This window comes from Asterias rubens, chromosome 6, assembly GCF_902459465.1.
Source record: "Asterias rubens chromosome 6, eAstRub1.3, whole genome shotgun sequence".
NCBI lineage: Eukaryota > Metazoa > Echinodermata > Asteroidea > Forcipulatida > Asteriidae > Asterias > Asterias rubens.
This window is the reverse complement of record NC_047067.1, coordinates 13,308,118-13,380,206: the sequence shown is the minus strand read 5'-3', so window position 1 is coordinate 13,380,206 and position 72,089 is coordinate 13,308,118. Positions and strand designations below refer to the sequence as shown.

General features: G+C 39.1%; 4 protein-coding genes and 1 long non-coding RNA gene across 5 annotated transcripts; 2 read left to right on the top strand and 3 right to left on the bottom strand.

The window, feature by feature from the left end:
* Positions 1-4,645: 4,645 nt before the first annotated feature.
* LOC117291876 lies at positions 4,646-5,647 on the bottom strand. Its single transcript, XR_004519215.1, has 3 exons — positions 5,473-5,647; positions 4,897-4,979; positions 4,646-4,716 (listed from the first exon to the last, which is right to left on the bottom strand). It is a non-coding gene; the product is annotated as an uncharacterized LOC117291876 (long non-coding RNA).
* A 220-nt stretch (positions 5,648-5,867) lies between these two features.
* Positions 5,868-8,491, bottom strand: LOC117291364. Its single transcript, XM_033773013.1, has 3 exons — positions 8,331-8,491; positions 7,755-7,837; positions 5,868-7,574 (listed from the first exon to the last, which is right to left on the bottom strand). The coding sequence occupies exon 3, from the start codon at positions 7,464-7,466 to the stop codon at positions 5,868-5,870; it is 1,599 nt and encodes a 532-aa protein (XP_033628904.1). The 5' UTR covers positions 7,467-7,574; positions 7,755-7,837; positions 8,331-8,491.
* Positions 8,492-37,931: 29,440 nt separating this feature from the next.
* LOC117291552 (proteasome subunit alpha type-1-like) lies at positions 37,932-52,632 on the top strand. Its single transcript, XM_033773351.1, has 9 exons — positions 37,932-38,080; positions 41,919-42,065; positions 42,837-42,940; positions 43,681-43,769; positions 45,216-45,286; positions 47,159-47,288; positions 48,185-48,264; positions 49,570-49,641; positions 51,481-52,632. Exons 1-9 carry the CDS (start codon positions 38,078-38,080, stop codon positions 51,658-51,660), a joined length of 876 nt encoding a protein of 291 aa, XP_033629242.1. The 5' UTR covers positions 37,932-38,077; the 3' UTR covers positions 51,661-52,632.
* On the bottom strand, positions 38,599-41,044 carry LOC117291551. The gene is made up of 3 exons (XM_033773350.1): positions 40,600-41,044; positions 40,317-40,430; positions 38,599-39,785 (listed from the first exon to the last, which is right to left on the bottom strand). Exons 1-3 carry the CDS (start codon positions 40,631-40,633, stop codon positions 39,460-39,462), a joined length of 474 nt encoding a protein of 157 aa, XP_033629241.1. The 5' UTR covers positions 40,634-41,044; the 3' UTR covers positions 38,599-39,459.
* A 1,512-nt stretch (positions 52,633-54,144) lies between the features above and the next one.
* On the top strand, positions 54,145-55,081 carry LOC117291362 (cGMP-inhibited 3',5'-cyclic phosphodiesterase A-like). Its single transcript, XM_033773011.1, has one exon. It carries the CDS (start codon positions 54,230-54,232, stop codon positions 55,079-55,081), a length of 852 nt encoding a protein of 283 aa, XP_033628902.1. The 5' UTR covers positions 54,145-54,229.
* Positions 55,082-72,089: the final 17,008 nt, after the last annotated feature.

The window sequence follows — 72,089 nt, the reverse complement described above, 5'->3', positions numbered from 1 at the left end:
TCAAGTTTGCCCAACTTCGAACTTCAAATTTGCCCAACTTCGAATGGGCCCAACTTCGAATAGGCCCAACTTCGAATAAACCCAACTTCGAATGGGCCAAACTTCGAACATCTTTTAAGGCACCTGGACCCATCTTTACTACGTGTAAGGTCTTATATTGACCCATAAAGCCTAGTGCCCCATCTTTACTATGTTTTAAGACCTATGGATCCATCTTTTGGCCTATATGGACCCATCTTTACTATGTATTAAGACCTATGGATCCATCTTTTGGCTGGCCTATATGAACCCATCTTTACTATGTATTAAGACCTATGGGTCCATCTTTTAAGGTCTATATGGACCCATCTTTACTATTAAGACCTATGGATCCATCTTTTAAGGTATATAAGGACCCATCTTTACTATGTATTAAGACCTATAGTATGGACCCATCTTTACTATTAAGACACATGAACCCATATTTTACGGCCTAGACCTATTTATGGACCAATCTAAACTTGTGTAGGCTAAGGCCTTGTATGGACCCATCTTTTAAGGCCTAGTCACCTATCTTTACTATGTGATGAGACCTATGGATCCATCTTGTAAGGCCTATGGACCCATCTTTACTATTAAGACCTATGGACCCATCTTATGGACCCATCTTCAACATTAAGGCCCATATGGACCCAGATCCTTTAAGGCCCATGGACCCATCTTTGATTAAGGCCTATGCCACCTTGAATATCTTAAATTTGAGGCCATGTTTGTTCATCATACGTTTTGGTGGCATTGTTATTCTGTCTTTGTTTTTCTGTGACTCCCTGAGGATTTCTTATTATATCCTCACTGTTGGTAGATTTAGAAGTTGATCATCGGATGCGGTAATTTTCAAGCCACATACAGGTACCCAGATTATTTCTCTAGCCTACCAAGTTCAGGAATAATGGTCAAGTTCACAGACTCTGAGCGAACTTGTATGCCAACCATTTTCGGCACCCCGTGTCCTGGCGTTTTCAAACTTGCCCAAAATTGCCGAAAATGGCTCCGTCCTTTGTCGGCTTGCATCGCTTAGATCCAAGCAACAGACACAAAACAAAAACATCAAACTGTAGCCCATGATTAGGGCTTTCCGTTAGTGTATAGTATGTGCGAATCCAATAATATATTGGATATGATATGGGCCTCCGTGTAGTGTCATTATTTGAAGAAAAACTTACTTTTTTAGCCTTTTTCTCCCTTAGGGTGAGGGGTAGCTTTTTCGCCGCCCTTGTTGCGCATATTTATGCCACAGACACGAAACAATTATAAACGTGTTGCCCTTGAATAGGGCTTTCCCCTGGTGTATAGTATGTGTGGATCAAAAACATTCTTGGGGTTCAAAATAACCTTTGTACTTTGAATTTCTCTTCAGAATGGCTAATATTGACGTCCGGAAAACACTCTTCGTGCCAACCAATTGGAGTAGGCTTGCTTAAACGTTTTTTTGAGGACAACGGAGTTAATGCAGGGTCTCCGCAAGTTGATTATCGGATGCGGCAATTTTCAAGCCACATACAGGTACCCAGATTATTTCTCTAGCCTACCAAGTTCAGGATTAATGGTCAAGTTCACAGACTCTGAGCGAACTTGTATGCCAACCATTTTCGGCACCCTGTCTCCTGGCGTTTTCAAACTTGCAAAAAAATTACCGAAAATGGTTCCCTCCTTTGTCGGCTTGCATCGCTTAGATCCAAGCCACAGACACAAAACAAAAACATGAAACTGTAGCGCATGATTAGGGCTTTCCGTTAGGTATAGTATGTGCGCATCCAATAATATCTTGGATATGATATGGGCCTCCGTGTAGTGTCATTATTTGAAGAAAAACTTACTTTTTTGCCTTTTTCTCCCTTAGGGTGAGGGGTAGCTTTTTCGCCGCCCTTGTTACGCAAATTTATGCCACAGACACGAAACAATTATAAAAGTGTAGGCCTTGAATAGGGCTTTCCTCTGGTGTATAGTATGTGTGGATCAAAACATTTCTTGGGGTTCAAAATAACCTTTGTACTTTGAATTTCTCTTCAGAATGGCTAATATTGACGTCCGGAAAACACTCTTCGTGCCAACCATTCGGAGTAGGCTTTCTTAAACGTTTTTTTTAGGACAACGGAGTTAATGCAGGGTCTCCGCAAGTTGATCATCGGATGCGGTAATTTTCAAGCCACATACAGGTACCCAGATTATTTCTCTAGCCTACCAAGTTCAGGATTAATGGTCAAGTTCACAGACTCTGAGCGAACTTGTATGCCAACCATTTTCGGCACCCCGTGTCCTGGCGTTTTCAAACTTGCCAAAAATTACCGAAAATGGTTCCCTCCTTTGTCGGCTTGCATCGCTTAGATCCAAGCCACAGACACAAAACAAAAACATGAAACTGTAGCCCATGATTAGTGCTTTCTGTTAGGTATAGTATGTGCGCATCCAATAATATATTGGATATGATATGGGCCTCCGTGTAGTGTCATTATTTGAAGAGAAACTTCCTTTTTTGCCTTTTTCTCCCTTAGGGTGAGGGGTAGCTTTTTCGCCGCCCTTGTTACGCAAATTTATGCCACAGACACGAAACAATTATAAAAGTGTAGGCCTTGAATAGGGCTTTCCTCTGGTGTATAGTATGTGTGGATCAAAACATTTCTTGGGGTTCAAAATAACCTTTGTACTTTGAATTTCTCTCCAGAATGGCTAATATTGACGTCCGGAACTGGACCATCTTCTTCAGATGAAGAAGATGGTCCATCTTCTGTGAATTTTGTTCATTCTTCTACCCAAACAAGAGTAAGACAAGGGAATTATTAGTTTTGCCTAGTGATGCACTTGAACTTACATTGATATGTGGTACTAAGAAAGAGTTGGACATTTGAGTACTAGTAGAAATGTTTGAATCTACATGTATTAAAATCTAGTGAAATTTGATGTTGAATTTCCTGTCCCATGTTTTCCGATTCAAATTGGGTACACTTTGAACAGCAAAAACGTCAAACATCAATTGGACTTTGGAGTAATATTTCAAAACTTAGCGTTTTGATAATGTGAACTCAAAAATGGTGACTCTTAGGTATGTAATATACATGTAGGAATGTGCGAACTAAATATAGTGCATCATTGGTTACATGTTCAATTGATGTGTAAGAAAATAGAGGGGTCTGTAGGACTTGTATACATGAAGAAAACAAATTCAGTAGTGTCAATGGTCAAGGGTTGGGGTTTTGAAAAGAAAATCAAATTGCACTTTGTTGTAACTTTCTGTATCAGTTGGAAAAGGTGTAGGATAAAGTGTATGTTCTTGATAATAATGCGATCGAGTTCTGAAAATCTGAATCTTTCAGACATGATGTGAATGTGTGAATGATAAACATTGCATTTATTTTAGTGTCCACAATGTAATGTTACAAAATGCCACTTTCATATGTGACTGTCTGATTCTGTTCATTTTAATATGATGTTTTGAGCTGTTTGTTTGATCAATCAATGCACATGTAGTTTGTATCTGCAAAATAGTTCATTCTTTAGTTGTAAGTCAGGACCATCAATTTAAGGCAACGTTTCTTTTCAGAACCACATGGAAAAAAAATGTTGTGTGCAATATTATGATCAAAAAACAGTGTTATTGCATAATTATTAAAATGAGATTTGAAGTTTTGTTTGTGTGAAGGTAGTTGTTTGTGTGAAGGTGATTAAAGCCCAGCTTGTAACAAAACATTGTACTATAGTTTGTTGTGCACTTTGGTGTTCTGAAAATGCTACCCCTTGCTTTGATTTGTTACTACTGGATCGTTTATTGCCTAGAAATAGTGTAGTTCAACAATTTAACAATGGGCAATCCCCAACACAAATAAACACCAAGTAGGCCTACAGTTGCAAAATTCTATTCCAATAGCCATATGCCTCTACAGACTTTTAGAAATCTTGTGCCATACATATCCTTGACAATTATAATGGTTTTAACATCAAAATGTGATTTTTTTGGGGGGTAAGCTGTATATAATTATATAAATGTTATATACATTGTATTGTATATTTTTCTTTATGTTTGAAAATGTGACATTTTATCCGTAAATTACATATATAGTGCCACTTGTGAGCAAAAGAACAATGTGACTCTTGATTAAGGACATATTATCTATAACTCAGACTATAGTTCATGTAGCACCACTCCGGTAGTGCACAAGAATCATTTTATAGAAGGATTTCAGAGCCACGGCCCATGGCCTAAAACGCTTTTTGCCGAAAGCCTTTCTCAGATTCAGTTTTTGGGGCAGGAAATTACCCTTTTTTTTTAAATGTTTTATAATTTTAACAACTCTTCAGTGCTATTTACCAAGTAAGTTTGTTTACTGTTATGATTTCTTTTTTGTATTTGGCAGTGGACACTATTGGTAATTTTTCACAAAAAAATTCATCATTAAACCTCATTTGGTAGCGAGTAATTGGGAAAGGTAAAACATTGTGAGAAACGGCTCCCTCTGAAACGGCTCCCTCTGAAGTGACGTAGTTTTCGAGAAAGAAGTAATTTTCCACTAATTTGATTTCGAGACCTCAAGTTAAAATTTGAGGTCTCGAAAGCATCTGAAAGCACAAAACTTCGTGTGACAAGGATGTTCTTTTCTTCCATAGTGTGAAGGACTTGGGGAGCCGGGGCGCCCTCTACTCCAAACAGATAACCAATGTGTAGTGTACCACAAAACGGTAAAACTGAAAGTTTAATGCAGAAAGTACAACAACTATAAGTACAGAGCAATATATTTAAGTATAAACTGAATAAAGATTAATAGCACAATAACAACATCCGGAATAACAAATAACTAAAAAAGATCACCAAAAAACCACTTAATTAAAGAAATAACAATTTCCCAAGCATGAAATTACTCTTACAGAATTGTTCTCTCTTCGGGCTCAAGATGTCCTCAACAATATAAACCTCTGCTCAAAACACTACTCTTCTCGTCATCTTCAACCTAAAAATAAACAACAATGCATAAATTATTTAATGCACTCAATACACACAGCGAGTGAAAGCCCTCCAGTCATAAGCAGGCAAGGCCCAAATAAGGAAACAAGCTCATGAATATTCATAGCGTCCAAAATAAAAATGGCGAGTGGAAGTGTTTAGGCAAGCCCTGCTATAAACAAAAACTAAGTCTTAAACTCACACAACTAGCGTAGTTATACAACCATAAAAAGGCCCTAGAACTTCCTGAAGAGTAAACATCCCTAAGCAAGGGAGCCTGGACAAGCAAGTTCACTAAACTACCCAACAGCTTAACAATGGCCTTGACACAAAAATGATAAATCAAGGGAACAAAAGGAACGAAAACTACGTAAATGAGAGAAAAACTAGAAGGCGGAAAATGATACGGCGGGAAAACATGACTGAAAAATACATGCTAATTAGACAACATTTTACTGAAAATTAATCTACAATACCATTACAATAAAATCCAAGCTTACCACTAGATAGACTTCAAGGTAACTACAGGTCATAAACGGCCTTCAAGGTGAAAAAGAGGCACTTTCTACTGAGTGGTTTGACGAAAACCGAATTCTACAGAAAACTTATTGGCGAAGAGCACTAGCGCAACACGAGAGGGCGCTATACCAAAAGACGTAACTTTGGGGGCAGAGATGAACATAACACTCCCCCCGTGATGATGCCAACATCACACTGAATCAAGGTTACAACAACAGTCAATAACATTCAAAGGTAACCAGAAAACGGGTTAGTCACTATAAAGTGTCTACACCTTCCACACAGGGTACTTAAAGTTAAGTCCAGAACCTCATGGGATTCTTCTGAACAATTAACGATCCTTCTCGGCGACAGGTTCAAGGGCAACTCTGGGACGTTACTGTCTGGCAGCAAGGGTCTGGGGTTGCTCGTCACTCTCCCCAGTAGCGGATGCAGTCTGGCTTATTAAGAAAGATGTTAGTTCACGGCTCAGTACTGGTCTGTGCATAACATTAAGATGACCTTTTCCGCAGATATTGCAGTTCACTTTAGATTTGCAGTCCTTGATCTGGTGGTTGGGTTGAAGACATCGAAAGCACATATAGTTCTCCCTCAGAACGGTGATCTTCTCTTCTGGAGATATGTCCTTAAAGACACGACAATCTTTCAAGGCGTGTGGGGTGTTATGGATGGGGCAACAAGGTGTCTCGTCCACTGAAGGTGTGTCCATCACTCCAGTTTTTCTCACTGTGAAAGCCGATTTCTGTGGTGTGCGGTCGCCACTGCTTTTGACAACATCGGTGAACTGGAAGCTTGGATCCTTCTGTACTCGGGCGTGGCCCTGTACAAAAGCGACGAAAACCTCAAATGGCGGAAACATCACAGCGTGCCTTTCTTTGTACTGGGAGCCCTTTTGACGCCACTTCATTTGGAGCCATTCTGGGAGCTTCTGAACCAAAGGCTGTAACCCCCGTGAAGAATCCAAAACTAGTAAACCTGGGTACTGCTTGGATTCCTTGACGTATTGGACTTCTAGAAGGAGATACCCAAATTCCTCAAGTTTTGTGCTGGCCCTTGGTAAGATCTTTTGGAACAGCTCCACTCTCATCATCAAGTCATGTTCGATTGCTTCCGGTGAGCCATGCTTCTCATCTAGGTATGACCATACCCTTTGAAGTCCCAAATCAGGCTTGTTGACATGGATAGCATAAATCTTCTGGACAAGGGACTTGGTTTCCCCCTCGATAGAATCTAGGATGAGGTTCATCTCTTGGAAGGGTTTGAGATCAAGGTCCTTGGTAGCCTGCTTGAAGCTGCCTTTCCAAGCTCGGTATTCTCCTGCGTTGCAGCGAAACTTTCTCAAACTACTTTTCACTAACTCTTTTTGGACCAACATGTTGCTTATGGAATTCAGCTGCTCCTTCATAGCTTGATTGGGGAATTCCGTTGTCTGGTCAACTTTACCGGGTACTTGGGTCACCTTTGTATCTTCTTTGTTTGACTTTAACTCAACATCAGTTACTGCTTCTGCTGCAATTTGTGGTCTCTGTACATTTGACATGTCACACTTTGTTTCAGTTTTTTCCAATTCGTTTCCTCTTAGGAAATGTTTGGAGACATAATCATGGGTGCGAACGGCGGAGTCGGCTGTAGGCAGCTGCAAATTTTCTTGGGTGTAGAGGGAGTGTTCTTTCAAAGCAGCCGATTCCAGGAATTCTGCTTCCACTTCAGCCATAGCATATTCCTTCTCTGCACCCAGAATAAGTAAACTGCGTGCGACCTCTTCCTCTTGGCGCCTCAACTCAGCTTCTTGACGACGAAGATCCGCTTCTTTATGAGTAAAATCCATCTTGGTTTTCAAGGACAGAGCCTTTGCACGAGCCAGTATAGCTGCTGAGCTTGTGGTTGACTTGAAACTTCCAGCGGTTCTCGGTGATGAATCAGCGCGCTGGGACGTGGCACAAGTTACATCGTCGGAGTTGATTTCTTCAATCATCTTGAGCCAGTCTTGGAGAATTCTTTTTACTGTGAAGGACTTGGGGAGCCGGGGCGCCCTCTACTCCAAACAGATAACCAATGTGTAGTGTACCACAAAACGGTAAAACTGAAAGTTTAATGCAGAAAGTACAACAACTATAAGTACAGAGCAATATATTTAAGTATAAACTTAATAAAGATTAATAGCACAATAACAACATCCGGAATAACAAATAACTAAAAAAGATCACCAAAAAACCACTTAATTAAAGAAATAACAATTTCCCAAGCATGAAATTACTCTTACAGAATTGTTCTCTCTTCGGGCTCAAGATGTCCTCAACAATATAAACCTCTGCTCAAAACACTACTCTTCTCGTCATCTTCAACCTAAAAATAAACAACAATGCATAAATTATTTAATGCACTCAATACACACAGCGAGTGAAAGCCCTCCAGTCATAAGCAGGCAAGGCCCAAATAAGGAAACAAGCTCATGAATATTCATAGCGTCCAAAATAAAAATGGCGAGTGGAAGTGTTTAGGCAAGCCCTGCTATAAACAAAAACTAAGTCTTAAACTCACACAACTAGCGTAGTTATACAACCATAAAAAGGCCCTAGAACTTCCTGAAGAGTAAACATCCCTAAGCAAGGGAGCCTGGACAAGCAAGTTCACTAAACTACCCAACAGCTTAACAATGGCCTTGACACAAAAATGATAAATCAAGGGAACAAAAGGAACGAAAACTACGTAAATGAGAGAAAAACTAGAAGGCGGAAAATGATACGGCGGGAAAACATGACTGAAAAATACATGCTAATTAGACAACATTTTACTGAAAATTAATCTACAATACCATTACAATAAAATCCAAGCTTACCACTAGATAGACTTCAAGGTAACTACAGGTCATAAACGGCCTTCAAGGTGAAAAAGAGGCACTTTCTACTGAGTGGTTTGACGAAAACCGAATTCTACAGAAAACTTATTGGCGAAGAGCACTAGCGCAACACGAGAGGGCGCTATACCAAAAGACGTAACTTTGGGGGCAGAGATGAACATAACACATAGTTATCTCGCAACTCCGACGACCAATCAAGCTCAAGGTTTCACAAGTTTGTTATTTTATACATATGTTGAGATACACCAAGTGAGAAAACTGGTCTTTGACAATTACCAATAGTGCTACAGTAAAAAGTGAGAAGACTGGTCTTTGACAATTACCAATGGTGTACATTGTCTTTAAAGGCATGGGATATCTTTAGTAATTGTCAAAGCTTCTCACTTCTCTAAATATGCTTAAAATAACAAACCTGTGAAAACTTGAGCTCAATTAGTCGTTGAAGTTGCGAAAATGGACAGAAACCAACTGGTTTATAATTTAAACCTAGTTGAACACAGTTAAACCTAGTCCAAACCAGTTGGTTAATATTGAAAAAGGACGAGTTTGGTCACTATCCTGTTAATCCAGTTAAACCCAAGAATTTTGACCTGGGATAGGTGTACACACACACAAATTTGCGCGATGATGACACCCCCATTGCATCGTCGAAATTTCCAAGAATTTGGAGACCGCTAACTATGCATAGCGCCCTCTGTTGATTGATTGTTACAACCAGACTGCAGAGCGAGTGTCATCAGCAGGGTTTAAAAAAAAAAACATATAAAATAATCAAATTTTATTTCTGGGGCCAGCCGAAATTACTCGAGCTGATGAATAATATTCGGTACCGGTATGCAAATAGTTTATTTTTTACTGTAGCACTATTGGTAATTGTCAAAGACCAGTTTTCTCACTTGGTGTATCTCAATTAACAGAGGCTATGCACACGTTGCGAGATAATAATGGGGAAAAAATATCCTTGTGATCACACCATGGTCACACAAAGTTGTTTGCTTTCAATTCGAGACCTCAAAATCTAATCCTGAGGTCTCGAAATCAAATTCGTGGAAAATTACTTCTGTCTCGAAAACTATATTATATGTTATGTTAGAGGGAGTCTAACAATGTTTAATACATCAACAACTAGCTATCCATTACTCGTTACCAAGTGATGTCCACCATTTAATATATCAAATCCCTATTCAACATCACGGACGACTTTTGCACACCTGCACATTCCTGCACATTTCTTTACATTTTGTTTTTCTGGTATGCAAATTAGGAAAACTTGACCCCAAGCCAAAGTTTTGCTGTGTGAATGAGATATATACGTGACAGCAATAGTGAGAAGCTGGGCGGGGCTTATTTTCCACTTGAGATCGAAATTTGACATGCAGCCATAGAGCTATATCTCTATGCATAGCGTATCGGAAGAGATTCCCCGTTGTTATGCAATTATGCGGTTTGTCGAATTGCTCACTTTTTGGAGGCTTCCATTTTTCAGAAAAGTCCTCTACACAAGAGGATGCGCTACAGCTGTGCTCTAAACGCACGTGTTATACCATGGTTGTACCACCCTTCCAGGAGACATGTTCATACTTTTTGGAATTATTTATGCTGTTGCTCATAATTATTTGGGCGAAATTCTGTGTTAATTGGCAAACCGGCTTTGAGAGTGTTACACGAGGCCAGAGAGGGACAAAACTGACCAACTTCAATGTGAAACCGTACTCACGGCTGTGCGAATTCCACGGAGTTTGTATGAACTTTTAGCTAACAGCTGGACTAATTTGATGGACCTATGTTTTATGTAACCGCATGAGGTATTCGAGCCATCTGTTATTCTACTTATTGGAAGGAATTTATTGTTCTAAGTTGGGCGACAGCTGTGTTAAGCTTCGTCGTTGTGGAACTCTTGTCTGTGCGAATTCCACCGACTACCTGTCATGGCCTGATGAAAAGTGTAGCTAATGGAGCCATTCGAATACATGGCCAGGTACGGTAGGTGAGCACAGGGACGGACGACATGACCGGGGAGGCCGACACGTTCGAGCATGACGGGGTGTTTCAGCAACGACGAATAGTGTTTCTTCAAATCAAGCCGATTTTCTTCTTGGATCATGGCCCATGAAAGCTAGAAATGAACATGAACTTCAAATACTTAAGACATGATCTTTTGAAAAAATATGTGTGATATTTTGTCTCATGATGATCAGCAATGTCTGTCAAGAAAGAAGTTTTAAACTTCAATCGAGAAATCTTCAAGTTCATTATTTGTCTAATGAGCGATATGTCAATTGACAAGTGTTCAAGAAAGCAATGTTCAAGCAAGAAATCTTCAAATACACAGGTATTTTGTTTAGTAAGCGATTGTCAAGATACTCTATTGTTCAAGCTAGAAATCTTCATTGTGCTATTTTTGTTTCATTTTTTTTTTTTAGTCTTGCCCAATAGCTTTGCCCAAAAGTCTTGCCTGACCAGCTGAACTCTTAAAACCTTAGCATTAGAACCAAGGAAATGTAAATTTATAAATATATGAACCAAGGATATATATGTGAACTGAACTGAACTTCATTTTACTTGCTTATTTTTGTTTATTTATTTTTTGTTTCATTTTTTTAAGTGAGTGTTTAAAACATGTAGGAACTTTTGTCCCTGACCAGGATATGTGAACTGAACTTTTGTTTAAATGAATCTTAAAACCTCCTATGAACTTTAGTACCTTGTCAAGGAAAATGTACAACTTCTTTTTATATTTGTGTGAACTGAACTTCAAAAGTTGCAGGCCTAGTGAACTGGACTTCACTTTAAACCCTACCATTACCAAGAGTAGAACTAGATTTAATGTGTATCTAACTCTAGCTGTGGCTAAATACTTCAGAAGACCTCCCAGATGTAGCAAGTTCCAGGGGCCTTATGTGGGTTGTGGCTTGTCTCAATGGGACTGATATCCACAGTGCACAGTATCAATGTTAGTGTACATTGTACAATAGGGTTGTGAATTTAGAAGTCATTCACTCACTTGATGATGGTATCAGAAAACAAACATGGCTGACCAAATACTATCTGCATCTCCTCAGGATACAGCACTCATAGAAATTCAGAAAAAGCTCAAAGAAAGTCCCACACTCTGAACTCAATTATGATAATTATATGTAAGAACATAATGGGAGCTGCAGTGACCAAGCAGCCATCAATGTAGTGGGCACTTCCAAGGTTAAACATTGGTCGAGAATGCATAAAAAGGGAATGTGAACTGAACTTCTTTTTGTTTTAAATTTGGGGGGGGGGTAGATTTTATAAGCCTGTTATATTGTAGTGCCTGACCAGCTGAACTCTTAAAACCTTAGCATTAGAACTCTAGTGCCTAACCACGGAAATGTAAATTTAAATTATTTTTAAATTTTTATAACTTAACTTTTCAAATCTTGATATATGAACCAAGGATATGTGAACTGAACTGAACTTCATTTCATTTATTTATTTTTTACTTTTTTTTTTATTTCCTTTTTTTTTTTTTAATTCGTGCTTAAATTTGGCAATGATTTATGAACTTTTTTGCCTGACTAGGCCATGTGAACTGAACTTTTTCGTTTTTTTAACTGAACTTTTCAAGCCTGGTTAAAGGATTCGGGTACTTTTTCAAAATGTCCACGGATTTACATTAAACTTTCAGGGTTTGAAGATATATGATAGTGGAAAGCTTCCCTTCAAATATTACTAACTAAGGTTGTGTAGTTTTTGAGAAATGAGTAAAACAAGTCACACAACAGTTTTGGTCTCATGAGACCAAAACTATTTTAGCATGTAAAATCCCCTTAACCAGTTATAAATGATATAATACCAAAACCATAGACGAAAATTATTACTTTTTCTCATTTCTCAAAAAATACAGCACCTCAGTAAGTAAAATTTCAAGGGAAGCTTTCTACTATCATTATCTTCAAACTGTGTAAATTTAGTGTAAATCTGTTGACATTGTGTTTTTTGTTAGGAAAAAGTGCATAATATCCCTTTAAACTGAACATAACTTTAATTTATTTATTTTGTACTATTTTGGTTAATTTCCTTTTTTAAATGAGTCCTTAAATTGAGCCCTGAGTACCTGAGATATTGATAATAATTTTTGTTTTACTGACCTCTTCAAAGCTTGCTTTTTGGCATAGTTTGAACAAACATTGTCTGACCACTCGTCTGGTAGTCTTGTGCTTCACTCTGTTTTTTCTGCAGTAGCGTGCATGTCTTCCTAGCATCTTGTCCCAGAAGTGGCCCCTTATGTTGTGTGCCTGGGCCGGTTGTGCGCTTGACACTTGTCTTGCACCGACGCCTTTAGCGTGTCCGTTAACGAGACTGGTATAGCCAGGTTGAACTTCGAGTGGGTGATCTTGTTCTCCACCTCCTCCCTGATGTTGTCACTATTACTAATATCGCTGCAATCACTGTTGCCTCTAGCTGGATGGGGCCCCATCCAGTGGCTGTTGTAAAATGATATTTCCTGTGGTACCTTGATTTACCACACAAAATACCACAGGAATATTAAATACCACAGGAACTTATGTGGTAATGTCTATACAGGCTTGCAAGCAAGGTGTGGGTACAAGTCCTGGTCATGGCATTTCGTTGACCCAGAATCCAGGTGGGTACAAGCTGGGTCCTTTTCAATGATCAAATGTTTTGACCCGGATTCTGGGTCAAAATGACTTGACCTGGATTCCGGGTCAATGAAATGTAATGACCAGATTCTGGGTCAAAGTGTTTTGACCATGAATCCGGGTCAAGTAAAATGACCCGGATTCCGGGTCATTTCAAATGACCTGGAATCCGGGTCATTTGAATTGACCCGGAATCCGGGTCATTTGAATTGACCCGGAATCTGGGTCATTTTACTTGACCCGGGATCCGGGTCATTTCAAATGACCCGGGATCCGGGTCATTTCAAATGACCCGGATTCCGGGTCATTTTACTTGACCCGGATTCCGGGTCATTTTACTTGACCCGGAATCCGGGTCATTTCAAATGACCCGGAGTCCGGGTCATTTGAATTGACCTGGAATCCGGGTCAAAACATTTTGACCCGGAATCCGGGTCAAAAATTTGAACATACAAAAGGACCTGCCATGTACCCACCTGGACTCCGGGTCAACGAAATGTCATGACCAGGACTTGTACCCACACATATTATTATTACATGGAACCTTTTGAGCATCAGGTGCAAATCTGTCAAAGAGTGATGAGCAGGCGAGTGTGAAGCCTTTACGGCATTCTAGATGCTCTGTGGTACAATCTTAGGCCATTTGGAGACCCAATGCCAAAGAATCAGAACAATAAGCCTTCAAAACTTGAGCAGTAGAATTTAGGCCCAGTTTTGGATTTTAGAAATACTTGAACTTTCATTATTAACAAAATAAAAAAGATGGGTATAAAAATGTGTAGTGGATTGTTGCAATGTTTGTACGCAAGGTTTGCGGAAAAGAAAACAATGAACTTAGAAATGTTTCAATTGAATGTGGTGTCAAATGGAACCGAGTTAAAACAGCCTTGCGTGCGGAGTTACCTGGGTAAAACTATACCAATATCACTCGAACTAGCCACAGAGGCCACAGAACGGCAATGACAGACAGAGACAGCGTGTTACCGTAAAGTAAACATACAGTAACTACAAGAAAACTAAAAAGTATGGAGATAACGCGAACTTACATGCTCTTATACGACACACGGGTTAACAAAACTGGGGAACATTGTGGTCCCCCCTCCCCCATGATTGATGGCAATTTAACGGGACACAGCGTTTTGGGCACAGGGTTTGGCCTTTTTACATATAGTGCAAAACCTGACTTTCATGATAAAGGGGGTCAAAAGACAGGGGGAACATTTGGTATTGTATCCCCCACCCTTCGAAAATGGGGTGGGGGTACACGTCCCTTCTACTCTTTCAAGGGGGAGGTGCAAATCTGTCAACGATGGAGTATGCGTGTGAGAAGCATTTACGGCGCTGGGTGCAGGCCAGATTAAGGGCCCAGGAAATTTTGCATTTTAGCTGCTCTGTGATGCAATCTAGGGCCAATTTTGAGGGGGGACATTTGATTATAGTGTCCCCTACCCTTTAAAAAGTTGTGTCATCCTTTGTCCCTAGGATTAATGCACATGGTGGGCACACAGGGTTTGGTCTTACATTAGTAAAAACTTGGGCTTCATGATGAAGGTGGTCAAAAAGATGGGGGGTGGGGACATTTGATATTGTGTCCCCCACCCTCCAAAAGATGACAGGGACAATGTCCCCCTGTGTCCCACGGGAATCCGGGTTATTTCAATTGACCCGGAATCCGGGTCAGAACATTTGAACATTCAAAAGGACCCGCCATGTACCCACCTGGATTCCGGGTCAACGAAATGTCATGACCAGGACTTGTACCCACACCTTGCTAACCAGGAACACCAGAGCTTGAGTTCAGTGCACTTGACCACTCGGCCACGATCGCCTCAAAAGTGACACCTGCGTCCATTAGTTGTCTTATTAATTGTGTAATTAATGATTTGATTGGAGCTGTGGTAGCAAAATAATTTTTTAGGAAAGAAAAGAGTGGGGATGAGGTCTTAAACTTCATTTTGAATCATGCAGGGTCGTACTGGCTGTGTGATAAACTCGACACGTTCTTTTATAGCAAGGCACCGACCGTTTAAAAAGACACCATTTTGATGTCTCTGATCGGCAGAGAGTCGGTTTAAGTCCTATAGTGTTATCGATCTTGAGAGTTTGAATTTTTTTACTTTTTTGTATCACAGTCAACATTTACATAATGCCCAGGTTAAATATTGACCTTCAAATACATGTATGTTCGTTTTTCTTAGCATAAATATTTACAAACAAAGTTTGTTCAAGAGTTCCTTGACTACTTGACTTTTGTTTCCTTTCTTTCTGCAGACTTCGGCCAACAATCAAAAAAACTATCAGAGTATTCATCAGAACCTGTTCAAGCTGGTTTGGAAAGATCTGGCTGTATGAGGTAAGTATTAAGTAGGATTTGAAACTTTGCACAGTAGAAGTTTATCTACTATATATAGCAAGAGGAGAGAATGCTCCTGCCTTCTGTAAAGTGTCATAGTTGTGAGTTGTACAAAATGTGAGTTATAATTTAATAGATTTCGTTCTTTTTTTTCGGGGCTGTGTGTGTGCGTGTGTGTGTGTTGGGTACACGTGAAATCAACTTGATGGAACTGTCTACTGTACATGTATGTGCGTGCGTAAGCAAGCGTGTCATCCATGACATGCAGTTAGCTTGTTAAAAGAAATGGCGAACTTTTTTTGGTGGCCAGGAGATCAATTTGTCTTTAAAGATGGGGGGACATAACATTTACGGCTAGGGGTCCAGGGCCCGCATTATGCCCTAGGAAACTTTTTAGGCCGTAGATGCTCTGGTGTAATCTAGGGGGTCTGAGGGGTGGTGTGCCCCCCTCTCAGATGTTTGAATTTAATGCCTATTTCGAGCTTTGATGCACCTATTTTTGCTCTCATGGTTAAGGTACCTAAATTAATTGTGTAGTTTACTATTTGATTGGAGGTGTGTTAGTATTCTGATTTTTGTAGGAAAGTAAACAAGGAAAATCAAAAAATAACTTACACAATTAATAAGACAACCAATGGACGTAAATGTCAGTTTTGATGTGATCGTGGCTGAGTGGTCAAGTGCACCAAGCTCTGGTGTTTCTGGTTAGCAAGGTGTGGGTTCAAGTCCTGGTCATGACATTTCGTTGACCCAGAATCTAGGTGGGTACACGCTGGGCCCTTTTGACTGTTCAAATGTTTTGACCCGGATTCCAGGTCATTTTACTTGACCCGGATTCCGGGTCAAAAATGTTTTGACTGAACATAGCGGAAGACTGAAACCGCCACACCGGGTCAATTGCAATGACCCGGATTCCGGGTAATTTGAATTGACCCGGAATCCAGGTCATTTGCATTGACCCGGAATCCGGGTCATTTCAATTGACCCGGTGTGGCGGTTTCAGTCTTCCGCCGTGTTCAGTTTTCCGGGTAACATAGTTGGACATATCAGCACGTTGTTCGAACGGTTTTAGCTTTTCGGCGTGTTCAGTTTTCCAGGTGACCTGTCAGATACCGCCGCAAGTACCCTGGCGAGTACTGTAGTTCTTTCAGTGACCCCAAATTGTTTATATTACGATTCTTTTATGTGCAGTCACATAATCTCTTGCCCCATCTTTACATGTATTCATGGGTACAACTTTAGGCAGGTCACACTCTGCTTGCATAAAAACAACTCATACGATCCACGCGTTTGCCGCTAGTTTTACTTGACTCGTAGACGCCGCCATGACAGCTACCGGCGGCACTAAAAATTGACTACTTTCGCTTGCTGTGCGCAGGCATCGCATGACATAATGCTACCGTATTTGGTCATTTGGAAAACTGAACACAGGGAAAAGTTGAAACCGCCACACCGGAATCCGGGTCATTTAAAATGACCAGGAATCCGGGTCATTTGAATTGACCCGGAATCCGGGTCATTTGAATTGACCCGGAATCCGGGTCATTTGCATTGACCCGGAATCCGGGTCATTTGAATTGACCCGGAATCCGGGTCATTTCAATTGACCCGGAATCCGGGTCATATGCATTGACCCGGAATCCGGGTCATTTGCATTGACCCGGAATCCGGGTCATTTGAATTGACCCGGAATCCGGGTCATTTGAATTGACCCGGAATCCGAGTCATTTGAATTGACCCGGAATCCGGGTCATATGCATTGACCCGGAATCCGGGTCATTTGCATTGACCCGGAATCCGGGTCATTTGAATTGACCCGGAATCCGGGTCATTTGAATTGACCCGGAATCCGGGTCATTTGCATTGACCCGGAATCCGGGTCATTTGAATTGACCCGGAATCCGGGTCATTTGAATTGACCCGGAATCCGGGTCATTTGAATTGACCCGGAATCCGGGTCATATGCATTGACCCGGAATCCGGGTCATTTGAATTGACCCGGAATCCGGGTCATTTGCATTGACCCGGAATCCGGGTCATTTGAATTGACCCGGATACCGGGTCATTTGAAATGACCCGGAATCCGGGTCATTTGAATTGACCCGGAATCCGGGTCATATGCATTGACCCGGAATCCGGGTCATTTGCATTGACCCGGAATCCGGGTCATTTAAATTGACCCGGAATCCGGGTCATTTGAATTGACCCAGAATCCGGGTCATTTGAATTGACCCGGAATCCGGGTCATTTGAATTGACCCGGAATCCGGGTCATATGCATTGACCCGGAATCCGGGTCATTTCAATTGACCCGCCATGTACCCACCTGGATTCCGGGTCAACGAAATGTCATGACCAGGACTTGTACCCACACCTTGCTAACCAGGAACACCAGAGCTTGAGTCCAGTGCACTTGACCACTCGGCCACGATCGCCTCAAAAGTGACACCTAGCTGCGTCCATTAGTTGTCTTATTAATTGTGTAATTAATGATTTGATTGGAGCTGTGGTAGCAAAATAATTTTTTAGGAAAAAAAAGAGTGGGGAAGAGGTCTTAAACTTCATTTTGAATCATGCAGGGTCGTACTGGCTGTGTGATAAACTCGACACGTTCTTTTATAGCAAGGCACCGACCGTTTAAAAAGACACGATATTGATGTCTCTGATCGGCAGAGAGTCGGTTTGAGTCCTAGTGTTATCGATCTTGAGAGTTTGATATTTTTACTTTTTTGTATCACAGTCAACATTTACTAATGCCCAGGTTAAATATTGACCTTCAAATACATGTATGTTCATTTTTCTTAGCATAAATATTTACAAACAAAGTTTGTTCAAGAGTTCCTTGACTACTTGACTTTTGTTTCCTTTCTTTCTGCAGACTTCGGCCAACAATCAAAAAAACTATCAGAGTATTTATCAGAACCTGTTCAAGCTGGTATGGAAAGATCTGGCTGTATGAGGTAGGTATTAAGTAGGATTTGAAACTTTGCACAGTAGAAGTTTATCCACTATATTGAATTGACCCGGAATCCGGGTCATTGGAATTGACCCGGAATCCGGGTCATATGCATTGACCCGGAATCCGGGTCTTTTGAATTGACCCGGAATCCGGGTCATTTCAATTGACCCGGAATCCGGGTCTTATGCATTGACCCGGAATCCGGGTCATTTCAATTGACCCGGAATCCGGGTCATTCCAATTGACCCGGAATCCGGGTCATATGCATTGACCCGGAATCCGGGTCATTTGAATTGACCCGGAATCCGGGTCATTTGAATTGACCCGGAATCCGGCTCATATGCATTGACCCGGAATCCGGGTCATTTCAATTGACCCGCCATGTACCCACATGGATTCCGGGTCAACGAAATGTCATGACCAGGACTTGTACCCACAGGAACACCAGAGCTTGAGTCCAGTGCACTTGACCACTCGGCCACGATCGCCTCAAAAGTGACACCTGCGTCCATTAGTTGTCTTATTAATTGTGTAATTAATGATTTGATTGGAGCTGTGGTAGCAAATTTATTTTTTAGGAAAATAAAAGAGTGGGGAAGAGGTCTTAAACTTCATTTTGAAACATGCAGGGTCGTACTGGCTGTGTGATAAACTCGACACTTTCTTTTATAGCAAGGCACCGACTGTGTAAAAAGACACCATGTTAATGTCTCTGATCGGCAGAGAGTCGGTTTGAGTCCTAGTGTTATCGATCTTGAGAGTTTGATGTTTTTACTTTTTTGGTATCACAGTCAACATTTACTAATGCCCAGGTTAAATATTGACCTTCAATTACATGTATGTTCGTTTTTCTTAGCAAAAATATTTACAAACAAAGTTTGTTCAAGAGTTCCTTGACCCACCTGGATTCCGGGTCAACGAAATGTCATGACCAGGACTTGTACCCACACCTTGCTAACCAGGAACACCAGAGCTTGAGTCCAGTGCACTTTACCACTCGGCCACGATCGCCTCAAAAGTGACACCTAGCTGCGTCCATTAGTTGTCTTATTAATTGGTAGCAAAATAATTTTTTAGGAAAGAAAAGAGTGGGGAAGAGGTCTTAAATTTCATTTTGAATCATGCAGGGTCGTACTGGCTGTGTGATAAACCCGACACGTTCTTTTATAGCAAGGCACCGACCGTTTAAAAAGACACGATTTTGATGTCTCTGATCGGCAGAGAGTCGGTTTGAGTCCTAGTGTTATCGATCTTGAGAGTTTGATATTTTTACTTTTTTGTATCACAGTCAACATTTACTAATGCCCAGGTTAAATATTGACCTTCAAATACATGTATGTTCGTTTTTCTTAGCATAAATATTTACAAACAAAGTTTGTTCAAGAGTTCCTTGACTACTTGACTTTTGTTTCCTTTCTTTCTGCAGACTTCGGCCAACAATCAAAAAAACTATCAGAGTATTCATCAGAACCTGTTCAAGCTGGTATGGAAAGATCTGGCTGTATGAGGTAGGTATTAAGTAGGATTTGAAACTTTGCACAGTAGAAGTTTATCCACTATATTGAATTGACCCGGAATCCGGGTCATATGCATTGACCCAGAATCCGGGTCATTCGAATTGACCCGGAATCCGGGTCATTTCAAATGACCCGGAATCCGGGTCATATGCATTGACCCGGAATCCGGGTCATTTCAATTGACCCGGAATCCGGGTCATTTGAATTGACCCGGAATCCGGGTCATATGCATTGACCCGGAATCCGGGTCATTTCAATTGACCCGCCATGTACCCACGTGGATTCCGGGTCAACGAAATGTCATGACCAGGACTTGTACCCACAGGAACACCAGAGCTTGAGTCCAGTGCACTTGACCACTCGGCCACGATCGCCTCAAAAGTGACACCTGCGTCCATTAGTTGTCTTATTAATTGTGTAATTAATGATTTGATTGGAGCTGTGGTAGCAAATTTATTTTTTAGGAAAATAAAAGAGTGGGGAAGAGGTCTTAAACTTCATTTTGAAACATGCAGGGTCGTACTGGCTGTGTGATAAACTCGACACAGTCTTTAATAGCAAGGCACCGACCGTGTAAAAAGACACCATGTTGATGTCTCTGATCGGCAGAGAGTCGGTTTGAGTCCTAGTGTTATCGATCTTGAGAGTTTGATGTTTTTACTTTTTTGGTATCACAGTCAACATTTACTAATGCCCAGGTTAAATATTGACCTTCAATTACATGTATGTTCGTTTTTCTTAGCAAAGATATTTACAAACAAAGTTTGTTCAAGAGTTCCTTGACTACTTTTGTTTCCTTTCTTTCTGCAGACTTCGGCCAACAATTAAAAAAACTATCAGAGTATTCATCACAACCTGTTCAAGCTGGTATGGAAAGATCTGGCTGTATGAGGTAGGTGTAGAACTGTTATCCGAGACCTTTAAGTTGTCCAACTTATTTATAGTGATACATACATCACACCAAGCAAAACACTGTCGCACACCAGAGTAGTATACTGTACTTCTATTCTGTTTTATTCTGTTCTCTCGTGGGGTATGGTTGCCTGGTTTATGACAACAAGTCAGGCTGTATGTATTGCAAGCTGTATCAAATATTAATAGCAGTCCCTCCCTTTGAGCAACCCTCCCTGGCTGCAGTTGGACTTTAGGCTGCATAGGAACAATATAAAAAGGGAACATGAACATTAACAAGTAGTGAAACAATCAACTTTAACGAACGGGCTATCGATATTAACCAAGGGTCGATGAGTTTACCTGATGAACACAATATCCCCAGAAAATAACCCTCAAACTCCCAATTTTATGCCACATAAAATACACTTTGCATGCACAACATGAGAGAAGTATGTTTGCTTTACTCACCCAATAATGATTGATTTTGAACCCTAAAAACATGCAGTTCTGTGCAGCCTTTAGATTATCGTCTACATCAAAACGTTTGTCATGTGCTTGTAAACAAGGGCTCCGAAAGCGCAGTATTGGGCTTTTATCGCGCATGCGAAGCACGCCCTCTGCCGCCTGAGACACAAAGTCGCAACAGTAGGTAGTAAGTAGAAGTATATCTACTATATATAGCAAGAGGAGAGAATGCTCCTGCCTTCTGTAAAGTGTCATAGTTGTGAGTTGTACAAAATGTAAGTTATGATTTAATAGATTTCGTTCTTTTTTTTCGGGGCTGTGTGTGTGTGTTGGTCAACGTGAAATCAACTTGATGGAACTGCCTACTGTACATGTATATGCGTGCGTAAGCAAGCGTGCATATACTGAACCTACGTATAAGCAGCATGAATATTCACGTATTTTATGATTGCAGTGAATATACAGAACGGCCGAACATTTCCCATGTCATTCATGTTAAAAAAGCTTGTTAAAAAAAATGGCGAACGTGTTCTGTTGACCAAGGGCGTTTTTTTTAGTGCAAGGACGGTTTTGCAAGGGGGCGGACACAACTGCATAATATGCAAATGTTTCCAGGCAAAGACAATTGCAGATGCAGCAGCGTCCAGGCGGACAAGATTGCATATGTAAAACCGTCGAGTGGACATTATTACATGCAATATTGTCCTCTGGATAGTATTGCATAGAGGACATAATTGCATGCGACACCGGCATCCTAGATTTTTGGGATTTTTTTACCAAAATTACAAACTCTTAAAAACCCTCAATAAATCTCCAACTTTTGCTTATATTTATTTTGGTCATTTCAACTTGGTTTCTGCAGTGTGTGGGGGGAAGAGGGGTTGTCTGGTGGGCTTTTTGCAGCAAAACTTTTTCTGGTGGCCAGGAGATCAATTCGTCTGGAAAGAAGGGGGGGACATAATATTTACGGCTAGGGATCCAGGGCCCACATTATGTCCCAGGAAAATGTGTATGCCGTAGATGCTCTGGTGTTATCTAGGGAGTCTGAGTGGTGGTGTTTCCCCCTCTCAGATGTTTGAATTTAATGCCTATTTCGAGCCTTGATGCACCTATTTTTGCTCTTATGGTTAATGTACCTTAAAAAAAACTAAACTGTAGCTTCGTAATATCCATATTGTTTCTGCATTATAAGGCCGTGACCGAATTGGCGACTTCGGCTACAGCTACGGCTAGGGCGCGCGCGTCTGCTATTCTTCAACACTGACAGACGCGCTGATCTAGCCGTAGCTGTAGCCGAAGTCGCCAATTCGGACACGGCCTTATGCTCAGACGGCATTTTATCTCCATCATCACCACAGCTTCATCAAGGGTGGATCAAGACAATAAGTTTTAGGGGAGGGTGGGGGGATGGTTGGTGGGTGTGGCACATCTACTAAAGATGAAGCCTGCTCTTCAGGGGGATGCGAAGCCTTTAATGGCATGTGGTCTGGGCCCGCCCTAGGCCTAAGGGTCCGGGCCCAAAGTGATTTGTGATTTTATGAGGCTGATTTGTGTAGCTCCTTTAAACTTCATTTTGAAACAAGCAACATTTAATATGTTCATTTTTCTTAGCATAAATATTTACAAACAAAGTTTGTTCAAGACGTTCCTTGATTTTTTTACTGGAGTTTTGTTTCCTTTTTTTCTGCAGACTTCGGCTAACAATAAAAAAAAATATCAGGGTATTCATCAGATATGCTAACAATTATTTTGAGTAATTACCAATAGTGTCCAGTGCCTTTAGTAGGAGTTTACAAGTTGCTGCGGCAAACTTGGCACCATTGCCAATAACCTTCTCTTAACGATATGTGTACTGGGTTCTTTTACATGCATTACTACACAACACACAGGACCAACGACTTGAAGTCCAATCCGAAGGAAGAATCAATACTGGTTAAGTGTCTTACTTAAAGATACAAATGTCATGATAAGGACATGACCCCACACCCGGCTGACCAGAAACACCAGAGCTTGAGTCCGTCGCACTTGAACGCTCGACCACGATCACTGCAATAGTGACACCTGTGCCCATTAGTTGTCTTATTAATTGTGTAGTTTACTATTTGATTGGAGGTGTGTTAGCATTCTGATTTTTGTAGGAAAGTAAAAGAGGAAAATCAAAAAATAACTTACACAATTAATAAGACAACTGATGTGACCATGGTGTCACTTTTGAGGTGATCGTGGCCGAGTGGTCAAGTGCACTGGACTCAAGCTCTGGTGTTTCTGGTTAGCAAGGTGTGGGTTCAAGTCCTGGTCATAACATTTCGTTGACCCAGAATCTAGGTGGGTACATGCTGGGCCCTTTCGACTGTTCAAATGTTTTGACCCGGATTCCAGGTCATTTTACTTGACCCGGATTCCGGGTCACAATGTTTTGACTGAACATAGCGGAAGACTGAAACCGCCACACCGGGTCAATTGAAATGACCCGGATTCCGGGTAATTTGAATTGACCCGAAATCCAGGTCATTTGCATTGACCCGGAATCCGGGTCATTTCAATTGACCCGGTGTGGCGGTTTCAGTCTTCCGCCGTGTTCAGTTTTCCGGGTAACATAGTCGGACATATCAGCATGTTGTTCGATCGGTTTTAGCTTTCCAGCGTGTTCAGTTTTCTGGGTGACCTGTCAGATACCGCCGCAAGTACCCTGGCGAGTACTGTAGTTCTTTCAGTGACCCCAAATTGTTTATATTACGATTCTTTTATGTGCAGTCACATAATCTCTTGCCCCATCTTTACATGTATTCATGGGTACAACTTTAGGCAGGTCACACTCTGCTTGCATAAAAACCACTCATACGATCCACGCGTTTGCCGCTAGTTTTACTTGACTCGTAGACGCCGCCATGACAGCTACCGGCGGCACTAAAAATTGACTACTTTCGCTTGCTGTGCGCAGGCATCGCATGACATAATGCTACCGTATTTGGTCATTTGGAAAACTGAACACAGGGAAAAGTTGACACCGCCACACCGGAATCCGGGTCATTTAAAATGACCCGGAATCCGGGTCATTTGAATTGACCCGGAATCCGGGTCATTTGAATTGACCCGGAATCCGGGTCATTTGAATTGACCCGGAATCCGGGTCATTTGATTTGACCCGGAATCCGGGTCATTTGATTTGACCCGGAATCCGGGTCATTTGAATTGACCCGGAATCCGGGTCATTTGAAATGACCTGGAATCCGGGTCATTTGAATTGACCCGGAATCCGGGTCATTTGCATTGACCCGGAATCCGGGTCATTTGAATTGACCCGGAATCCGGGTCATTTGAATTGACCCGGAATCCGGGTCATATGCATTGACCCGGAATCCGGGTCATTTCAATTGACCCGCCATGTACCCACCTGGATTCCGGGACAACGAAATGTCATGACCAGGACTTGTACCCACACCTCGCTAACCAGGAACACCAGAGCTTGAGTCCAGTGCACTTGACCACTCGGCCACGATCGCCTCAAAAGTGACACCTAGCTGCGTCCATTAGTTGTCTTATTAATTGTGTAATTAATGATTTGATTGGAGCTGTGGTAGCAAATTTATTTTTTAGGAAAATAAAAGAGTGGGGAAGAGGTCTTCAACTTCATTTTGAATCATGCAGGGTCGTACTGGCTGTGTGATAAACTCGACACGTTCTTTTATAGCAAGGCACCGACCGTTTAAAAAGACACGATTTTGATGTCTCTGATCGGCAGAGAGTCGGTTTGAGTCCTAGTGTTATCGATCTTGAGAGTTTGATATTTTTACTTTTTTGTATCACAGTCAACATTTACTAATGCCCAGGTTAAATATTGACCTTCAAATACATGTATGTTCGTTTTTCTTAGCATAAATATTTACAAACAAAGTTTGTTCAAGAGTTCCTTGACTACTTGACTTTTGTTTCCTTTCTTTCTGCAGACTTCGGCCAACAATAAAAAAAACTATCAGAGTATTCATCAGAACCTGTTCAAGCTTGTATGGAAAGATCTGGCTGTATGAGGTAGGTATTAAGTAGGATTTGAAACTTTGCACAGTAGAAGTTTATCCACTATATTGAATTGACCCGGAATCCGGGTCATTGGAATTGACCCGGAATCCGGGTCATTTGCATTGACCCGGAATCCGGGTCATTTGAATTGACCCGGAATCCGGGTCATTTGAATTGACCCGGAATCCGGGTCATTTGAATTGACCCGGAATCCGGGTCATTTGAATTGACCCGGAATCCGGGTCATATGCATTGACCCGGAATCCGGGTCATTTCAATTGACCCGGAATCCGGGTCATTTGAATTGACCCGGAATCCGGGTCATATGCATTGACCCGGAATCCGGGCCGTTTGAATTGACCCGGAATCCGGGTCATTTGAATTGACCCGCCATGTACCCACGTGGATTCCGGGTCAACGAAATGTCATGACCAGGACTTGTACCCACAGGAACACCAGAGCTTGAGTCCAGTGCACTTGACCACTCGGCCACGATCGCCTCAAAAGTGACACCTGCGTCCATTAGTTGTCTTATTAATTGTGTAATTAATGATTTGATTGGAGCTGTGGTAGCAAATTTATTTTTTAGGAAAATAAAAGAGTGGGGAAGAGGTCTTAAACTTCATTTTGAAACATGCAGGGTCGTACTGGCTGTGTGATAAACTCGACACGTTCTTTTATAGCAAGGCACCGACCGTGTAAAAAGACACCATGTTGATGTCTCTGATCGGCAGAGAGTCGGTTTGAGTCCTAGTGTTATCAATCTTGAGAGTTTGATGTTTTTACTTTTTTGTCAACATTTACTAATGCCCAGGTTAAATATTGACCTTCAATTACATGTATGTTCGTTTTTCTTAGCAAAAATATTTACAAACAAAGTTTGTTCAAGAGTTCCTGGACTACTTTTGTTTCCTTTCTTTCTGCAGACTTCGGCCAACAATTAAAAAAACTATCAGAGTATTCATCACAACCTGTTCAAGCTGGTATGGAAAGATCTGGCTGTATGAGGTAGGTGTAGAACTGTTATCCGAGACCTTTAAGTTGTCCAACTTATTTATAGTGATACATACATCACACCAAGCAAAACACTGTCGCACACCAGAGTAGTATACTGTACTTCTATTCTGTTTTATTCTGTTCTCTCGTGGGGTATGGTTGCCTGGTTTATGACAACAAGTCAGGCTGTATGTATTGCAAGCTGTATCAAATATTAATAGCAGTCCCTCCCTTTGAGCAACCCTCCCTGGCTGCAGTTGGACTTTAGGCTGCATAGGAACAATATAAAAAGGGAACATGAACATTAACAAGTAGTGAAACAATCAACTTTAACGAACGGGCTATCGATATTAACCAAGGGTCGATGAGTTTACCTGATGAACACAATATCCCCAGAAAATAACCCTCAAACTCCCAATTTTATGCCACATAAAATACACTTTGCATGCACAACATGAGAGAAGTATGTTTGCTTTACTCACCCAATAATGATTGATTTTGAACCCTAAAAACATGCAGTTCTGTGCAGCCTTTAGATTAGGGACTTTTCGTTTTCGACGACGGATGGTTCTGCGACGGTTGTTCAGCTAAACGTTGTCGTTTTCAGCACAACGAAGATTCATCCAAAGTACTGTCGTAGAAATTGAGGGACGACCGTCCTCAAAGCCGACGCATGCGCAGATGACGCCGAATGTCATCTTACCCGTCGCAGAACCATCCGTCGTCGAAAACGAAAAGTCCCTATTATCGTCTACATCAAAACGTTTGTCATGTGCTTGTAAACAAGGGCTCCGAAAGCGCAGTATTGGGCTTTTATCGCGCATGCGAAGCACGCCCTCTGCCGCCTGAGACACAAAGTCGCAACAGTAGGTAGTAAGTAGAAGTATATCTACTATATATAGCAAGAGGAGAGAATGCTCCTGCCTTCTGTAAAGTGTCATAGTTGTGAGTTGTACAAAATGTAAGTTATGATTTAATAGATTTCGTTCTTTTTTTTCGGGGCTGTGTGTGTGTGTGTTGGTCAACGTGAAATCAACTTGATGGAACTGCCTACTGTACATGTATATGCGTGCGTAAGCAAGCGTGCATATACTGAACCTACGTATAAGCAGCATGAATATTCACGTATTTTATGATTGCAGTGAATATACAGAACGGCCGAACATTTCCCATGTCATTCATGTTAAAAAAGCTTGTTAAAAAAAATGGCGAACGTGTTCTGTTGACCAAGGGCGTTTTTTTTAGTGCAAGGACGGTTTTGCAAGGGGGCGGACACAACTGCATAATATGCAAATGTTTCCAGGCAAAGACAATTGCAGATGCAGCAGCGTCCAGGCGGACAAGATTGCATATGTAAAACCGTCGAGTGGACATTATTACATGCAATATTGTCCTCTGGATAGTATTGCATAGAGGACATAATTGCATGCGACACCGGCATCCTAGATTTTTGGGATTTTTTTACCAAAAATACAAACTCTTAAAAACCCTCAATAAATCTCCAACTTTTGCTTATATTTATTTTGGTCATTTCAACTTGGTTTCTGCAGTGTGTGGGGGGAAGAGGGGTTGTCTGGTGGGCTTTTTGCAGCAAACCTTTTTCTGGTGGCCAGGAGATCAATTCGTCTGGAAAGAAGGGGGGGGGCATAATATTTACGGCTAGGGATCCAGGGCCCACATTATGTCCCAGGAAAATGTGTATGCCGTAGATGCTCTGGTGTTATCTAGGGAGTCTGAGTGGTGGTGTTTCCCCCTCTCAGATGTTTGAATTTAATGCCTATTTCGAGCCTTGATGCACCTATTTTTGCTCTTATGGTTAATGTACCTTAAAAAAAACTAAACTGTAGCTTCGTAATATCCATATTGTTTCTGCATTATAAGGCCGTGTCCGAATTGGCGACTTCGGCTACAGCTACGGCTAGGGCGCGCGCGTCTGCTATTCTTCAACACTGACAGACGCGCTGATCTAGCCGTAGCTGTAGCCGAAGTCGCCAATTCGGACACGGCCTTATGCTCAGACGGCATTTTATCTCCATCATCACCACAGCTTCATCAAGGGTGGATCAAGACAATAAGTTTTAGGGGAGGGTGGGGGGATGGTTGGTGGGTGTGGCACATCTACTAAAGATGAAGCCTGCTCTTCAGGGGGATGCGAAGCCTTTAATGGCATGTGGTCTGGGCCCGCCCTAGGCCTAAGGGTCCGGGCCCGAAGTGATTTGTGATTTTATGAGGCTGATTTGTGTAGCTCCTTTAAACTTCATTTTGAAACAAGCAACATTTAATATGTTCATTTTTCTTAGCATAAATATTTACAAACAAAGTTTGTTCAAGACGTTCCTTGATTTTTTTACTGGAGTTTTGTTTCCTTTTTTTCTGCAGACTTCGGCTAACAATAAAAAAAAATATCAGGGTATTCATCAGATATGCTAACAATTATTTTGAGTAATTACCAATAGTGTCCAGTGCCTTTAGTAGGAGTTTACAAGTTGCTGCGGCAAACTTGGCACCATTGCCAATAACCTTCTCTTAACGATATGTGTACTGGGTTCTTTTACATGCATTACTACACAACACACAGGACCAACGACTTGAAGTCCAATCCCGAAGGAAGAATCAATACTGGTTAAGTGTCTTACTTAAAGATACAAATGTCATGATAAGGACATGACCCCACACCCGGCTGACCAGAAACACCAGAGCTTGAGTCCGTCGCACTTGAACGCTCGACCACGATCACTGCAATAGTGACACCTGTGCCCATTAGTTGTCTTATTAATTGTGTAGTTTACTATTTGATTGGAGGTGTGTTAGCATTCTGATTTTTGTAGGAAAGTAAAAGAGGAAAATCAAAAAATAACTTACACAATTAATAAGACAACTGATGTGACCGTGGTGTCACTTTTGAGGTGATCGTGGCCGAGTGGTCAAGTGCACTGGACTCAAGCTCTGGTGTTTCTGGTTAGCAAGGTGTGGGTTCAAGTCCTGGTCATAACATTTCGTTGACCCAGAATCTAGATGGTACAAGCTGGGTCCTTTTGAATGTTCAAATGTTTTGACCCGGATTAAAATATTGACCCGGAATCCGTGTCATTTGCATTGACCCGGAATCCGGGTCATTTGCATTGACCCGGAATCCGGAATCCGGGTCTTTTATAAAAAGACACCAATTTGATGTCTCTGATCGCCAGAGAGTCGGTTTGAGTGCTAGTGTTATCGATCTTGAGAGTTTGATATTTTTACTTTTTTGGTATCACAGTCAACATTTGCTAATGCCCAGGTTAAATATTGACCTTCAACTGTGTTCACTTTTCTTAGCATAAATATTTACAAACAAAGTTTGTTCAAGACGGTCCTTGCTTTTTTTATTGGACCTTTGTTTCCCTTTTTTCTGCAGACTTCGACTAACAATCAAAGAAACTATCAGAGTATTCATCAGAACCTGTTCAAGCTGGTATGGAAAGATCTGGCTGTATGAGGTAGGTATTAAGTAGGATTTCAAACTTTGCATGGTGGAAGTATTTCTAAGAGAGGCTTGCGGTAAAACCATGTGAATATCTCTTTATGAGTAGTGCTGAGAAGAACCGATGGCTTTCTCCTGAAGACTATCGGAGCATACTGATCAGTATCTACCCGTTCTTTCCAGAACCAACACTACTCACAAAGAGATATTCACATGGGGAAGGTTTTTTTCTCACATTCAAAGAATTGTTCCAATTTTGAGTTTTGTGATTTTGTATTCGATTTATTACATGTTAAGTTTGCATCAGAGATAAAGAATATTTTTTTGGTTTTACCCATATGCTGATGTGTTCAAAACACTGTATCCTTCCAGGTTCCTGTAAAAAGAATTCATGTCCTAGGGGTATGATAAAGTGCTATATTTATTGTTGTTTGTGTATTGACGATTCTTTTTCATCATCATCATAGTTTGGCAAAGACTTGAGCCGTGGCCTCCCTCATCCTCAACTTGTAATGGCGGTGCACTCCTGGAGTTGCAGCCACCAACTGCTCTCTTTAAATCGCTTCTCTTTTCAGCTCTCCTACACTCCTACCATTCCACTCTCTCACAATGTCTCTCCATTGTCTATTCTTAAATGCTACAATATTAGTAATGTTTTGTTCTCTTGCATCCCTTGGACATAGATGTTTTCCAAGCAGCAGTTAAAAGCTCCGGTATACCTACTCCATGGTGAATCTCAGAGATTTTCTGGATAATCGGGTAAGTAACACCCGGTTCAGACAGGCACTGCAGAGTTGCACCGAATAGATTAGGAGCAACTCTGGGTCGACCAATAAAATTCTGGTTATAAACAGGTGAACTTACATTGTTGTTCCGACCAACTGCAACAGTCAATCCTTCCACTTCTCACGTGTCCAGTCACTCCTAACTGTTTCAGACGTTGAACTTTTCATGTAATTCAGAATTCTGTTCGGCGTGACTCTGACACCTTGCTAACCAGAAACACCATAGCTTGAGTCCAGTGCACTTGACCGGTCGGCCACTATCGCCTCAAAAGTGACACCTGTGTCCATTAGTTGTCTTACTATTATTTGATTGGAGCTGTGGTGGCAAAATGATTTATTAGGAAAACAAAAGAGTGGGGAAGAGGTCTTAAACACAGCCACGAACCTGCGTGATAAACTAGGCTCGTTCTTTTTTAGCAAGGCCACGACCGTGTAAAAAGACACCATTTTGATGTCTCTGATCGGCAGAGAGTCGGGGTGAGTGCTAGTGTTATCGATCTTGAGAGTTTGATTTTTTTACTTGTTTGGTATCACAGTCAACATTAACTAATGCCCAGGTTAAAAATTTACTTTCAAATATGTTCATTTTTCTTTGCATAAATATTTACAAACAAAGTTTGTTCAAGAGTTCCTTGACTCTTTTACTGGACACACTAGATAGGTTAGATGATGTTAGATCTTTACCAGGTCTGGCCACACTAGATGATGTTTGATCTGGGCCAGGTCTGGCATCACCAGGTTATAGATGATGTCTGATCTGGCCCAGGTATGGCTACACCAGGTAAAATTATGTTTGATCAGGGCCAGGTCTGGCCAAACCATGTTTGATGCTGTCTGATCAGGGCCAGGTATTGCCACACCAGGTTAGATAATGTTAGATCTGGGCTAGGTCTGGCAACTCCAGGTGAGGATGACGTCTGATCTGTGCTAGGGCTGGTGATCGACACTAGGTTAGATGATAATTAGATATGGTCCAGTTTTTGCCAAACCAGGTTAGATTAGGCCGTGTCCGAAACGGCGACTTTGGCTACAGCTACGGCTAGATCGCGCGCGTCTGCCTATTCTTCAACACTGGTAGACGCGCTGATCTAGACGTAGCTGTAGCCGAAGTTGTCGTTTCGGACACGGCCTTATGTTTGAATTGGCCTGGTCTGGCCACACCAGGCTTGATGACATTAGATCTGGGTCATATCTGGCTACACTAGGTAAAATAATATATTTCATTCAGCCTGGTCTGGCCAGACCAGGATAAATTTTGCTTGATCTTGGCCTAGTTTAGCCACACCATATCGTATTGCCACACCAGGTTAAAGATGATGCGTGAATTACACCATGTTTAACCACCCTAATAACTGCGGAACCGCCAATAAGGTCCTGCAAACAACAACTAGTTACAGTTAATGTTTTATGCATTTTCCCTTTAATAATTCAATTTGCAGCCATGACATAACAATATGTAAAAAAAAAATGTCTTGCTTATTTCTTACTTCAGTAAGAAACAGCTGTTGAGAGTTCGTTTTCTTTAGGGCAGGAAGAGTAACTTGACTCTGTCCATTGCATAACACTTCCTGTGTGCAGTTTGAATTCTCAACTGGCACTCACAATAGACATTCGCACTGCAAGCAGCTTGCACACACAGATTGTGTTGGTTTTACACCAAAATTAAAGATATATATACTCTTTATTCAGTGGGAATGAAATATTACAGAAGGATCAACGAGCATGTATAGAGCATGGACATCAACAATAGCAGAAAGAGACACCCATGGTAATTGCTGTTTTCTTTTTATTAATGTACATACGTTTTGGCATGGCTTTGGTCAATGGTGAGAAGATGTCGCTTATTTAAAATAATGGAGGATGTGCAACAACAGTGTATGCAGCTGCCGTCATTGTATTTATCTTAAAGGCCTCAATGTGGCAGACATTGTTTCTTTAATTGTGAAATCAATGGAGTCAATACTTGTGTTTTTCAGATGTACAACAATTTTATTGATGCTCAAGTCCACCTTTCTTCTCTGGGACCAGCTAAGCCCTGTGTATATATATATCGTTTATATATATCGTGTGATGTTTGCAAGAGTGCATACTCCCAGTGTGAAGATCATTTCCATCAAGTTTCTGAACCATGGCTCACTCATTTTGTCTGGGTTGGATTACACATCATAAGTTTCACCAAAAGTTTACTAAAAAATAAAATGTCTTTATGAAATGTCTTATGTGTACAATTTACAAGATTGTGTATAAATGTACGTATATATAGTTTACAAGTGATCAGAACAATACCCTTCATGCTCAAAGTGGTCTTATAATTTTATGAAGAAAATTAAATGCATTGTTCAGCAGTTCAGTACAATGATAATCACCTGTCTTCAATCGCTGTAAATTTGTTACCACCAGTTTACTTTGTTTTCACTTATTATTGTTTTTAAAGTGATAAACAGACACAAAAAAATATTTGATCATTGTTGATTTTATTATTAGTATTGTTATAATTATTATTATTTATTCGGCATGAACACACATACAAAATACAAACATAAACAAGGGACATATGCCTGGAATAAAAAAAGTTTACCCCCAAAAAATGTAGCCCGAAAGCCTTCAATTCCAATATCCCTGGCCATATATTAAAAATATATAATTATTTACAATAAATCTATAAAGACATTAAGAACATTAGACAACAACAGAAAGATAATAAAAAGCAATGATAGTCTAGACCAGATTTAAAAAAAAAAATTACTTCGAGCGGCATTTTTGAGTAAAATGTGGTAACATACTTGATTTACCTAATTTGAAACAATACAGAAAACCTAGCAGACGACGGACTTCTCACGTGAAAAATAGTAAGGTTCTGCTGTGGTTCCATATAGATGTTGTCAGGATACCATAAAGGGCAGGTACCCGGGTATAGGTCAGGTATCCGTAACAAACTTTTGAGTGTACTGGATAGATCTGCAATCAAATTGCACTGGCAGAGGGACCAACAGGTGCTTTCAATGTAATTTTGAAAGTATTTGAATTAGTGGTTTTTCTAATAAAGGGATTTTATTGTTTGAGCATAATTTCCCTGTTGTTAAAAGCACAAACCGTTTATTATTTTCTCTTATAATGTAGGCCTACACTACTTAAACAGGTAGGCCTACCAGGTGTAGTCTAGACTCAACAATGATACAGTAACTTGTGTTGTATATCAACTTTTCAGTGATCGCTGTTTTTGAACAGGTTAGCTTTTAGTGTTCAATTATCTTACCAGTCAAAACAATTGATTTTAAAGGATTTTAAAGCAACTAATTTTTCGTTTACAATTCTCCCCCGTTTTAAAAAGGATTCTCCACAATAATATTTACGAACTAATCTAACTGTTGTAGGCTAACAATAAAAAAAAATCCAGTTTGTTTGTTTGTTTATTTGTTTGTTTTGTTTGTTTGTTTTTTTGTTTTTTGCAGTATAACGCGTTTCACACAAGAAGATAATTATATTCAGAAACAAAGGACAACAAAATATGCATCCCCTCCATTGATAAAACAATCCACTCCTCTCTTTTCAGCTGGGTGTGAAGAACAAGGGAAAAAACAAATATATCTCTTTATCTATTATTACCGCTCAATCCACAAGTATAGACTCCTATTTTATTTTTGTTTGTCAGCTAGGACGGTTCCCAGCAATGAATCATTCATAAAAGGTGTACGTATCTTCGATATTAGCAATCATAGTTTGGAGTACAAACTGTGGCAAGTTGTTTTGCAAGTTTAAGTCGAAAGACTTTTGGCTAAGTACACCAGACTCTTACTTGGCTTTTCCAGCAATATTTTATTAGGAAAAACAACACGAGTTAAAACTTTAAAAAACAACTTCAAGAAAAGTCTTAAACCCCCAAAAATGAAAATAGTAAGTTAAAAATTAACCTAATCGTAGAAATGTCTAACACCCAGTGAACTTCTTTGTAATGTGATAGTATATGATTTTTGATTAAGATGACTCTGTGCATGTTATAGTTTAGGGTTTAAGTTGTCAACAAAAACAATTTACTTCCCAGTCAATGTGGATGATGCATAGGATGACATACACTGATAAGTAGATGCCTCCTTGCACTAAGCTAGTGTGACACCAAAGCATAAAAGACAAGAGTGGCTGTTTCAATATCAATGGCCAACTCTTAATGAAATATGATTACCAAATCAACAATTATTTGGCTACATAAACTAAAGTGTCCTTCAAACCCTGAACTATTTGTAACAAAGGTGAAATTTGAAGGAGCATAAAAAAAGGTGTGGCGTTTGTGGCACACGTAGCCGATGTGTATGCGTTTCAGTGTTGTTTCAGTACCACAAGGATACCGTCTCCGGTATTATACTTCTATCATAACATAAAAGCAGATTAGTTTTTGGAAAAACACTGTTTGATTTGGGAAATATCAGCTTTAATGGAATGCTTTGATCCTGGAGTTGGTTCCATTGAGGCATTTTTGTAAAAACAATCTTTATTTTTTACCCCAGTTAATAAATATGACGTTACTGATATAGTTAACAATCTAGAAAACAAAAAGAGTTGTGGGAACGATTTTATAAACACGTTTATTATCAAACACTCAATAACTGCCATATGTGAACCACTTGCACATTATTATTACTACTTCCTTTATGACAGATGTTGTACCATCTCAATTAAAGGTTGCAAAGGTTATCCCTGTTTTTAAAAAAGATGACTTTAGTTGTGTGAGCAGTTACAGACCAATATCTATCCTGACTTGTTTCTCTAAGATTTTTGAAAAGTGTTTATGCACGTACAATTAAATTTTCAGATAAATTCAGTATTTTGTCAAACTCCCAATTTGGATTTCGTAGTAAACATTCAACCTCCCATGCCCTTTTAGATTTTATTGATAAGGTTTCCAAAGCAATCGATGACTCTAAGCACACACTGGGGATATTCCTTGATATTTCGAAAGTCTTTGATACAATCAACCATGATCTTATCTTCCTGCATAAACTTTCCTATTATGGCATTCGAGGAATAACACTTGATTGGTTTAGAAGTTATCTTTTTAACAGATCTCAATTTGTGTCCATAGATGGTACTAATTCAAGTGCCAGAATCCTAAAACATGGCATACCTCAAGGATCAATATTAGGACCATTGCTCTTTTTAATATATATTAATGATTTTACACAAACGCGATGAACTTTCTTTTATATTATTTGCTGATGATTCTAATTTATTTTATTCCCATAGTAATCTTAATTACCTCATTAATAAAGTCAACACTGAACTGATACATGTCGCAAACTGGTTCAGGGTCAATGGATTGTCTCTCAATATTGGGAAAAAAAACATATTTAATGTTATTTAGCAATACTGCCAATGACATTCCTTGCAATGTAAAAATTGTAATGCTGTTATTAAAAAAAATGAGTGCTGTAAATTTTTGGGGTTATATATTGACTCGGGATTAAAGTGAGATTCTCATATTGGCCAGTTATGTAAAAAAAATTCTATAAATATTGGGATGATTAATAAGATCAAATTTCTTGTCCCAGCAAAAGTACTTTCTCTTTATAACACATTAATCGGATCGTATCTTAATTATGGTATACTGGCATGGGGAGGTAGTTCAACCAACAAACTGAACAGAATTCTCCTCCTACAGAAACGGGCTTCACGTACCATTGATTTTGCTGATTTTCGTTCACATACAAGTCCCTACTTTACTAAACATAAGACTCTTAAAGTAAAGACATTTATTATCTCCAACTTGGGTCCCTTATGTACCAGTCTACCCGTAATACGTTACCATCCTCAATTAATTGTATATCACACAATCATGAGATTCACTCACACTTTACTCGTCAAGCCTCGATCCAACCTTCATATACCATATAATCGCACTTCTCTTGCTTATAAAACAGTCAAAGTTGAGGGACCGAAGCTCTGGAAATCGCTCAACTCTCAACTTAAAGCCTCAAAGAGTCTTTCTGTATTTAAGCGTAAATTTAAGTGTACTTTGTTAAATTCATATTGTTGATAGATGTTGTCTTTCCTACATTGTAAATCAAAGTGTACTTTAATGAATTCATATTGTCAGTAGATGTTGCCTTTCTTACTTTGCTGACCCGTCTTTGTTTGTCTTTGTTTGTTTTGTCCATTGTTCGTTGTTACAGGTAACTACTTTCATTGTTAGCAGCTTGTACATTCCCTATTTGAGTACACTTGTCCTTTCCGGGACATGTCTACCTGGAGTGGTGTTTCCTTCCAAAACACATAAATTTAAATAACTATCGGCTCAATGCACAAGCTTGCTCAGGGAACCATACCCCAACAATTATAGCTTTGCTTCTGTATGGGTCCCCCACAGTTTCATGAATGTCAATGCTTATTATTCATTTATTTAATCTTATTAAACAACTATTTATTTATTAACTTACATTGCCTATGATTGGATACTGATTGTGATTTTGAAACTGTGTAAATAAACTGATTGATTGATTGATTGATTGATTGATTGATTGATTGATTGATTGATTGATTGATTGATTGATTGATTGATTGATTGATTGATTGATTGATTGATTGATTGACATCAAACTGAAACACTTCAAAATGTTGCTTGATTTTCTAAGTATTTTTAACTATTCTAACAAAAATGCTCCTTTCAAATGGCCACTTTTCGTCCGCCAGCATTAGGAGATAAAGTAAAACCTGCTTTTCTGGTAACAGAAAAGTAAAAAAGTAGAAAACACATTTTCACAAAACGTTCAATCTGCTTTTCATGAGAACGGGACTTGAAACAGGTCTAGGGCTTATGCAACTTTTGAAAGTCAACCCGAAGCCAAGTGAAATCCGCCGAAACAACATTGTAGCGAAAACGCAACAGGTGTCAAAATGCGCAGAAGATAACTGTGAATCTAATTAACTGATTATTTTGTTGCATACTAATTCAGGTTCCGATAAATCTGACCATTTGTAATTGTTTAGATACTTATTGGTGCAGTATAACTGGAGGTAGAAATAGTATAAATCTATGTCCCAATCATTGATCTTCAGTAATGGAGATCAGTGGTCCCAACCTATTATGGAGTTTTAGGCCGTGTCCGAATTGGCGACTTCGGCTACAGCTACGGCTAGGGCGCGCGCGTCTGCTATTCTTCAACACTGACAGACGCGCTGATCTAGCCGTCTGTAGCCGAAGTCGCCAATTCGGCCGGACACGGCCTTACTTTAGGGAGATTTTGTTTCGTCCATTATTTTAGTAACATAGCGCCCTCTTCTGCCAGATCAGTTTAAGACCGCCTACATAAAACAGTCGTCGGTAGAACCCATCCTTCAACAAAATGTTAAAACATTATGCAATATTTTTAATTAGTATTTTAAAACTAAAAGATCATTTTAATTTTTAAATTAATGTAAAGCATGTATTATAAGTTTATATGATTTTTATTTGTTCTTTAACTGCAACAATATTTACGTTCACTGGCCAGTGCTTACAACCTTTTCCGACCAGCCTGAATGTTCGCCATTTTGATTTGTTCAACTCATGTTTTCTGCTGAGTTGTTGTACTTGTGTGTATTCGTTTGTGTACAATAACCTGTTCTTCTGAACTTGAAGAAGTTACCCGCGAGCGAAGAGTCTTCTTTGAAGCAGTGATGGTATGTTTAATAAACATGAATACATAAAGAAGAACTGTTCCCCTTCCTTGTTTTTTCCTGCTTTCCCCTACCCTATCCTTTGTGTTTGTCACAGTGGCTGTGGACGGGGTGTGCGGTGCTTACTCTCAACTGCTTGTTTGTGTGATTATGAGTGTGCGGTGTGCCTGTCTCTTGTCTGTGCGCTGTACCTGTACTCATTTTTTCGAAATTTTGACGGCCGATAATATTAAAAATTACAAAGGAAAAGTTTCCGTATGGCGCCACCACTTTTTTACTCATTTTTTACAAAAAGGGATATATCAATCAGGTAAATTAGATACTATATTATTTTATTTCGAATGAAAAAGTGGTGGCGCCATACGGAAACTTTTCCATTACAAAATTTGGTGGGGGGGGGGAATAGTACAGCGCTCCAGTTACTCGGTCTAGTCTGTGCCTACTACTAATATAGTAATACAACTCCTACCTAGTCTACGTATTAACTAAACGTGAACTTCTAAAGTTCTAGTAGTAGGCAGATCACACTATTTTTCAAAGTTCTGCCAATGCCTTCAAAGTTTGTCTCATATGATTTAGCTTGATAAAAGAAACAAAGAACTGAAAAGCAAATTGAAATCCGACATTCGATTCTCTTTTTATGCAAATTTTTGTTTATTGTTTAAAGCACCTGTTTTAACCATTTACGGGCAAAAAGTGGAAAATGCTTTCTTTTCAGTTTTTCCTTTAAGTTTTCATTGTTTTTTCTCAATTTTAAACCCTGTTAGTGTTTCTTTTCTTATAGTACACAGGTCAAACCTACTTGCAAAAGAGAAATGGAGGTTCTATTACATTGAATTTTTTTTTTTACGGTCACCAAAAATGGCATATTATCCAAAATTCCATAACGGGAAACCCCAAAATGTTCCAAAAATGACTAAGTCCAGCTAATTAAATATGCGTGAGGCTCTCCTGGGGTAACTAAAGTAGTTACAGCTATGAAACTTGGCACAATTCTTGTTTGTGTATAGACATTTCTTTTAAAGTGTATATTTCAAAGTTTTACACGCCATTATGCAAATTAGCCTAATTAATTATTCATTTTGTATGCAAAATTACCTAATTTAATATGCGTGAGACTCTCCTGGGATAACTAAAGCAGTTACAGCTATGAAACTTGGCACAATTCTTGTTTGTGTATAGACATTCATTTTAAAGTGTATATTTCAAAGTTTTACACGCCATTATGCAAATAAGCCTAATTTATTATTCATTTTGTACGCAAAATTACCTTATTAAAAATGCGTGAGACTCTCCTGGGTTAACGCAAGCACCTACAACCATGAAACTTGGCACAATGAAAGTTTGTTATTTTACAGTACATTGTAGTTATTTACATGGTTTCATACATCATTCTGAGAATTCCACACAACTGCAAACCAGACCATTATACTGGTGCATCTCATACAGAGAATGAGAAACGTCAACAATTTTGCAAATTCAGGCACTTTTTGGAGGAGGTCTACTGTGGTGTGGGTTCGTTTTGATTTGGCTACATGTCGTTGTACTTTTTGGAGTAGTCCATTTAAGTTGGTACTGGTAGGCAAGTTGAGGTTGAGGGCAGAAAATATTGGTGGGAAATCATGTTTGTAGCTTTTGGTGGTCGAGTGCTCAATACGATATCTGATTGTCTCCAACAATGCTGTGGTCAGAATTCCATTCCAATGATCTGGTGAAAAGAAAAAAAAAAAATAATAATAATAATAATAAAAAATAAATTACATTTTTTGTTTGGGGCATATTTTCTCTTTTCGTGACAGTTAAAAATAGTGAGTGAAAGAGGCACATTCAAAAGGGTTAAATTAATTTTGTTAGGAATATGTAGCCACTTTCCATCACAGAGCTTTATCAATCCATAGAGCAATAAACTAGACTCCATGATCAATCTGAATCAAAACTTTGCAAAATGTAAACAAGCCGACAAACTATTCCCACGACCATACGGAGTACCAGCAATAAATGGAACAGCCTTGATCAAGACAATAGCGACATCCGATTGGTCAACCGCTTGATAAATGTGTCGCGTGACATTTTTTTAGACGTTACGTTCACTGTACACCCGCCCTGAATTACTTATTTCTCTTAACTTTCCGAAATTTACTCTCTGATTTTACACAACAAATCTACACAGAGGGTAATTTTATAACGATATTATTAAAATATATTATCTTGAAAATTGAGGAAAGTGTTTATTTCTTACCTGGAACGCTGTATTCCGTAAGCAACAGGTCAATTTCGTCTGATGTCCAGCCAGAGATATGATCAACTTCGCACGCGAACGCTTGGTCATTGAACTCAACTGCTGCCGGAGGCTCTGAATTGACAAAACAAACATGTCCTATTTTAGAGCGCTATTACTGAGTGCAACGGATAACGAAATTCAACAATCTGCACATCATAACAAACTTTAGAATGTCTATTTTCATATTCTAATATAGAAGTATTCATATTTGAGATATATAGGGAAAAAACGGGTGGCTTACCTGCTCGCCGTTTCCCGCTTCTACTGGCCGCCATTTTGGAAATTTCGAGAACGTACGCATCAAGAGTAGAGTTTCCCCATCCTAAAAATAGCTTCACAGGGTCCCTACGTCACCGACTCACTCCGGAATCGTCCATTATAGAAGAGAATAGGGGGGGATTAAGCTGCGAGGTGGTATTTTTTCCCCTCCCACGCGCCGTCGCTGCGCGCCGGACCGACAAACTAAGTAACCCAAAACTACTGTAAAATCTATATTTCTTTACCAATTTGGATCAAATGAGCAGACAAACACAGGGGAAGTCTATATTTTTTAGTAATGTAATTGTTTTCTTTATTGAATTATCCAATTCTCCCTTAAACGACTTTGATCTGTACCAATCTTTTCACATTCGACCGTGCCGACCGTTGTACGTGTGAGAATATGCATGGTCGGCTGAAATGTTTACGCGCAGAGTGATCTGCCTACTAGTAGTAGAAGTTTTAGAACTATTTCGCTTCGGTTACGTTCCGCTATCGTCTCCTGGGACGCTTTGTGTGAACATGCATGGTGAGACGTAGCCCCATAAATCGGTCCAATCCAGTGTCTTAGGCTTAGCCAGGAATTTGGAAAGTGGGAGTGCAAACTGAAAAAGTGGAAGTGCAACCTAAAATCACTTAAGGGCCCTGGAAGCTCTGGCTACTGTAGGTGCTCTCTGGTGGTTTCTGATGCATTTCTGGTACCTATTTCTGTTACAAGTGAACTATTTTAATTTAATTGTTTTGTTTTGTGTTCAACTCGAAATGAGAGGCTTTAAAGCACAGATATTGTAAAGGTGATTGATGTCCACTATACATTAATAAACTCTATAAAATGTTTCTGGGTCAATATTAGGCCAGTTCAAAGCAGTTACTTGGACCATGGAGCTGCGCTTGGACCCATTTAGCCTGAAATGATTCAAAAGCGATCAAATAATGCAGTTCAAGTTTGCTGTCAACAACATATTTTTTGGCATGTGTTACTCTTGATACAAATTTTTGCTTAAAGACTAAAAAAAAATGAAGAGGTATTGAAGAAGTTAAGAGTTATCATTTACTAATGTTAATTTTCTATCCATTATTGTCCATTCGATTTCAGAACTATAGGCCTATGGTCAAGAAGCTGATAATTAATTAATGTAAAATAATGATGATTCACACAAGTATTTGCAACCAATCAAAATGCCAAGAGTGATTAACATTAATGTTTTGCCTACCATGCAAAATGAGCTGCCATTGAATCTAAAATAATCTATCATATTAATACTTTGATCCTTTTTCCATTCATTTATTTATTTGTTGCAGTTCAGGAATCAGTATGATAATGATGTCACAGTTTGGAGTCCCCAGGGGCGTATCCATCAGATTGAGTACGCGATGGAAGCTGTCAAACAGGGCTCTGCTACAGTAGGCCTTAAATCAAAAACACATGCTGTACTCGTGGCGTTAAAGGTAAACCACAATTCATAAATTCCTCAGACAGTTTCGCTATTCCTATTGGTAGAGAGCGCATCACGAGGTTGTGTATAAACCTTTGTTAATGACCAGTAAAAAGTGTTGAAACATGGGCGTGACACGCGAGCTTGCACCTGTGCTCATACATGTAAGAAAGTTTCTTCATTCCTATTGGTCGAGAGCAACGGATGGGACAGGTGTGCCACATCACGCGATACGCGTGACGCACACAGCATTCCCTTATAAAGAATTGTTTACCCGAGGGCCTTACCATTTCATAGCTTAAGGGGTGTTGTGTTGAAAGAGATCATTGAAAAGTTATAGTTTTTGCATTTATTTCACTTTTTGACCAAAAAGTTTTAATCTTTTTGACCGAAAAGGTATTTATGAATGGGAATCAAAGTGTGTTGAATCGGTTTTCAACTAGTGGTTTAAACCCGCCGAGGCCTGGACTTCGTCTCGGTAACATTATCAAGAACCAGGACTCGTTGGGTTTAAACCCTTAGTTGAAAACCTCATCACCAGACATTGATTCCCTTAGTTCTACAGCCCTTTTCACACTGTAGTTCTTATCCCCGTGGAGAATGTTGGGGGAGGCTTCGGGAGTTTTTTCTATTCCATGGGGTTTTCAGCTGCACATTTCAAGAGTCGTTGTTTAAGTAATTGTTGAATAAAGTAAATGTTGATTGGAGTCTAACACTTTGAACTTGAAATTACCCTAAAAATAGTTATATTATTTTGAGTCATTTTTGTTGTTTTCTTCAATAGAGGGCGTCCTCCGAGTTGTCTGCACATCAGAAGAAGATAATTCCTATTGACGATCATATCGGTATTTCTATTGCTGGTCTTACATCGGATGCCAGACTTCTCAGGTAGACATATCATTTAAACTGTTTGTGATGAGGCAGAGATCAGACCGGGGCTCAAATTCAGAGGGAGATCACAAGACCACAGAGCTTGTTGCTCAAAATGGTTACGGACCAGGAATTGTATTAAGCAATACCAGAAAAGTTTTACATCCGTGCTTGATAAATATATACGTACATAAAGAAGCACTAAATGCGGTATGAGAGAAAATTTGTTTCATTTGTTTTATTGGTATAGACCGTATTAAATAACCCTTTTTTTGCTATGAAAGTTGCCATCTTGTTAGGCAGATATTTGAACAGTGTCAACATATTCAATACGGTCTATACCTCCTTCATTACTCAATAGAGTTGTAAGGTGATTATCAGACTATAAGCAACAATTTTAACATCACCGGTTTTGGTTTAAAACATTTTGTTTAAAATATTACTTCGTCCTTCGGATGGGACGTTAAGCTGCTGGTTCCATGTGTTATGTAATGTATGTAAAAGAACCCAGTGCACTTATCGAAAAGAGAAGGGGTTCCCCCGGTGTTTCTGGTCCGATCGGCAGTTTGGGCTGTGTCGCCACTGACAAATTGTTTTAGTCAAAGTGGCTTCATCATATTGTTAACAAATGCAAATGTTTTACTCTCATTCAAGTGAATTTAACATTACAATACAATTTGTTCATAAGTGTCACTACAGTGGCACTTAGTTAATACAATATGTTTTGTAAGTCTGGACTTTCTTTTTATTTCCTGCAGTAAATTCATGAGGACAGAGTGTTTAAATTCACGCTACGCCTTCGATGCTCCACTGCCTGTCTCTAGAATGGTGGGAATGATTGGAAACAGTATCCTTTGTGTAGCAGTGTCTTACATAATATTAACCCTTTGGTGCACAAAGCGGTCGCTAGCGACCACCAAAAACATGTCAAATTGGACTTTTTGGAATTGGTCATAACTTAAAAACTTCAACCCCATTAATACTGCCCTCATTCGGTTGTTTAGAGCGACTGTTGAGCTTTCGTTTGATGTAATGATTAAAAGGGGGTGCTACTGAATAATTTTGTAATTTTTTTTAAATTTTTTTTTGTATAAATCTGTGCACCAAAGGGTTGAACAATTTACCCAGTATTCTATTCAGAAATCATCTGTGTTGGTTTGGGGAATCCAAGAACCTATTGTTGCGCGATCGACCGATTGTTGCGCGATCTACCGATTGTTGCGCGATCGACCGATTGCTGCGCGACCAATAGATATTTCAATAGCGCAGCGCGATCTGTCGATAGCGCAGCGCGATCGCTTGATCGCGCAGATTGACCGATAGCGCCCAACATGTACAAAACCAATGGGAACTGTTGCCAAAAAGAGTACAAACAACAGAGAGACAAAAGGAGGTCCTTGATTGCAGGCATTCGCACAGTTGTTTGTGTGGGTTGCTAGATGCATTCAAACTGAGGAAGAACAAAGAGGGTCCTCAGTTTTTACATTTCCAAGCGTGTGTGTACAGTTGTCTTATATATGTGACCCGCTCTGTGAAAATGAGTAAGGAATTGAGTTATATGCATGGCTGGAAAGAACACATCAGCAGCAGTAATTTGGTGTGTGTCTAAGCTTTGGGGTGTATCGCGTTGCTGAGTTACTCCCGTTTGAAACTAGCCACTACACCATTTTTATTTGAAAAATGAATTACAAGTAAAATGATATTTTAAACTACCATTGTGTGCAAAAGGATACAAATTAGACACAAGTATGATCACAAAATTGTTGTATTCCTAGCTTTATTGCCTAAAAGTAAGTGTTCTAAAGGTTAACCATGTAACTAAAGATCTTAAAAAGAAAAAGAATTTTTTATTTTATTCTTCTTTTTTTTATTTACATTTTCCACTTTAAACTGTCCATAACTTAATATTGCATTGGGCTACATGTGACTCATTTTCACAGATTGGGTCACATATCTGTATGTGTTTTTTGGTGACTATTAGAGAGGTTTCGCAAGCGTGTGGATACAGATACAGATACGGATATGATAACCGTATCTGTTCACATCAGCCACGTGTTGGATTTTGTTTCGCAAACTATAGGTATGTTTCACTTGAGTGCGCTCACATTCATCATGAGTGTTTTTTCTGAAAAACATGACCGATAGAGCCCCCGTGTTTTATACACTGCATTTTATCATCGTTTTGCTTGCAAATGACTACCCAATTTTCTGTCTATACCAAGCACAATTCCGTTAGAAAGTTTTAATAAAAGTAATGAAATGGAGACTTGCTTCCTTATCAGCTGTTCCTCAGAATCTCAGGTGAATACACAACGCTATGGCAGAAGACCTTTTGGAGTTGGTTTACTTGTTGCTGGCTTCGATGTGAGTTCATTACTACAACTTCTCTGTCTCAAAAATACAAATATCAAACTAGATATAGTGTTTGTAGAAACAAACACTAGGTGTTCGGCTATTGTTGGGTCAGTGTTTGAATCAATGAAAAAAGTGTTGTTAATAGCTCGTCAAATTGCAAAGAAAACAAAACCAAACAGTTTTGCCCTTTCAAAGCATTTTACAGGAACTTCCGGTTTAAAAAAGTCAAAAGGTCAAGAGAAGGTCACCAACATACCAATTTTTGTGAAGTACGTGAGGCCCTTTCATATGATGTATAGATTGTCAAAATAGCTTTTGTGGTCGAGGAAATGAGAATGATGAATAATGGTGACTGGAGAAGAGACTAACTAACCGGAAGGGAAATGTTTGTTGAAAAGCCTTGAAAACAGACTACGTACGTAAAGCCCTTTCATTATGATGTAGATTGTCAAAATAGCATTTGTGGTTGAGGGCGTATGAACTTATGCATAATGACGACTGGAGAAGAGACTAACTAACCGGAAGGGAAATGTTTGTTGAAAACGCCTTGAAAACAGACTACGTACTTAATGCCCTTTCATATGATGTATAGCTTGTCAAAATAGCTTTCTGGTTGGAGCCTTATGCATAATGACGACTGAAGAAGAGACTAACTAACCGGAAAAAGAAATGTTGGTTGAAAACGCCTTAAAAGTAGACTAAAAACGAAGCTATTTATAGGAGAAGAAAAAATTAAATAAAAAAATAAATAACACAAAATTTGGTCACCAATTGGTCTCCCATCCAAGTACTGACCAAGCCCGATTTTGCTTAACTTCAGTGATCGGACGGGAACCGGTGTTATCAACGCAGTACAGTCGTAGATAATACACAATAAATTCGATTTGAACCAGAAGACAAGGTCAAAAGGTTAAACGCCTTGAACGTAGACTATTCTACATGAAGCTTTTTCGCGCTCTATGGATGATCACTGGAGCGTGACTCTCCCGCACAGCTAATACACTACACGTTGTGTGTATGCCTAATAATGATGTTTATGCACATACCAAAATGGGGTCATGTCTGTGAGGTGTTTACGGAGTTTTTAATGCCCTTTCCGATGATGTATTGATTGTAAAAATCCCTCATGTAGATCAAAAGTTACGATTTTTTGAAATAATAAACTTTGAATTAGTGTATCTTGTCATCGTGACGTAACAACTGTTGTATCATCTACTGGCTATTGTCTACCTGTGTGCAAAGTTTCAACTCAATGCAAACTTCGCATCTATGCTTTTTCTTGCGGACAATCGACAGCGAGAAGAATAAGAAAAAAAAACCCCCCCCCCCCAAAAAAAAAAAAAAAAAAACGAACAAAAACAATGAGTTGTTCGGGCTGTTGCCCGAACACCTAATCAAAGAGTTGTTTGGGCTGTTGTCCGAACACCTAATAATATGATCCCTTCCCAGTCATAGGCTCCTTAAAGGCACATGTATCTGAAAGCACTCAACTTCATGTGAGAAGGGTGTTTTTTCTTTCATTATTATCTTGCAACTTTGATGACCAATTGAGCTGAAATGTTTACCGGTTTGTTATTTTGTGCCTATGTCAGTATGTTGACATACACCATGCGAGAAGACTGATCTTTTACAATTACCAATAGTGTCCAGTGTCTTTAAGGTGTTTGGGTGAGAAATGATAATAATTTTCATTGAAGCAATGCACAATACACAACAGCTCCTGAACCACAACAGTTTTGTGACTGAGGATGAATCTTTAATTACCAGCAGTGTCCACTGCCTTTAAGAATAACTTGCTTTCGTGGAGGGGGTTGGGCTCATAAAAACCTCCAAAAAGTGTTTCCACATTCTGGAATTTGTTTTATTATTATTTGTAATTAGGAGAAGGGTCCACACATCTACCAGACGTGTCCATCAGCGAATTACTTTGAGTGCAAGTCAATGGCCATCGGTGCTCGCTCACAATCTGCAAGGACGTACCTTGAGAAACATATGAATGAGTTCCTTGACTGTAAGTATACACAAACATTGTATAGTTCAGGGCTCAAAATACCTACTTCATTTTTTATTGTATCATGTTTTCTTTTTGTGTAGGTGCCTCGATCAATTTTCTAAAGAAGTGTGCATTATAAATCCATATTATTATTATTATTATTATTATTATTATTATTATTATTATTAGTATTAAAAACTAACTAATTACATATAAAAAAAACTGCATGAGCTTTTGTAGCAGCAACTGCTTCATTGCATCCAATGAAGTATTTGTTGCAATGAAAGCTAATGCAATTTATGCAATTAGGCAGTCTTTAATTATTATTACTACACTCCTTTTTTAAGCACTGTGCCAGTAATCCCACAACCACACAAGTCCTGCAGTGTTTTCATTTTTTACATAATAATAACAATAATAGTATTTACACAGCACTTATAAGGCGCCCTGTATCTGTGAAACATTCAAAGGCGCCGGTCTGAAATGAAGAAAAAAGTTTGTGAAAAAGCCTGCTAGAAAAGATACGCTTTAAGTTGCCGCTGGAAGTGTAAAAAAAGATGTTGTGTGTTTCTCTGATGTGAACACATACTTTTGACGATTTTTCTAACACAAACCCATAAGAGGGGACTTCAATGTCAAATTAAGTTTTGTGATGCACTCATCTTTCAATGGGTAGAGTCCTCATGAAAGTGTAGCCTCATCCGATTTGTTTTAACCCTTACATCAATGTGTATGAAGCACTGTCTACACAGTACTTTCATGAGGTCTTAAACATTCACATGCAAATAACTCGGGTAAAATTCAAACCTTTGTATTACTTTAGACATGTTAGAGCAGATGTCGAACCTCTAAAACAAATTATATTCTTTATCCATCATGCAAATATTGTTTTACTCCATGCTCTATGTCTGTAGGTACACAGGAGGAGTTAGTGAAGCATGGACTCAGAGCATTGAGAGATACCCTGCCTAATGAGACAGAGCTCAGCACAAAGGTATGATTCCAAGTGTTCTCTCGTTTGTTTGAACAATGTTGCATGCAATCAATAGAGATAAACCAGGATTTCCCCGACCGATTGAAGCGAATTGGATACCTACTGGGCTCAAGCTTTTACTTCTGATCAGCAGAGTGTAAAATAGTTTCCAGTCCCAGTCTTGACACTGGGCAGCCGTCGGATTAGCCTTCGTAGTGTGACGTCAGAGACTGGCCTCAAGCCGTCGTGTATCTTCACCTTTCACCTACATTCATTTAACATAGAACGTAGTCAAATTCTACCCCAATATTACAAGCAAGTACATAGCCTTTTTGAGGTATGGCGGACGTGATAGGTGTTTGGTTTGTCAGCGGCACCCAAATCACCCCATCAATCAAAGCACACCTCTTGGGTGCGTTTTTTGCGACCCCAACCAGAAACATAGGTCATCGGTTGAACGTTTTTCGCGTGTTCATTTGAGGCGCGGTGACGATGCTATGCTATTCAGACCAAACGGTAACCGACTTGTTGACTTGGTTGGGCATGATTGGGGTCGCCAAAACGCACTTATGGAAGCACCGTTTAATCAATGAAATCATTGTATTCAAGGAATCACTGGATCTGGATAGCAAGTACCTGTCTTATAAAGACAGGGGCCCGGTCTACCTTTAGATGAGATGTAAAGCCGTAGGTCCCTTATACAGTATTGTGTAAAGGAACCCAGTACATCTTTCAATGTGAAATGGGTAGCATTAAAGTATCTGGCATAGTTGACATTAGATTATGGCGCATCGCCTTGTTAACAAAATCTAATGTTCTCTATAAAATGTTCTAATAATTCAAAAAATTAGCATACCTGTCTTAAAACATCAGTCTATTGAGACGTTCGTAGATAAAACACTATGTAAGAACTACCCATGATTATTATAATTCATCATTTGTCCTATGACAAATGATGCATTATAATAGTCATAGACAAGAATCTCTTCTCTTCAATGCCACACTTTCAAACCTTTCTTTAAAATTGTAAATCTTCCAAAATCCATCCTTATTTTGGTCGAATTTGATAGATTTAAAACAAAATCTTAAATTATGCCTGTCAGGCTCCAGTCATGTTCTGAATGTAGAATAAAGCTTTTTGCTGAAGTGTTTAAAATGATGCGCTGTTAGAAAGCCTTAGAACTATAGATCAAAATGTGCCAACAATTCTGGCCTAACAACTACTACCAAATTGTTTACATACATCGTGCTGAAGTGAATATGTAGACCCCCAAAAAGCTCTCTTGATCTCCTCTTAATGACATGTTTGTATGTTTGATTTTGCAGAACTGCTCCGTGGCGATTGTTGGTGAGAATCAGAAGTTTACTGTGTATGAAAATGACGAAGTTGCAGCTTATGTATCCTTTGATCAAATTACAGTCTTTATATGACCACTGGGTCCTGTTTATCTGTCAGTGAGGGCCAGATAATTGACTCACCCTAAAATTATCAGTTTGTTAACATCTTTTTTTTATGTCCACAGTTTTGTATCTTCACATTGAAACCATGACCTAACCTAGTAAAGACAACAGATTCACTCAAAAAATTCACAAAATTTCTTTTTCTCTTTTTGAGAACATGTTGTTTGTGCTCACTGTGAATCACTTAAATCCTTAAAGGCACTGGGCATTATTGGTAATTGTCAAAGACCAGTCTTCCCACTTGGTGTATCTCAACATGATGCACAAAACGACAAACCTGTAAAAATTTTAACTCAACTGGTCGTTGAAGTTTTGAGAGAAAGAAAAAACACCCTTGTTGCACAAGTTGTGTGGTTTCAGATGCTTGAATTGGAGGCCTCAAAATCTCAAAATCAAAAGCAAAATCTCTTTCTCAAAATCTACGTTACTTCAGAGGGAGCCATTTCTCACAATGTTTTATACTATCAACAGCACTCCATTGTTCATTACCAACTAAGTTTTTTTTTGCTAACATTTATTTTTTAGTAATTTCCAGTAGTGTCCAGTGCCTTTAAGGCCATAAGCCATGGCTGATCATTGTTAATGTTAGGTTGAAATCTTGGACTTATCTCCCATATGTATCCTTTGATCAAATTACAGTCTTTATATGACCACTGGGTCCTGTTTATCTGTCAGTGAGGGCCAGATAATTGACTCACCCTAAAATTATCAGTTTGTTAACATCTTTTTTTTATGTCCACAGTTTTGTATCTTCACATTGAAACCATGACCTAACCTAGTAAAGACAACAGATTCACTCAAAAAATTCACAAAATTTCTTTTTCTCTTTTTGAGAACATGTTGTTTGTGCTCACTGTGAATCACTTAAATCCTTAAAGGCACTGGGCATTATTGGTAATTGTCAAAGACCAGTCTTCCCACTTGGTGTATCTCAACATGATGCACAAAACGACAAACCTGTAAAAATTTTAACTCAACTGGTCGTTGAAGTTTTGAGAGAAAGAAAAAACACCCTTGTTGCACAAGTTGTGTGGTTTCAGATGCTTGAATTGGAGGCCTCAAAATCTCAAAATCAAAAGCAAAATCTCTTTCTCAAAATCTACGTTACTTCAGAGGGAGCCATTTCTCACAATGTTTTATACTATCAACAGCACTCCATTGTTCATTACCAACTAAGTTTTTTTTTGCTAACATTTATTTTTTAGTAATTTCCAGTAGTGTCCAGTGCCTTTAAGGCCATAAGCCATGGCTGATCATTGTTAATGTTAGGTTGAAATCTTGGACTTATCTCCCATATGATATAATAATGATTATATGACCAGCTAGCCGATCTGGAATTAGGGTCTCATGAAAAAAAGGGATATGATCATGAATTTCATTACCTTTTGACCCTCTTTTTTATGTGGCAAATTATGCGTAGCAGGGTAGGTGCATGCCTCTGCACACTTCACATTGGAATGGGCGCATTAACTGGTCAACTACTTTTGACTCTCACATTTAAAAACATTCATCTTGTGAAATTCGTCATGTATAATTTCAAATCATTTTAATCACTCATCCATTTTCTGGTTCATGAAAGTTGTGTATTTATACAAATCTTTCAACATTAATTGGGTAAAATGATTTTAACAGTGCTAACACACATCGGTGTAAGGGTAAAATCAAATAGTATTCTAAAATGAGTTACATTTCCATTTTCTAATCGTTGTTTAAACATATCCTTAAAAGAACTGAGTTTAAAATGAAAGTTGATTCCTTGACTATATTGCGTAATAGCTGTCTGGAATTGAAGCTTCAGCTCGTGCCAAGCGAGCAGCAGCAGCTGCAGCAGCAGGGGACGACAAACCAGCCAGTCAACCTGATGCTGCCGCACCCATGGATACAGAAGGCACTGAGGGTACACCAGCAACAGCAGCCGCTGAGGAGGATAAACCAACACCCATGGAACAGCAGTAGGGAGCCTTGAAAGAGTGATTATCAATTCATAGAACACCAGTAGTGTTTTGTATTATGTTTATTTTGAGAGGAAAGCAGAGGGTTTTGAACAGAAGAGGGAACTTTTTAGGGGTTGGCAAAAAATGCTCACATAAATTAACCACATAACTCAACAATCCAGCAGCAGTGTCCATGATCCATGGCTAGAAGCAGACATGTTTCTTATGAGGACTGACTTGGAAAGTATTCAAATTAGTGGTAGATTTTCTTTGATTGGGGCATTGAAATGTGGTTTGGTCACTATGAGTAAGTAAAGCCTGTTTCAAAGTTCATGCGAAAATTAATGCAAATTTGTTGACGAGAGATAGTTGGGTATGCACTTGTTTTCCAGTTATGATGCAAGAAACATTACTTTGCTTTCGCAATTTATGTCAAGTATGAACCATGCTTTTTAAGAGGGAAAGAAACGGGCAACAGGAGAGTTATGTTGTTTCTCAGACATTTATGAGGCTGTTCCGGGGTGCTTTCAAACCAGTTTGCTTTGGGATTATAAATCCTTTTCCCGTTAATTGCGAGGAATTAGTTTCAATCAGAAAGCTGTGTTATCTTCCTATAGATAACTCATTCTGTATTTTGTGCACATTTTTCTCGGAGTTCCCTCAGTTTTATATTCCAGTGATCTATTCATTAGACAATGTGTAAGGTGTTTTCTGAGGGTTGTTACCATTAATTGTCTTTGAATAAAGGATCAGGGGGTATCCCGAAGATGAACAAGTTATCGACGTATTTCTTATTCTTACTAAAAGAGAATGAGGTTCTCTTTCCATAGAAGAAAGTTGGGACATGTTTGTTGCAAGGCAGTAAATAATCAACATCGAGTGTAATGGGCTAAGGCAGACACAGTGTTAATATACTGTGACCAGCAGCCGATTTCACGAAACCCTAGGACTAATCTCGAGTTAGGACGAGTTACCCATCCTAGGATGGGTTCAATGCGTCCTAACATCTTCGGATACGGAACTGAACTCGTCCTAAGTCCCAAGATTAATCCTAAGTTAGGAAGAGTTTGGTGAAATCGACAGCTGGTGGCCAATCAGGCATACATGGGTTACATTATGATTTAAAGAACTGGAAGTAAAACGTAAAAATCAACCACTGCATATTGGATAGGGTAGCTACAGGCAGTAAAGGTAGTAAAGTTAGTCCTTTAAGTTTCATGCTGTTGTCAGATGAAGTTCAAATCATTTATGGTATAGACATGTAATTGTCTTCCATTTAAATTACAAGTAAAACAAATAAAAGCTGAAGTCTTTCCTCATCTTGCTTACTCTAATGAACCTGTTTATTGTAATGTAAGACATTCATTGTATAAGAAAGAATGACAACTGCTCATCATTACAGTTCCTTCTGTGTTTAACTCTGTTTGTTTTTCTCTGTTGTCAATGTTTTTGTGTTCACTGTGTAACAGCACAAAATCTGAATAAATCTTTAATTGTGACATGACAATTAATTATGTTAAGTAATTTTCGTTATTCCATGAGTGTCTGTATTTTCTAATTGAATGTGCATTACATGCCAAGTTGATGTCTAGTATTATTTTAACACTTTTTTCTTTGTTTAATGAATTAGTTTTTAAAATAACTGTTTTAATTAGTAGAACATAATAAGGAGCAAACAGGAATTAAAATATATCTTGCTTTCTCTTAAACTTAGACATGAGTGACATGTCTTTTGCCAAGTAAGCCCACACAGTTTGATGGAATAAGGGATGGGGTATGTTGAAAACTACACTATTCCATAAGCCTGTTGCATACAATTAACAGTTGGCTCTACTTATCAGAGGGTTAGAGCTTCTGTTTTTGACAAATTGATATGCTAAATTGGAGAGTTTTCTGTCCCTAAAAAAAAAAGCATCTCTGAGAGTTCAGCCTCCCCCACACCCCCCCCCCCCTTGGATGTGTAATGGCCAAAGTTAGGATATCAATGAGTATGACCCCTTCCAGGTCATAACACTTTTGATGAATGGCTTAATTGGTCATTAGAGGAATGACTAATTGGTACTCCATATCCCCTGATGGTTAAAACCAGTGTACCGTTTCATTTCTACAGAAAAAAATAAAAATACATATTGCATAATAAATAAGCTTAATATATACACTGGTACTAATAAATTATGTTATTATTGATACAGCTGTGAGGACAAAGCTCTGACATAATAAATTGTAGCAAACAATATTGATGGCCTCATTTTATCACATCGCGATCAGGATTTGTGTTGACGTTCACATCTTTTAAAATTAGGTCAAATTTTGCAATTAAAAAATTCGTAGTGTGTGTGGGGGAAAAAACCCCAGCTTTTTGTATTTCTTGTGATCTGAATCACTTTGACAACCCAGCTGTTTATTTTCCCATCGTGCCTGACATTATAGCGCCACCATTCAAAACACCAAAGAGAAAACAACGACCGAGCGTACGTCCATCGTTCATACATTAAAGCGCCAACATTCATCATGCAGATCACTGGCCAGCAACGCTACCGTTCTGATGCACTGACCGATGCTGCAGGGTATGTCAATGTACGCATGGGTTTATGTGTAGTATAATGGCGACCGGCCGATCATTCAGTGTTCGCTACCCTCCGAATCGGACCGATTTCGGACTGGATGCTGGCGAAAACAACGGATATATTCGAACGACTGCAACTCCCATGGACCGGGAAGGCTACAACCCTTTCTGGGCTTGGCTCGGCATTAATGAATGGAAGAAGTACGGGATTAATCCGAGGACAGTTGCTGCGGGAGCGGTGATGGTCCTCGCCGTCACGATGTATATTTTCCAGGAGAGCCTTCTTGCGTTGCTCCACACACTGTGCGGTTTATTCGCACCTGTTTTCAGCATCGTCTGTGCATTTTACTGGCTTGCACTGTACCTAAGGAAGTCCTGGACAGGAACAAATGTCTATGTTTTCTTCGTTGCCTGCTTCTTCGGAGAGGTTGCCGGACAAATTTTCTTTGGAGCAGACAATATTTATCGCGCCTGGCTCGTGGGATGTGTCCTCGGCACGGCCAGCGTAGCGAGTCTCACCTCGACCCTGCCGACTTCTCGCTCGGCACTTCTTCTTACTTTCCTAAGTTTTGTCAGGTTCTTGAGCGGTTCAACCCTCCATGGATTGAGGCCATGGTTGAGACCCTACCTGGCCTATCTTTGTGGGATTTTAGGGTGCATTTTGTCCAAGTACACAGAGACGCACGTCTTTAAACAGACTCCAGTTTCGATACCCCTTACCCCTGACGGAAAGATCCCAGTGATTCGGAGGAGGCGGACCTCAAGCCAGTCCAGCACAGCAAGCCTCAGCCACAAAACACGGCGAACGTCTCTTCCAGCACTCACACAGAAAAATCAAGTGAGTATACGATACATTCTTCTTCCTCCACCGTTTTGATGTCATTGTCATTTTGTTTTATCCTTGTTTGTTTCATTTTTTAACCCATCATAATGTATTTGTTTAGGTTTGATTCTGCTAGTGAGATGGTAAATTTCTTGTAAAATAATTAGGTTGTAAATTGTATCAATTTATATTAATAAACCGAGTTCGCATTGGACTTAAAATGGTTAACTTACCACCACAAATGGCAGGAAGCATTTACCGATTTAAGCAGATTAGATCCTAAGTCCAAGTGCGAACAGCCCAGTGTAACTTAGGTGGTAAGTTACTGCCACACGCTGTTAACTTAACAGGCCGATTTGAGCCGCTGTAACTTCACAATGTTAACTTAACGGGGACATCACTACGGTAACTTAACAATACTGTCACGTGACTTATATCTCATATGAAAGGTCTGCTGGGATGTTCGAACCACCGCGCGCAATACTCGCTGCTCCAAAAATTCAGGTTAAAAGTATAACGTTTCCACTGCGTACACAGCGCGCGGAGACCAAGCCTGAGCCGGAGCCCAAGCCGAGGTTTGATTGAGAAAGGCCCCTGGTAAATTACCAGACACAAATTAATCTGAAGAGAAAGTCCAATGCGAATGCGGCTTATTACTACAGAGTAAGAGAAAATGCTACTCGCCACCAGTAAATTGCATGGTTCATGCCTTATTTGAATCGCAAGATTCGCGAAGGAAGTTCAAGGTCTATCATTTCCAAACTGATGTGTTAATTTTCCGTAGCACCATAAAATAAAATATTGTTATTGGAGACAAAATCAGCCAGAAACTGTGTTAGCTTTTGGCCCTCAAGTCCACCTTCCTTTATTTTATTAGAATATCAGACCCTCACTATTGAGATTAAGCTCTCAAGATACTATTCCTAGTAACTAGCCTACCCACACTCAACGATAGTAGAACTAGCCTCGTATAATTCGAGAGGAGTATTTGTAGTAGTAGGCTACGTACCAACCTTACTGAGAGACGAGGATCTGGCCTGATCAAGAACACTCAACTTGTTCCTCTTTTATTTTAAGCTGCCAAGTTCCCGGTCACTAGAGTATGAATTAGTGTCTAATGAAAGAGACAAATGGAGCCTACTGTTTGGATGTGGGTATTGACCTTGTCCTTGGGTCAGATCCAAAACTACCCCTAGTGTGACATGGGACTGGACGGAAAATGAAGTACATTTGGTGGTATACTTTTTAAGAAGTGTTATAAAAACAAAATTAGCTGCTTATTCACATACCCCCTGTCATGCCAGTTGTGCTCTATTATTGGAAAAATATGTTTTAACCTCGACATTAGTACAATAATAAATAGCACATTTTAGATGAAATAAACTTGAAATTTAGGTTCAAGTACAGTGAACATAATTAGCAAAGTTTGTGTCCTTGTGAGTTATAATAGTTGTAATACTCCGGCAAGGGTCGATGACTCGAGCTTGGGTCGAAAGAGAGTGTTACAATTATTTCAACTACAGGTGTGTGATGTTGTGTGATGTTTTAGAAAGACAGAGTCATGCTTCATTAGGCCTGTCACTTTGTCATACATTATGCAGAGTTGCTCCAATTACTGCGGAGTGTTACTAAATACTGATAGTATGTAGTTTCCACTATCTCCTTTTTATCTAGACATCTAGTTAATATAAATTAAATGAGTGCTCCTTGAAGTAAGTGATCATTGATCAACTGAATTAAACAGTGATCATTGATCAACTGAACTGAACATTGGTGCTGTTCAATAAGAGTTGAGTTTTGTGGTTTTTGTTTCCTTGCTACACTAAATGTGTTTCCCCCAATCTTGTGTTGATTGAGTGAATCTTAAATTACAGATTTGTGGAACTCAGGAAACTGAAAATACATTTCAACGGAAGAAAAAAGCCATTGTATACGTGCGCTTCTGCATGAAATTATTATAGAGTTAGCCCACTCACACTGCAGCAAATGATATTCTTTATCCCTGATTTTGCATAAAACATAATTGTAATTTAGTATCTAATTCTGATTCAAATTGGCACTGAGCTTGTTGGTAGTTTAGTGGCGAGACACTGCTCTAGAATGGCAAACTGGTTACAGTGGGTTTGAATCCCACCAAGTAGTATAATACCTGTGTTTTTAAACAAAGGATGTATCCAGTGTAGAGGTTTATACATAGAGTTATATTATAAGAACTAGAGTACGCACGAGTGATGCTTCGTGCACAAACGCCACGTGACCGCAAGATGACAAGCGCGTCATTCTGCATGCGCGTTGACTATGAAATACACTTTTTTTATTTTTTTTTATTAAACGCTCACGCGATGCTGTTTGTTCAACTTACAAAATGGCCGCACAAACACACGCTGTGAGATGCCAGTTTTGTCAACTTAGAAAATGGCCGCCTGGGCGCATGCCGGAGCGCGTATATCGGCCAGTGCGCACTCTAGTTCTTATATTATAACTCTATGGGTTTATAGCACAAATAGTTGGCCAATATGGAAACAGTACACAAACCTGTTAATACATGTAGCATAATAATTGACATTTATAGCAGTAGGCCTATTTTCATTCCAAATACATGTAGGCCTTTTTCTCATTTTAAATGTGTATCCTATGGGAATTTATGAACATGAAATCGATCTAAAACGGTGGGGGATATCCACACTAAAAACATACAAATTCTCAAAATAAATTGAATGTCAAAATATTGCAAGCCTGTTCACAACGTTTAATTTATGACCGGAATTGCATTGCTTTGGCTTCAAAAATATAATGACTGACGAATCCCTGGGTGGTAAAAAAGAGACAGGTTGGATTGTTAACCAGAAAGTCATTAAAGCCAAAAACTTGGCATGGATACAAGTTTATCTGACATACGTAGCAGCCCCAAGGTAGGCTGCGAAGAGATTTGGTGTAATCTGTGGGCGGGGCTGAAGGGAACGAGAATGAGGAAGATGTGTATAGCGCTTACTGTAACGGCAACAGAGGGTGATACATACCTGCCTTGTATTGATTTTTTTGAAATGCATAATACATAGTGTTTTGTGGCTCCAGGGTCGTACGAAGGTTCACAATACAATTGGTCGTTTCTGTTGGACGAAAAGCTTGTTTAAAACTCATTGCAATCGTTGCATTCTCAACAAGCTGTAATATTTTTAATAAGGTCTGTCTTGCTACACTGTATATATCATTATGTTTATCAATCGGATTGTATAGTAAACAAGATATGTTAACCGCTACGGTTTAGTGTGATCTGTTTTTAAAACACACTTTTTTTTCTAAAATCATCACTTTAAGACCCTCATCTGCTGGGCTTCACCTCAGAACTGTCTAGAACTGTTAACTTAAAACAATTTTTTTTAGTAGAGTTGTTTCCTGTTGTACTTCATGCTAGTTGGCATGAAAGTTCATGCCCAACATGTAGAGGCCTACATCAGAGAAACTACAGTTTCTTCATATCTTAGTGCATAGTTTACGTTGAGCTGTCATCGAAACCCTACAGAGTTGTGACCCAATAGTCAAGTGCCGTAGTACACTGTAGGTTAGCTTAAATTCACTGTGACCTTCAACCTTCAACTTGATAAACCCATAGCGTGGCTAACTACTTTTGCCTGTTTTTCTCATTCAATGAGTTTGTTATGACTCTTTAAGAATAATCGTGTAGAGGAAGTTCAGTTACAATATTGTAATACACTTGAGAAGTTGAGATAGGCCTACACTGCGCGTAGGCCCTATTGTATGTAACCTCTATCCTTACCTACATACATTGTATCATACAAGTATTGGATGGTAGGGCCTGATGTGACCGTGCATCATACAGAATATCATGGACTGCTCTCCATTTCACAAGGCGAAGCTCAGAATGGAAAATCTAGTTTTCACTGAGTGATTATGTTCTGCGCAATGTATTTTTTTAACATTGTAGGCCTACAGTATTATAACGAAATGCATTCAATATTATACACATAATGAATGTTTTAATATGAGTGCAATGGTGCGAATAATGTTCATGAGTTGAAAGATGGAATGTTCTATTCAACGAGGCGGAGCCGAGTTGAATGGAACATTCCAGCTTTCAACAAATGAACATATTCGCACCATTGCACGAATGAAAAACATTCATTATTTGTTTTATATAACATCCAAGTAGATCTTTGTCGTTTTGATTGAAAGATACAACTTTCAAAACAAAGCGTAGGCCTACAATTTTTAATTGTAGAAGCTGAATGCTAGAAATTTTACTAATTTTTATGCCTTGCAGTAACACCTGCTGCGTTACCAAAGGCACGCGCACGCAGTGATGTTTTTACTCAGCTTTTTCGTTCCATCCGAAAAGTACCATTGCACGCTGCCAGCGTGCAATGGTACTTTTCGGATGGAACGAAAAAGCACGGTGAGTGACTCGGCGTGCAATGGTACTTTTATTTCATATCACGTGACGGCAATCCTCCAATCAAATGGCAAGGATCTGCTTGGGTGTTATATAAATAGGCCTACATGTATTTTTTTTATTTATTTCACAACACTCAAGTTGTAGATCCCATTTGATAATAGACCACAAAATACATGTAAAATTGTAGGACACAAATCTCATCAAAAATATGCTTTCAAAATTTGCACAATATACAAAGTATAGCTACACAGTGTGAACAATCAATTCACTGTCATAACTTTTTATTATATTAAATCTAGAATTGTTTACGAAAAAGGCCTTACGTTGTGACACAGAGTGTTAATGGTTATTATTCTAGGCCTGGAATTTCATCTTTGAGAGGGCAACGCTGTTTTCATTTTGCAAAGGGCACTTCCATGGCACCTAAAAATTGACAGGAAACTACTGGAGGGGCACCAAGGCCGCTTAATTCCAGGCCTGTTATTTACTACCACCATACACCTACAGTGCTAAACATCACTGTGATGAAGACATTTCACAACTGAACATATGCTGCAAGATTTGTTAAACCCATGTTGTTCCCTGTACTTGATCGGTTCGTGGCACACACTCACTTCGAATGCACACTTCAGGATTTGTAATTCTCATGTGGATCATGGCTTGCGTTATGAACTTGTCAGCGGGGACAAAGCCGATCAATTTGTGCACTTTCCTGGCACTATTGTGGCGCACTGTCTGTCTAATAGAATCGGCTTCAAATCAAATAAGGAAAGCTTGCAAGTCTGAGCTTCATGACTGATTATTGTACAGCTCTATCATTGAACACAATCTTTTTATTCATACTTAATGCCATTGGTACAGCTTCGTAAGTTTAACAAGTGGATGGCATTTGTAGGCCTGCTGTTCACAATATGTATTTCAGTTTCTCTACGATTAGGAACCGAATGTTCCTTGAATCACAAACATTCAGGTTCACCTTTGATAGTGATCTGTGTGAAGATGCCATGAAATTATTTGATGAAAGACCCATTTCTCAGTGAATTGGAACGGATAGTAAACAATCGTAGAGCTGGCCTTTTTTTTGCTATGCAGAGTACGTATTTCAGTTTAAGCCACATGTTCAATCTGGGCATCTTTGGCTACGGCTGTGGCCGATGGGTGTAATACTAACGTTAAAGAGTAGGACCTTTCACTTTGAGTGTTCGAGCCTAAACCACTGCCGAACCCATTAGTTCAGACGTGGTTCTACATACGATAAATGTATGGTCAAAGTTGTACAACTTAAATACATAACATGTAGGCCTACAGCATTGTACAGCAAGTAAGAAATGCCAAAGCAGAACAATGGGTTTTAATGGTGTTTTTTTTTTTTTTTTTTTAACATTATTAAGTCAAGCATTCAGATTTCCTCGCAAGATGATCTGTAAGATGAAAAGCAATCACCAACAGGAGAAAGAAGAGAAATCTACACATTGTGTCAAAACTTTATAGTTTTCAATAAACAGTAAGGAAACTGAATGGGTAACTCACAAGTAACACTGGATAGTAGTTTTGTCTAATTTTTGTTGATTCACAAGTGTGTGTAAACCATCTGAATTGTAACATATGGGCGGTTCCAGGGAATGGGCGGTTCCAGGGAACCCAGTTCTGTGGATTACAAGAAAACAAAACACATGCAAGCAAGCCAATTTTAAGGGAATTTCACATAATATTGCAATTTGTTCCCCTTTTTACTTAAAGGAACACATTGCCTTGGAACAGTCGAGTTGGTCTTTGAAAAGCGTTCTGTAACCGTTTGTTATAAAATCGATATGGTTACAAAGATGTTGTAAAAGTAGAATACAATGATATACACAAATATGCCTTGAAATTGCGTGGTTTTCTTTTTACCTCCTTGACTAACACGGTTGGCCATTTATGGGAGTCAAATTTTTGACTCCCATAAATGGCCGACCGTGTTAGTTCGCGACGTAATATGAAAACCGTGCAATTTTGAGTGATACTTGTGTGGATCTTTGTATTCTACTTTTAAAACATCTTTCTATAAACCATGCATTTCATAACAAACGGTTTCAAACGCTTTTTAAGGACCAACTCATCCGATCCAAGGCAACGTGTTCCTTTAATGTCAGAATCTTGCTCTATCGTCAGAACAGCGCTATAAATTTTAGAAATTTTGCCACTTTGCATGTAAATGCGTTGCTCAGTAATAGTGTTATTATTACTTGACTGGAACCCTTTATTTTTGTCCTGGTTAGTTCCTTGTCCTTCAGCTCCAAATGTCATTCCGGTCAGCGATTCTACGCAGTTGTTTTGAATGTTAATCTTTGATTTCTTATCTACAAATCTGACCCATCATTTTAAAAGGTTGGATAAATCCTTATCACACCCTTTACAGGCAGGGCTAAGTAAAATTTGGGTGAAAAATCCATTGAAGACTTCAGGGCTTGTCTGCTGAAAATATTTACTGGGACACAAATTATTTATTAAACATTGAAAACTATATGCACTCAAAATACGTATAATAGGTTAATACGTAGAACTATTTTTATTGGAACAAACACTGAGAGAAGACCTTGGTTGATAGGGCCTACATGACTACAATCATGATTCTTAAAGCGATGCTGCAGTGAATTAAAATAAAACAGTTAATTTTGCTGTCATTTATTTCTTATATTATGTATTGAACATCAATAAAATGTGTTTTGTTTATTCCCGACATATCTGACTTGCGTAATTAGCGAATAAGTCATGCCCCCCCTTTTGTGGATAATTGTTACCGCCCCCCTACCATCGATGTCACATCGGGAATTCAAATATATCGTCGGCAAAAAGAGTCTGGTCCCTAACTTTACGCACCTAGGTACCAGGCCACACAGTGCACACGTCTCTATATGCACACAGCCAGGGGGCCCGACGGCTCGGGTTACCGACATGACGTCATGTTTATGCAAATGAAGGCTCCCTTTTAGGGGCGGGGTTGGTTCCCCTAATCTCTTGAAAACCATTTTTAAAATACTTGCGCATTTAATAAAAAATATAAAAAAATATTTCAGGTTTACAAAGTCATGTTTAATCGTTTAAATGAATACAAAAAAAAAATGCAGCCCTTTAATGGAATTGAAAGATATTTAAAGCTATTTTACAAAAATCAAAATTGACTGTTCAAAATATTTTTTGTATGGATCACAGTCAATGCTAAAATATTGGGCGTGCAGTCAAGTTTAAATTTCGAGCCCTGCTATACCCAGGGTTATTAGTTGTTAAAACCCCAGTACTTTATGCCCAAATAGATACTGATATTCACCACACTAGAGGATACCAAGCTCGCCCCCCCCCCCCACCCACCCCCCTGCTTGTGTGCTACATGTATGACAGTATTAAGGATGGCTACCGTATGGTCATCAATTGAGACGTCCGGAAGAAAAAGACATCATCACTGCACAACGATTCTACATCACCTCTTCTAATTTCCCCTACAGATAGTTTATTATGATTTTTGTCCATTGAATTATAATGACCTTAAGGATGTCCAATTAACGCTGGATTACTGATACATAATGAAATGATTGTGGTAATTTCATCCTGCGTGGACAAAGCATTGTATGCACTGAATTGCTTGCACCGCACACATAGGCTCTATCTGGCTCTTGTTGTACAGTTCAATTAGAGTCAAAGTCTTCTTTGATATTAAAGGCACTAAATTGGTAATTTATACTCAAAATAGATATTAGCAGAAAACCTTACTTGGTAACGAGTAGTTGGGAGAGGTTGATAGTGTAAAACATTGTGAGAAACGGCTCCCTCTCAAGTAACGTATTTAGAAAAATTTTATTTCGAGACCTCAGAGTTAGATTTTGAGGTCTCGAAATCGCGCATCTGAAAGCATGACAAGGGTGTGACAAGGGTGTTTTTACTTTAATTATTATCTCGCAACTTCGACGACCAATTGAGCTCAAATTTTCACAGGTTTGTTATTTTATGCATATTGTGAGATATACCAAGTGAGAAGACTGGTCTTTGACAATTACCAAGGTGTCTTGTGTCTTTAATAAACCTGCATATTATGAGGGATGTCATCCCTTGGTTGTCAGCCTGTAAACGTGTGTGTAGTGTCAGCAGCAGACAGCTGCTTTTGCAAAGTGTTTGTGCAATGTTGATTCCAGTGCCATGTGTGCACAATTGCCAAACTTATGAATGCATCAACTGCAACTAAAAATTGATTAATTGACATCCAGTGCTGAGCTACTGTAAACATTATTTTAATTTTTTTGAGTGAATCGGTTTCTAAATTGCCGGCTAACTTTTAAATTTGATTACATGTGTGTACGAATGGTGCCGAGTAATTTTCATGTTTTGATAATGGTTTTGGGGGAAAGAAAAAGTTCTACGGAAAAGTTAATCATCAGGTTCAAATTCTCTAAAAACATCGTTCCAATCCTGAATGTTTTTACAAAGATGAACAAATAAACACTGTGACAGTACTTTTATTAAGACACTGGACACTAATTGGTAATTGTCGAAGACCAAGTCTTCTTACTTGGTGTAACTGGATATATGCATAAACAAAAACAATTTGAGCTCAATATTGGTTGTCGAAGTTACGAGATAATAATGAAAGAAAAAAACACCCTTGTCACACGAAGTTGTGTGCTTTCAGATGCTTGATTTCGAGACCTCAAATTCTGAATCTGAGGTCTCGATATCAAATTCATTTAAAATAACTTCTTTCTCGAAAACTATGTTACTTCAGAGTGAGCCGCTTCTCACAATGTTTAATACTATCAACAGCTCTCCAAGGCTTGTTACCAAGTAAGGTTTTATGTGAATAATTATTTTGAGTAATTATAAATAGTATCCGTTTTCTTGAGAAAATAAGCAGGATGTAAAGCATTGGTTTATTATGACTAGACCAGAAGGTCGTCTGCTTCATCTCCACATCACTCATATCCATACATGTCAGTTGTTTAAAATCATGCTCCATTGTAATTCTATTTTTTGGCTGATTTAAACCATGTCTCAATTCAAATTTTTAATTTGTATACAATATAGATTCAAAAAAGTTCAACAATATGTAACTTTCTGTAAAGCACTTACAATATTTAGATTTCTGTAAAGCACTTGAAAATCCAGATTTAAAAGTGGTAGTTAATAAAAGACTAAAAATCAATTATTGTCGAGATCCGACATGCCAATCAGCCAAATCAGTACCAATTTTGCATATTAAATTGTATTTTGGGCATTGTTCGTGGCATTTATGGGAAAGTTCTTGCGTTAATAGTTTTGAACCATCTGTCAGATTTCATTCGGAGAATTTGTTTTTAAATCTTTCGGCCAAAAAATGGGCCATGCAGTTTTAAATAAGAACTACATTAGTAGTCGATCATTCTGATGCCAATTAGAGAAACAACTCAAACTGTCATAAAAAAATAATTTGCTACAAACAAAATCTGCCAAGTACGATTTTTTTATTTCTTTGGCCTATAGGGGCCTACTGACATGATATCTCATAGTTGGATTGATTAATGAGCTGAGCGTGTAAGTGTTTGCATAGTTGCCAGTGGTTTGGGCAGTGGAGACTCAGTACAAGTGCCTAGCGTTCAATTTACATGTATTTCCCTAGAAAAGAGAGTTATTTATCAGCTACTATTGACAGCTGTATGTTGGGTAAATAGAGACAATCTGGAGTTTAAATCTGGATTGAACATTAGGGTTGAATATTTTGAAGATAGCGCATTGTGGAAGGAATATTACTTCACCATGCTTTCGCCATCACCAGACCTTGCTAAGTGTTTGATGAAGCAATGGGGCTGGCTTAGATGGATCCCTATTATTAAACCAATTTCATGCAAGGGCTGAAAATTTACATTGGACGGCAGGCCCGAGGTCAGTGAATTTAAGGGCTGGACCAGTCAAAGTCTTGTGTTTTTCATTTGAAGAAAAAAATATCTATAAAAAAAAGATGTTTAAATGTTGACTTTGAGTCTGATAAAATTGTTAAACTCTCTTGAGTATTGAAGCCACAAGACGAAGAAATCTTCTCTCATTGCTTGTTCAAGTAGAAATTGTTGATTGTATTTTTAAACTGTATTATGTTTTTCTCATTTTGAGTCTGGTCTGTAAAAGAAATTCTACATAAGTATTAAACTTGTGGGTACAACCAATGGTAAATCTCTTTTGTGTGAGTGTTGGCTCTGAGAAGAGCCGGTTTGGTCTTGACGTTTCAAACAGTATACTCTGCTCGTCTTCATGCTTAGAATATGTTGAGCTACATTACAAGCCCTTGTGTCTGTTGGATTTTTCTTTTTCAATTTTGAGCCCCCTGTGGCAAGCCTACACAACACAGCTGTAGTGAGGCATACTTTACTAAAGCCAATACAGAATCATCTCATCGATTATAGGGGCACCATTCCAATCTAATTTACTGACAAACACTATCAACTTGTAACAATTATCCCTGACATCTATATGTAAATGAGCTTTTCCACTGTGGTGGCAAGCATTCAGACTTGGATATAATAGCAAGGTTTCTCAGTGCAAGAAGCTTTTACCAGGGGCTGGATTAGCAAAGTGGCCATTTCATCCCAATGTGTGGCAGACAAAAGAAGAGTTTGCCTTGAGTGGTTTACTGGTAGTGGAGACTGGAAACTCCTTGACAGCTTTTGATTAATTTCCATTGTGGTTTGATGAATGGTGATCCCTTACCACCTCATTATCACTGTTTATCAGGATCACAACATGATAAAGTGATGTATGATTTTGTACACACTAGGTCAGTGGGTTTGGGCATGGAGGTAGAAAGCTGCCTGGGCCCAGTTTCATAGCGCTGCTAAGCACAAAAATTTGCTTAGCATGAAATTTCTCCCTTTATAAAAACAGGAATGCCAACCAAATTTCCACGTGATTTTCAGGACTAGCAAACAACAGCTGAATACCAGTAAGAAGCAACATGCAACGACTGGAAATTTGGTTGGCATTTCTGTTTTTATCAAGGAAGAAACGTCATGCTAAGCAAATTTTTGTGCTTAGCAAATTTTTGTGCTTAGCAGCGCTATGAAATTGGGCCCGGTCTGCTGACAGGCTGGCCAGCTAGATGTAGCTCACAACCATGGAGGTAGAAATATGTCACAACCAAGTACAGTGCAAGACAGGGAAAGCCCGGTTCATATTCGAATGCAAATTTTTGACGTCACAATGTCGCAAATGAAACATTCACTGCAGAAACAGCCCTGTGATGTCCAAATCTGCATCGCATTCGCATTCGTTGGAAGTTTGAACTTATATAGTCTGGACAATATTTCAGGTATTTTTTATTCAACAAAGACAATTTAACTTAAGGACAGTAGTACTAGGAGAGCAACTTGCTCATCCTTAAAAAGTTTAAGTGCTTGCTATATTTGTAAAACGTCTTCAAATTGTTAAAACAACATTGCGTAGCACTTTGGGTACTTAAACAAAGGGAATGTTAATAATTGCAAATCTTTAATACAATGTAAACAAACCAGAAGAGATCTGCGAGCCAAAATTATAAATCTACCAAGTCTGTTTCAAAAAAAAACTATCATACCCTGCTTCAAAGTCCAAATGGAAAAATAAGACTGTTTTGACATGGGGATGTTGGCCTACAATGTACATACTATGCTATGCAAAGTGAATGTTCAGGTCTTTGGAATGCCCAATCTTGTGGCACACGCTATTTCAGCTGTTGTTTTTGTCACCCCAACTTGGTACCTGGCTCACCCTCACAGACATTGTCAGGATGCATGTCTCCATCATTGAGAGCATACATTATGGATGTAAACATGTAGCTAGATTTACTGTTTGCATGGTAGTAACACCTAAGCCTCGCGTGGTTGTAACACCTAGGCCTGGCCAATTCATTAACAATTATGTAGGTTTGTTATAGTCTACAATTTGCCCATGACTGGCGTCCAGGTTCCCATGTTTGAAATAATAATATGCGTTACATAACATCAGGCCTGTTTGCTTAATTTTTGAATGGGCAAGGGCACCAAGGCACTATCTCCAAAGGGCTCGCCAATGAGGAAATTGTAAATTTCTACCGTATATTCAGGGGGGGCTGGAGGTAATCACCTTCATGGTCTCCTTGAAGTATCATGCCTGCTACATACATGGAGTAGATCATTGGGGTATAATTTAAAATGCTGAACACAAAGGTAATTTGGAAACAAACAGACAGCCATTATTTTATAATGATTTATCACATGCTCAGTCTTCAAAATTCGCCCTAGAAAGGGGCACAGCAACTTTTCTCTGGGCACTTCTATGATAATTTGTGTAATTAGTATTGGGACCTTGCAAAGGGCACCAAAGCAATTAAGCACAGGGCACCGTGGCAATTGCTGTGGGTACCGTGGGTTAATTTGAGGCCTGCATAAAAATGCTGTCAACCTTCCCTACTGAATTTGAACCCAATTAATATAGATTGTAAAAACAAGTGTGTTCTACATACAGTAGAACACCGCCATATCAAACACTGCAGGGTCCATGACATTTTGCTTGGTACATTATAGCGGTCGTTCGGTTGGCCTATTTCGGCCACGCATGAAGACAAATTTTAAGATGACTGTCCTTCAAAGCCAAGAAAGCCTTTTGATTAAATGTTGAATGTTAGTTTTTTTAACATTTGATATTTCTACCACGTTATCTGAAAAACAAAATTGCCTGTTGAGCAGTCTACTTCTAAATTTGTTGCCAGAAATCTTTTTCGGTTTGTGATTATAAATTGTTGTTTGAATTTTGTTTGTTGGAGTGGCGTTCTACATAGTAGTCAAATAAGCTTTGGAAAATAAAGCGATAACTTCTGTGCCCAAAACCTTTTGTAAATTCTTTTCAAATCAGGGTATTCTGTGTGTAAAAACACCAACAACTTTTTCTCATTATGCCTGATCCCATGAGAAGCAAAATCAGTTTATGAGTGCAGTTACTCAATCCAAAAGAATCAAGGAAAAACATGAAAAGAGTTAGAAAATTTATAATGTGTTTTGGGGACACTGCTTTGTTACATTTTCCTTTGTGCCCAAGCCCTATTTCCACTTTAGAGCCTATTCCTTCAATGTTTAGTCCAATGGTTCAACAAATTAACCTGATTGTAATTCCAATTCCGTGATTGATTGAACCATGGAGGTCGAATTACATCAAGTGAACAAGTGCATGAATGAAACCTACGCTACGAACGGTCTATTTGCACTACACTTGAACTTCGCAAACTTGTATGATATTGCAACTTTATATAGTGTTTGTGTGGGTGGTTAAACACACAGGTTTCATGGTTGTTGTCATTGTCATCCTTGTTTACCAACAAGAGTATGTATCTCCGTGAGTACACCACTTCAAAAGTTCAGTTGGTGTGTTGGTGGACTTCAGGGTTCAATACGATACCAGAGTTTTGTGTGTTTGCATACTACAGTACACCGATGGAAAGTACACCATAAACACTGATAGAGCAATGTGCAGTTGGACATATACGTACAATTTTCACAGTAAAGGTTTTGTTTAGAATACATGTACATATGCCTTATGGCAGGAGAGATGACTGTGATGTCATTGGCCTGTGATTTAAATAAATTTTGAGTTTAGTTTTATGCAATCATTTGAATCAAGGCTAGAATAAATAAAAAAATGACCGATCTACATAATGGACTCAGATTTCAAGTTGTGTTTTGAAATTATGAGGAACCGGTACCTTTCACTTTCATCAATATGACATAGTTTCCTCCATTTGTCCATTGTCCATACACTAATACGTAATCGTATTCATGTACAATCTACCTGATAAGGAATGATGATTTATAAATTACTTTCAACAATGTATGCAATAAAATAGAAAAAAAATGTAGGAAAGTGGGCAACAATTGAAAAATTAAGAGAATCAACAAACCTTCATCGAAATGTGCAGCAGCCGATTTCACGAAGCGCAATATTAAGACGCCAGTTACTCCATATACTTTGAGCAAGTGGACTTACGCATTGCTTGCCTGTCCACATCGGCAATGACAACATTCTAGGCCTTTCCTCTTTAATTTAAACATTTCCCATAGAATTTTAGACTTCCTTTGGAAGTGCCCTTCACAAAATGAAAATTACATTGCCCTATAACAAAATGAAATTACCGGCCTAAATGTGAGAGACACAATATGGAGAAACCATTGCCTCAAACACAACACAATTTAAAATTGAAAAAAAAAAAAACGAGAAAAGTAAAATGCTGTTAAAAATACAAAACTGATTCAACATGTCAGAGAAATGTGTGTGGGAGTACTGAAGACAGCCAGCGGGCTGTCAAGGTAATTACATGGTTCAGATTGCGTCAAATACAAGACAATTTAAAAGATATGGACATGTAAAAGGCAGATTTAACAATTCTGACATGATCTGAAATTTTGATTTTCTCAGACTTTTGGCATCAGATCGTCACCATTTTCAGGGATATTTTGGGGAATTGGTCTCAGGAATCACCAGTTAAAAGAGAATGATAAAAAATGGGCCTTTTACTGTAAGTGACAAATCTAAAGGATTTGCTCATAATACCTACAATGTAGATCTCATAGTGAAATATTTATTTTTGTGTTAAATCTTGGTGAGATCTGTGAGAGGCATGGAATATAACACATGTAGTTTGTTTAAAGCCATAGGACCCTTTCGGTAAACAGTATTGTCCAAGGCCCACACTTCATGTATCACAACTTCTATATCAAATAACAAACCTGTGAAAATTTAGGCTCAATGGGTCATCGGAGTCGGGAGAAAATAACGGGAAAACCCATCCTTGTATCCGCGCGTTTCGCCATGGTCAGGACATGTGTTTATAATAAATCCGTAATTCTGGCTATCGAGAATTGATATTGTTTTACTGTTTTCTCAAAAAGTAAAGCATTTCACTGAATAATATTTCAAGAGAAGTCTTTCACCACTACCTTTTGAAAACCCTGTTAAGTTATTTTGTACCGAAAGGGTCCAATGGCTTTAAAGGGTGTGGCCAGTTCTTCAAAACTAGTTTGTGTTATCTCATCTACAGGACTGCTACTCATTGCAATGCCCTTTGTCATGATACCCCTATACCACTGTGATCGAAATGCTACTGTATCACTTTGATCTCATATGGTTGAGTGAACGGCCATGTAAACATCTTCTGGAAGGTGTATCCAGCCAGAAGCTGTAAAATTTTAAAGATCATTCATGGCAACTGAACTAGAAAACAACATTTATTTAGGAGAGTATGACTTTAGAAATAGTGCAGCACCATTTGAATAGGTCGTAAATTGAAATCGACGAGGCGTTTCCGTTAAACCTTTAGGTTTCAATCTGAAAGTACCCCAAGGCATACATTATAGACAGAGAACCTCCTAGTTGTAAACCTTCATAACAATTGTGTGACATTTTATATTGTAGACTACAGATCTCAGTAAAGCAGGGAGTTTCTATAAGTGTGCATTATAAACAACGAGGCAAACCCTTTTCTTAAGTAAATGACAAGCATACTGGGTTCTTAATTACACAACAAACAGGACCATCATGCTTTATGTGCCATCCAAAGGACAAAGCAAGTAGTAGAAGGGTCTGTTTTTAAAGGGCGCAAGTGTCAAGACCGGGACTCTTATTACCCACACTCTGCTATAAATCAGAAACCCCAAAGACCCAATTCTGGTGAGCTCGATTCTGGCTACGATTGGAGCAAGCGTTTTTAAATAAAATTTGAATACCATCGTGTATTTAATAAAATAACAACCTATAGACCTACAAAACAATACATTGTTAATAATTTGAATAGAATGTATGGGATTCACAAATTGACAAAATTAACTACCCTTCCTCGACTGAGCGTGAGACAATTAATGCAGCAAACTTCCCATTACGCTAAAACAAAACAGTGTAGTACATGTATGACAATGATTAAAATGCCAAGGAACTGAAGGGCCAAGATACAATAGAGCCAGCAACACATTCCAGGAAAATAAAAAGTAAACCCTCATGTAATAACCGTGGCATGAATGACGCGCTTGTCATCTTGCGGTCCCATGGCGTTTGTGCACGAAGCATCACTCGTGCGCCCTCTAGTTCTTATATATAACTCTATGAATGTACCACATTGAAATTATATAATCTTCAACATTGAAAATTCAGTAGGGATATTATAATGTATGAAGCTTGAGTTTCTGAAACCCATTCCAACTCCCAGCAGGAGAACGATTTAATCTTCACAGCGGTTGACTTCACAGCAAACTGTCATGTCATAAGCATTCTGTGGTACGTGTAATACAGGCCTGATACTTCATGAAGGTAACGAAGGCGATTGACTCCATTCCCCCTGGTTATTGTCATTGCCTTGGTGCCCTTAAAATGCTCCAGTAGAAATTTACAATTTCCTCATAGGGTGCCCTTTACCAAGGGGAAAATGCCTTGGTGCCTTTGCCCTTTCAAAAACGAAGCATACATGCCTGGTAATATATCCACATTACATTAACCGCGACTTTTCATGGCAACCCTGTTGAATAATAAATAAAGAAATTTTCATACCATTTAAAAGGATCAAATGCCTGGTTGATTTCTTGGTCGGTGTCTTCACTCTCAGACCCCTGTAGTAATGAACAAAAAAAAAGAGAAAAGAATTAGTGATGGCGCATTAGA

Coding starts and splice junctions, on each gene's coding strand:
- LOC117291362 (XM_033773011.1), top strand. CDS start 54,230: ATGTGTAGTATAATGGCGACCGGCCGATCATTCAGTGTTCGCTACCCT.
- LOC117291364 (XM_033773013.1), bottom strand. CDS start 7,466: ATGATTGAAGAAATCAACTCCGACGATGTAACTTGTGCCACGTCCCAG.
- LOC117291551 (XM_033773350.1), bottom strand. CDS start 40,633: ATGGCGGCCAGTAGAAGCGGGAAACGGCGAGCAG. Junction 40,431..40,599: donor AAGCGGGAAACGGCGAGCAG/GTAAGCCACCCG, acceptor TTGTCAATTCAG/AGCCTCCGGCAGCAGTTGAG. Junction 39,786..40,316: donor TACGGAATACAGCGTTCCAG/GTAAGAAATAAA, acceptor TCTTTTCACCAG/ATCATTGGAATGGAATTCTG.
- LOC117291552 (XM_033773351.1), top strand. Junction 42,941..43,680: donor TCGGATGCCAGACTTCTCAG/GTAGACATATCA, acceptor TATTTCCTGCAG/TAAATTCATGAGGACAGAGT. Junction 45,287..47,158: donor TACTTGTTGCTGGCTTCGAT/GTGAGTTCATTA, acceptor ATTTGTAATTAG/GAGAAGGGTCCACACATCTA.